At 40.7% G+C, this 67287-nt stretch overlaps 1 protein-coding gene across 1 annotated transcript; it reads left to right on the forward strand.

Annotated features, from left to right (window-relative positions):
* Positions 1–26633: 26633 nt before the first annotated feature.
* Dph5 (diphthamide biosynthesis 5) lies at positions 26634–56521 on the forward strand. The gene is made up of 8 exons (XM_059266129.1): positions 26634–26754; positions 26952–27109; positions 30960–31084; positions 38724–38832; positions 48116–48236; positions 51526–51565; positions 53317–53420; positions 55889–56521. Exons 2-8 carry the CDS (start codon positions 26975–26977, stop codon positions 56098–56100), a joined length of 846 nt encoding a protein of 281 aa, XP_059122112.1. The 5' UTR covers positions 26634–26754; positions 26952–26974; the 3' UTR covers positions 56101–56521.
* Positions 56522–67287: the final 10766 nt, after the last annotated feature.

Genomic DNA, 67287 nt, shown 5'->3' on the forward strand with positions numbered 1-67287 from the left:
CCCAGCTCCCTTAGGAAAGTATACTACAGTAAGAACAACTGTGGAACAGGACCTCAAAATGTTTACTCGGGTAGAGATTTCATAAAGGTGACTGCAGAAGAGCGAACATTTCACAGATTGCCTGCCCAGTCTAGGAGGCTTTTCTTTTAGTCCACACTTTCCCACCGTGAGAAGGAGTGCTCATTAACAACCGAATTGTTTTCCAAGGCTGTAGGCTAAGGGGTTTCCTTAGAAACCATTTGGTAAGAACTGTGGCTTTCTTCCTTAGAAATCTCAAGCAGTGAAAAGGCAGATTTGCTGGCATAAATCAAACTCAATTTCTAGGGTTCACTAAACCCTTTCTCCTCAAAATAATGTTTTGTGACTTGATCTTAGCTGTTAATAGTACATGCCACAGAGCTGGTGTGAACCAGTTTTAAATGAATTTTTGTTCCATTTCCTTTGTCATTCAGTAGAAATCACTTCCAGAGTTTGTTATACCTGATGAAGGCTGAAGTGTAACAATGAATGAAAAAGATACTCCATTTTATTGCGTGGCAAAATCTGTAATCATTCTTTCCTACTGGGTTTACTCTAGGGAATCGATCTTCCTATTGTGAGGACAATGCTATCTGTGCTGATTGCAGAGTTGTTCTTGCTTGTAAACATACCAGTAAAAGGAGCTGGGAAAACAGAGGCCTTTCTGTGTTAAAAATATAGGTGTTTCAGCAAACCTACTGAGTGGAAATCGTATTGCTACAACAGAACGGCGCAGCTCCACACCATCATTCAGTTTGTACATGTTCTTCCACTTGCCAATAGTGTGACCCGCCTTCCAAACAAATCTTATGCCCACTTCACTCTATACAACATCTCATTCATTCAGGCAATACAATTTTACCGAGCATTAGCTGAGCAGTGGTGGTACACGCCTTTAATACCAGTACTCAGAAGGCAGAGGTAGACAGAGCTTTGTGAGTTCGAGGCCAACCTGATCTAAAAAGTAAGTTCCAGAAAAGCTAGGGCTGTTACACAGAGAAACCTTGTCTCAAAATAAATAAATAAATAAATAAATAAATAAATAAATAAATAAATAAACAAACAAACAAAACCCAAAAACTTTACTGAACATCAATTATTTGCTGTATTCTGTATTAAATCCAGGAGAGAAGAAAATAAATAGCTCCTTGTGGAGCTGATGGTCAAACATGAGTTCTTGCTCCCATTCTGACTCAGACAGAGTACAGCATTCTTGCCATCACCATCACTATTCAACTGTGTATCTGCTACACACCAGGTACCTGATACATCATCCTGTAACTATTTCTGAATCTGATTCGCTTGACTGTGAACTTGGAAGGAGCCATTTACATATCTCTGTGTTGTCAATACTTCACATGTTTCCTGGAATACAATAGGTACAAAAGTAGGTATTTGTTGAATATGTGATTGAACAGCTAATAGAACAAGTGCTGTGATACTTGAATAGTATCAATAATACACCATCATCTTAAAAAATTACCTGCGGTTTTTTGCTAAAATTTTTTGCCAATCACTTTAGAGAGGTGAAAGACAGAAACCTGAGAAACTGTCAAGCCGTTCCAAGAACTCTGCTAACCACAGTCCTTGTCATGTCACCAGACAACTCTTCCTTTCCCGAGACCGAATTATTGGTAATCTCACAGAATCATCTGCACTCAGAAAATAAGGCAGGTTACAAACTGTTCTCCTTAATTGACTAGGAGGGTGTTGTGACATCTTGGTTTGGGGCTACTTGAATGTGAGGAGGAGTCTTTGCTTCCGAAGCTGTTTCACGGGACACAAAGGTGCAAAATCTCTTCTGCAGCCTAAGGCCCTGCATGCTCTGCCACTTCACCCCAGCTCTCTTGCCTTGTTTCTTGCTGCTCCCCGTTTCCCTGGCTCCCCGTATCTACACTAGCCTGCTTGCTCTCCCTCAAACATTGTCTTCTGTGCACATTTCTTAGTGAGGTCCACACCAGGCGTCAAGCAGCAGACTTGATCCCTCCCATTGGATCACTTTCTACCTCCATAGTCTACTTTCTTTGTAACAATCTGCAGTAAAGAAGTGAGGAGTGTCTGGGTAGAAAATGATCTATGTAGATTAAATTGGAAGACTGTTATTAAACTTCCTCTTAGCTGTTAGATAGTTGCTACTCTTAATTTTTCAATTTAAAAATTTAAATACGTTATTCATTCATTTATTTATTTAGTGTGTATGGCAGAGAGGCACGTGTGCCATAAAGCATCCATGCAAGTCAAAAGACAACATACAGGAGTCACTTCTCTCATCCCACCTTATGGGTCCCAGGGATCAAACTTAGGATGTCAGGCTTGTTGGCAAGTACTTTTGTCTTGCTGAACCATCTCACTGACCTTACTTTAATTTTACTTAAACAAAGTATTATACCATGGAAACTTCTCCTCATACAAATGCATACATGTACACACTTTTATGAAAAAAGATCTGGGCTTGTGATGGCTATTCTTGTCAACTTGACTACATCTGGAATTAAATAAAACCCTAAAATAGCTGGGCGGTGGTGGCGCACGCCTTTAATCCCAGCACTCGGGAGGCAGAGGCAGGTGGATCTTTGTGAGTTCGAGGCCAGCCTGGTCTACAGAGCAAGATCCAGGAAAAGGCGCAAAGCTACACAGAGAAACCCTGTCTCAAAAAAAAAAAAAAAACCCTAAAATAGAGGGCACACCTGTGAGGAATTGTTTGCTTAATTTGAAGTAGGAAGATCCACTTCTAAATCCACTTCTAATCCAGATCTTTGAAGTAGGAAGACATACCTTTAATCCAGATATTTTGACCTGGGGGGGGGGGGACCTGCCTTTAATCCCAGATCTTGAGGTGGGAAGACACACCTTTAATCTGGGCCACACCTTCTGCTGGAAGCCTATACAAGGATATGGAAGAAGGAAGGTTTTTCTCTTTGCCTGCTTGCTCTCACCTTAATAGCAAGTCCATTCCTTCAGGAGCTTCTGTAGTTGGAAGTTTTCCTGTGTCCCAGCCAGCCAGCAGTCGGGACAAATCTCTCCCACTCACATCCCCCAAGTAAACACACAGAGGCTTATGTTAATTATAACTGCTTGACCATTAGCTCAGGCTTATTACTGATTAGCTCTTAACACTTAAATTAACCCATAATTCTTATCTATGTTTGGCCACATGGCTTGGTACCTTTTCTCAGTTCTGCCTTGACCTCTTGCTTCCTCCGTGTCTGACTGGCGATTCAGCCTTCCTCTTCCCAGAATTCTCCTTGTCTGCTTGTCCCGCCTATACTTCCTGCCTGGTTACTGGCCAATCAGCATTTTATTTATCAATCAATCATAGCAACACACATTCACAGCATACAGAATGACATTCCACAGCAAGCATCAGAGCCTACTTCTTTGGGATTCCAGCGTACACCTGAAGTCCAGCCTTTGGACTTAGCAACTTCTGGATTTTTAGACCTTCTATTCATAGCCAGCTATTGTTGGATTAGCTAGACCACAGCCTGTAAGTCATTCTAATAAGTCCCCTTCATATAGCTAAATGGATAGATAGATAGATAGATAGATAGATAGATAGATAGATAGATATTCATCCTATAAGTTGTTTCTCTAGAAAACCTAGACTAATACAAGGCTAAAACATACTTCTCAGCTTTGAATCATGTAAACCTTTCACTCCAGCTATTATGGTTTAAGTACAAAGTGCCACCTTACCCCAGCGATAGGCCCAAATCAAGGTTTACCTGTTAGAGGATTTCCCATATGATAGCATTATTGAATGGTGGCTGGACCAGAAGGGTTGTTATCTAAACAATGATGGAGTCTTAAAATGATGGTGTTACTAGGAGACGGGAGGAACTAAGAAGTGAGTGGGAGGAACGAGGTCACTAGGAGTGTGCCTTAAAATGGTTGGTTTTGTCACTGTCCCCCTTCTCGCTCTAGCTCCTAGTGGTCATGCAGCAAGCAGCTTCTCACCAGAATGCCTTGATGCCATGATGTTTCTGCCTTGCCACAGGCATTGGGCAATGGTGCCAGTCAACAATGGTCTGAAATTTCTGGAAATGGGAGCCTGAAGAAGTCTTTCCTCTCTTACATAGCTTCTTGAGAAATTTTGTCATAGCAATGAAAAGCAACTAAAATAGCTAAAAGCAACTGAAATAACCACATGGATTCCTTTTCTGGTCCCTACATGTTCTTATCTTTGATTTAGATTCATGACATTCTCACTTCAGACATTTTCTTTTTTTGTTCTTTGGGAGAGTTCCATTTTTGGTTTTGATGATAGAGTCTTACCCTGTAATCCAGGCTAGCCTTGAACTCATGAAAATCTCCCACCTCAATCTCTTGAGTACAAGGATTTCAGGCTTGAGCCACTATGCCCAGCACAGAAACTCAGTTCTGATGTGTATTACATCTTTAACCCCTGAAATGTTGAGAATGTTCAGGCGATGAGGCAGGACACTCATACCACTCAACAGACAGCAAGAACTGGAGCCCACTAACCATCACTGTAATTGTGGAGTAACAAAATTCAACGCCTGTGGCCGGAAAAGGTAGCCCAGGCTCCATTAATTTCACACAACAATGGAAGCAAAATGTTTCCTGAGATGGTGGGAACGAACAAGCTGGTGGAGAACTTCTGATTGTATCCATGACCTACGGTAGAAGACACAGATGGAACCATGACTAAAACAAGGCTCTAGGTTACACAGTTAGGAAGAGGGAGAGTTACATTTTAAACGTGGCTCTTTCTGACTACAGTCAGTTGCACAGGCAACCTTTAAAGAAAGGTTATGATATAAATTCTATTCCCAGACGTCTCTCCTGTTGTAGCAGTTATCTCACCTTCCTTTCTCATCGACAGATTAACTTCTTTGTGCATGAGGATGAAGACCATTCATCCTTTATCTTTGTATCTTTTCATTAACCAGACACTCAGGATACATTTTTGGATACATGTCATTGACTTAATCAGGTGACTCTTGGTGCCTATCTTGCTTTACCCATTAGATTTTTGTCCTGTTTGGTTTTGCTGCACCTAACTGTCCCTTCAACCCACTCAACTTAAAACCCAATTTAAGTTTTAGAATTCTGACTTGAGGTCATGAATATCTCTGAAATCATTCAGTGTCCTTTAAGTCTTTTCACAGATGTAAATCTTGCAGTTTGGAAAGGTATACTGCCCCTTGTGAGTTCCTTTGTGAGACACTTACTGACATCAGCCAATACACTCTGATTACCTACAATCCGGAAGCACATGTTTGTGTATAAATTTATTCTCTCAAACAATTCAGAACAGGAATGAACATTTAAAACAGGAAAAATACTTTAAACATCCTAATAGCAGGCAGACATTGTGACAGGCTGAGTGTTGTAGTCGGTGTACAGAGCATTTCTTTTGTTCTGACTGAGACATCGAACTGCCGCCTGTGAAATAGGGACTGTCACCAAGATAAGGTAATTGTTAAAGGAACAAAACAGTTGGTGAAAATAGTTTCATTCTAATCATTTTCTAAAAGAAAAATTATTAACAGTGGACAGCAAAGCCGTTAGAAATTGAATACCTGCCATAAACTCTAATAAAGGCCTAAGAAAGGGGGAAGCATTGACACAAACCAGGTTCACAAAAGTGAAATCAAATGCTTCATGGGTGTCAGTCAAAAATGTTGCCTGACTTCTATTTCTTCTAAAATGATCAGACACTAAGTTATAAGTGGGCCTGTATTTTCTTCATCTAACCCTTTATACACTTAACTTTTTCAGAAAGATGAAGGAACTCAGAAAGAAACTGAGCAATGAGGTGCTTTCTATCAGTATCAGATGTCTGGAAAAGAGCTGCATAAAGAATATTTTCTGATTCTCATTTTCAGTGCTTAATAAATAAAATTTCCAGCCTAAGATTATAACTGTGAAAAAAAAGAATCTCCAAATTTTGAGTCTATATGTGACATAAACTTTCTTTACAAACACCAATGACGAAGTCAGGGGCAGAATAAGGTAAAACAAACAAAGCCCAAGTGACCGGTGTCCTTTGTTTAAGCCTTTTCCAAGGCCCCAATGGATTCCCCAGCAACGTATTAACACTTCCATACAGTTCGTAAAAGTAAGATAAGTAACTACGACTGGCAAAGACTGATTTGGACTATGAGTTCTTCATAAATAGCTGGGAAGGTAACCTTCACAAAGAGTACACCTGCAGGCTCCTTGGTTGTGGACTCCAGACAAGAAAAATAAATTGTTTCTGATAAGCCGCCCATTTTTGGATAGTTGGTTATAGCAACCAAAAAAAAAAAAAAAAAAGATAAGTACCTAAAAAATCTGCCATGAGCATTGCTTTGCTACCATAAACAAGTAGAAAACCAGACAAAGTATGCAAAACAATAGTTTTCAGACATTGCACAAACAGGAACTCAGATCTGTGCTCTCTGAGAAGGGGCCATGCATTAGTAATGGGGTAGAATTAATTTTAAAATAACTAATCTTAAATGCAAGCCCTAAAAGGATATAATTGATATGCAAATTATCTAAATACACACCAGAACAACTTCAGCAGTCTTTAAAGAAATACAACAAAATTCAGTGACCAAGAAGAACATTAACTACACAGCAGTAAAATTCATAGGTATCCAGTTAAAAGGTATTAGACATACAAAAATGTTAGAAACTGTAGCACATAATTAGGAGAAAAAACATTAGTAATGATAGAGTAAAAAGAATCTTAAAAGTAGTTATTTTAGGTATTATAAGCAGGCTAAGTTGTAAAGGAAAACATGGAGATTAGGGAAAGAAAATCCAAGTAGAAATTCTTATAGGGATGAAAATGTAATATTTTAAATACAAACTATGTAAAATAGTAACAATAAATAGGACACTGTATAAGAAGCATCATTGAAGATGAAATAAAAAAATCATACCATATCAATTATGCAAAATAAGGTACACAAAGAAAAAAGAGCTGCAGAAAATTGGAACATTTGTGACTTTTAAAACAATCTAATACACATAATTGTAATTCCATAAGGAAAGACTTAAAACTTTTATAAAGAGCACACATACATTTTAAAAAAGAATAGCTAAAGTTATTCCAATACAACTTATAAACCTGTAGATCCAAGAATCAAAATAACTCCAAGCAGAAGCAACAAATTAAATCGCTACAAGATAATCCATAGCTAAACTTCTGAAACTTGGTGATAAGAGTTTTAAATACACAAACACAGCCTTCACAGGGAAGAAGACATAGGTGACAGCTGATTTCTTATCAGGAACTATGCAGGCCAAAATGTAGTGGGAAGACGCTTCAAGGTGCTGAAAGGGAAAAACAGAACCATTAACCTACAAGCTAGGTCCCATCAATTTTGTCTTAAAAAAAAAAAGCAGGCAAAACATGGACTTTTTTTTTCAAATGAGCAAACGCCGGGAGAATTCACCACAGTGCCTTCCTCAAAGTATTTGAAGATCCTAGTGTGCCTGACTGACTTCTGGGCTTTCGTTTGGAAAATGGTGACTGTGGTGGTCTGAATGAGAATGGCCCCCATGGCTCAAGTGCTTGGTCCCCTGTTGGTGGAACTATTTTAGGAAGGATTAGGAGGTGTGACCGTGTTGGAGGAGGTGTGTCTCTAGGGGTGGGCTTTGAGGTTTCGAAAGCCCACTCCAGGCCCCCGGTCTTGTTCTCTCTACCTCCTCAGATGTGGATGGGATGCAAGCTCTCAGCTCCTGCTCTGGCACCATGTTTGTCTGTCTGCTGCCATGATGATCATGGACTTAGCCTCTGAAAATGGACTCAAGTCCCCAATTAAATGCTCCTTTTTATACGTTGCCTTGCTCATGGTGTCTCTTCTCAGCAATGGAGCAGTAACTAAAACAGTGATTCTGAGAGTTAAGTGAGTAAGACAATATGTAAACCTGCATGGAAGCCTAGAGGATCGAATCCACAACACAGTAACGCTTGGCTCGGGGTGATCCACTGAATTGCTTGTGCAGTCACTTCTCAGTCTGAAAAACGGCACAAATGGTGACCTCCATGATCCATTACAAGTCTAAATATTAATTTTTATGAACTTCAAACTTATCAGATATAGGCTTAATCACAAGAAATCTATCTTAGGATATTAAAATTGTATTTAGAATGTATTATTCAACAAAGCTAACAGTGTTAAAACTCCGTTCTTTCAGTGTAAATGTAGTGTTTATTGAATTCTACTTTTAAAATCAGTGTTTCAAAACTTTATTTAAAGCCGGGCGGTGGTGGTGCATGCCTTTAAACTCAACACTCGGGAGGCAGAAACAGACGGATCTCTGTGAGTTCGAGGCCAGTCTGGGCTACAGAGTGAGTTCCAGGAAAGGCGCCAAAACTACACAGAGAAACCCTGTCTTGAAAAACCAAAAAAAAAAAAAAGGCATTTATTTTACTGAGAGTACGTATGTGTGCCACGGTGCACATGTGGAGGGTGCCTTTTCAAAATCAGGTCTCTCCTTCTACCTTGCTTTTTGGGCTACCGCAGTGCATACATACACAGATATATGTTTATCACCATATCTGGGAAAGCACACTTAGGTCATCATGGTTGTGCAGCTGTTACGCAATGATCCATCTATCCAGCCCTTAAAATATTTGCATATTCTCCGACATTTTCATATGTCTTTAAAACGTGTTTTGACTATACTTGCTCCCCTATCACCCTCTCTTGTTCCTTTCCCATGCACTCAAAACCTCTTCTTCCCAGCAAGTCCCCCCATACTTTTGTGCATTTCCAAATGACCCGCAACGTTGGATTATGGCTGCTTACATGATCATGGATGTGAGATCATTTACTGGAGCATGGGCAAAGTATCAGTGAACACAGGCCTGAGGAAAATGACTCCCCTCTTCCAGTAGCCATCAACTGTCAATGGCTCCTAAGCTAGGGGTGGAACCTCACGAAGCTCAAGCTTCATCGGAGATGGAATGGTAGTGGGACCAGTCTTCTACAGGTTTTATACTAGCAATCAGGGCTGCAGTAAGCTCATGAGTGCAGGAGGTGGGTTGTGTCAAAAAGAGAGTTTTATAGCACTCTTTCTCATCTTCTGGCTCTTACATTCTTTCTGCTCTCCTTCAGCATTACTCCTTGAGCTCAAGAGGGGTTGATACAAGAATCCCATTTAAGGGCAAATTCTCAACGGTCATTTGTTCTCAGCACTGTGACCAGTTATGAGACTCTGCCTTAACTGCTTCCCACTGGAAAAGAAGGAAACTTCTTTGACCAAGGCTGAGAGCTATTTATAAACATAAATATTTAGAAGAAGTTTAGCGCCAAATTCTACTCATTTTTAAAAGTTGATCAAATCTGTAAGATTAAAAGCTAGAAAGGAATAATTTCCACATAAATGTATAATGTGAATATATTTAGTTTCCATGAATGTGTTTGTTCATCGTTGCTTATGTAAAATTAAATAACTGAGCCACAGAAACACAGCCAAGCTATTATCAAGAAACTTATATTCTCCTTCTTCTCATGAAGAGTCTTAAAAAGGATGTTCCACTCAATCTCACAATGTTAAAGATAAACAGGAAGCTGCATGTTATCATTTCAAAGGCTTTGAAATATACATGCCATCATGGACATACAGATTTTAATTTGAGCTGAGATACAACCACATAAGTATTTGTGTTTTTTAAATGTATTGTAAAATATGATTACCCATAAGCAATATGAAATTACATGTTTCAAGACTCTAGACTAAGTTCTCTAGTGTGTCTAAATGATTACAAAGATTACAAAGCACAATTTGGATTCAACATGTTGGTTATAGTCAATTCTAATTGTGAGTAATTCTTTTAGGATTTGTTTTATGAGAGAAGGAAACAAGTATTTTTAAAATACATGACTAATATCTACAGAGTACAGTCAGACAAAAACTGAGGCAGACAGCATTTTGAAGACTGTAGGATTAATTGCACTCATCGGTTTCTTGAACTACAAAATGCAATCTATCCTCTTATCTCAGAGGAACAGCTGCCCGACTCCTTTACAGCTAGACATCCCTCACTGTATCTGGTAAGCCTCCCTTCTGTCATTCAATTTTGACTCAAAGTATGCTTAGCTTTTATAACATATCGGTATCTTTATTTATATATCTATTTCTGAACCTGTATTTATCTTTGTATAACTTATCAACCATGTCTGTGTTTCTCAACGTAGATTTTACCACAAACTACATTCTTTTATTGTCTTTTCCTAACAAACATCCAGGAAGAAAAAGTCATTTCTATTTTAAGGAATAACTTCTGAGTTCCTTGCAGCATAGTTTCCCATGGCTTCACGACTCTGAAATAACTATGCACTACATTGAAAAATGTCCTCCAAAAATTCTTGCCTACCTGGAACCTGTGAAAACTATTTTATTTGAAACTATTTGCATAAAATTAAGTTAGGATGAAGTCATACTGGATTGAAGTGGGCCCTAATCAAGTAAACATCATCCCCAAAAGAGGGCAATTTTGCCATACAGGCAAAGATGTACAGAAGAAACATGGTCACAGGTAGGAAGAGGCAGAAATAAGTGAGGTATCTATAAGCCACAGGGTGACCAGGACTAACTAGGACTTTACAGAACACCGGGAACTAGAAGAGGCAAGAAAGGGCTCTTTCCAGGGCCTTCGGAGAGAGCAAGCTCCGCTGATGACTTGAGTTCGGGCTTCTGTCCTTGAGAACCATGAAAAGATCCTCTTGCTTAAAGGCCTACTGTTTGTGGTCATTTGTAACTATGAAATTAGCACACTCTCCTAATCATATGATCCAGTCCCTTCATAGTCTTCCTTTTGCTTTTTTAATGAAGGCTTAACCTTACCTTTTATCAGACTCCTGCATTGGATTTTAAGTGTGCACTAACTTCATGGCCTCGATTAACTAATAAAGACACACAGGCTAGGTGAACGCATTAATAAAGAAGATCCAACTAACTGCTGTCTCCAAGAAACACCCTTCTCTGGCCAAGACACTCAAAGACTGAGAGTCAATTAGCAGAAAACAATCTATCAAGTAAACAGATAGTCAAAACAAGCTAGTATAGCTACTCTAGTGTCTCCACGTACTTGAATAGCTCCTGTAATTTGTATTGCTATTGGTTTCTAGTTTTATTGCACTATGATCTGATGTTGATACAAGAGATTATTTCAGTACATTCTATTTGGTAAGACTTGATTTGTGTCTAGAACATGGTCCCTTTTAGAAAAGGCAAAGATGGAAAGAGACAGGAAAGAAGCGACTCCACAAAGTTGTCTTTTGATCTCATATACACACACCGTGGCATGGGTGCACTCATACACCCATTCCCTGTATACACACACACACACACACACACACACACACACACACACAAAGTACACACATACAAAGTAAACAAACAAACAAACAAATAAATATTTTAAAGAAGAAAGCTAATGACATCAAACGCTAGTGGGATGTGGGGAAAGAGGAACCTTCACACACTGCTGGTGGGAATGTAAACTAATGTAGTTACTATGGAAACCAGTGCAGAGGTTTCTTGAAAAGATAAAAGTAGAACTACCATATGACTCAGCTACACCACTCAGGTATGCACCAGGACTCTAAGTCAATGTATCATAGACATATTTACTCATCTGAGCTTACTGTTGCACTATTCACAATAGCCCAGGAAATGAAACCAGCCTAAGTGTCCATCAGCAGATGTGTGGATAAAAAAAAAATGTTTCTTATGCTCAATGGAACTTTATGCATCCATAAAGAAAAATGAAAATCATTACAGTTATTAAGAAAGTCATGGAACTAAAACTCATTAGCCAAATTCAGAAAAGCATTCTTCATTTTCTTTCATTTGTGGAACCTAGATTTAAATTCTATTTGTGTGTGTGCCTATGAATCATAGAATTAGAAAGGAGATTGTGAGAGATTAGGAAGCCAGCTTAAGGCAGGGTGGAGATAAATTAATGGAATACATATGATAGGAATGAGGGGACATGGGCATAGGGGAGGGTAATGAGAGAGGAAAAACTAGAACCAGGTACCATTGATGCAACATGCAGAAGGAAATGCCATAATGAAACCCATTATGCTGCATACTAAACGAACACTTGTAGAAGTAACCATCTTATTCAATAAGAAACACAGAACCAATGCAAAGAAGAAAGCCAAGAGGTCAGAGCTAAGAGCTAAAAACCTTACCCTTCCTCTTGTGGTGGTCCTACCTCTCCGAAAGAGACCTACTTCCTGTGTGTCTGTCTTTATAAAGACTTTCTGTTTTGCCTTCTCATTGGGTGTAAACCCAACCACATGACCGCCTCATCACTGCCTGTCTGTACAGACCTCCAGGTCTTCTATGGTTGGTATTGAGATTAAAGGCATGTGTCTCCAATGCTGGCTGTATCCTTGAACACACAGAGATCTACCTAGCTCTGCCTACCAAGTGCTGGGATTAAAGGCCTGCACCACCACCGCCCAGCTTTTGCTATGGCTCTAATAGCTCTGACCCCCGGGCAACTTTATTTATTAACATACAAATAAAATTACATTTCAGTATAAATAAAATATCACTATAAATGGTAAAAGTAATTTAAAGAAATAACAAAAAAAGAGAAGGATGAATACAATAGCGTGGAGAATTCTACTTCAGTACAGAAATGTCACTAGTGGAAGTAGGAAATGAAGAGAGAAAGGAGTTAGTGCAGAGAAGAAAACGTTTCATTAGGTTCAATTAAGGGTAAGACAGGTTTGAGACATGGCAGTTTGCATCCAGTATGTCCTCCAAAGTCTCATATGTCGAAGGCTTCTCCCAGTGAAGCAGTGTTCAGGGGTGGCTGGCTCATGAGGGCTGAACAGACTGCTAGAAAGCAGGGCCCAGCTGGAGAAAGCAGTTACCAGCAGTGAGCTTTTCAAGGCTGTATTTTGTACTAGGTTCCTTGAAGCTTTCTTTCCAGCTTCTGGAAGCAGCTTGCCTCTACTGTGTTCTTCCACCACGATGTTCAGCTTTGTCTCAGCTTCAAGGCAGTTCATGCGAGAGATGACAGACTGAAGCTTCTGCCACTGTCAGCCCGCATGCATCAGTCTTTCTCCTTATATTCATTTCCTCAAGTATTTTGTCACAGTGGGGAAAAGCTAACAAAGGAGGCATCAGGTGGAGACATCATCTAAAACGTGATTTAGTTCAGGTAAGAAACTGAAATAAGTACCCTGGTTCAAATATATAGATAACTTCTAAAGGCAGCATGATAAATAAAAACAAAGGGATTTGTAATCAGAGCTCTCTAGAGAAAGAGATCCAACAGGATAAATGTGTGTATATGTATAGAGTATGTATATAAAGTATATGTTTTCAAAGAAACAAAAACATATTCTAAGGAACTGACTCTGGATTATAGCAGCTGGTGTCCTGAAATACTGTATCCTGTAAGGTGGTGATGTACTGGGCTTGAGGTGATGTACTCAGGCTTGTACTAGCCTGAGATTTTTTGGTATGACCTGATGAGCAGCCTGGAAACATAGAAACTCCGGCAGGAGTTTAACACAGTACTTTTGTGTTAAATTTGTGACACAATTTCTTCTTTAGAAAATCTTAGGGTTTTGTCACACTACGTACCAAATACTTAAGTCGAATGGGACAAGGAAGCAAGCAGGCATTGCTGTTCTAATGTGTGGCAAAATAGGCTTCAAAGAGAAACCAGTCAGAGAGATAAAGAGGGACACTGCCTTCTAGTCAAGGTAACCGCCAAGAAGACATCAGTATCTCAAGCACGCACCAGACTTCTGTGCACCCAGTTTCATTTAAAAAGTTTACTACTGAATTTAAAGACACAGATTAACACCAATTCATTAATAGTAGGTGATTTTAATACTCCCTGTTCTCCAATAGACAGGTCACTTGGGAGAGAGAGAGAGAGAGAGAGAGAGAGAGAGAGAGAGAGAGAGAGAGAGAAAGGGAGGAAGGGAGGAAGGGAAGGAGGAGGGAGGGAGACAGGGAGGGAGGGAGGGAGGGAGGGAGGGAGGGAGGGAGGGAGGGAGGGAGGGAGGAAAGGTAGATCAGAATTAATTTTCATCATACATCAAATTGACAGAACAAATGTCTATAGAATATTCCACCCAAACACAAAACCACACATTCCACTAAGCAACACATGTAAGTTTTTTTTTAATAGACCATACATTGGGACAGAAAACAATCTTTGCAAATTCAAACAGATTGAAATAATTCCTTGTATCCCATAAAGTCTCACCAACATGACTGCCTAAACATGAGCTGAACAAGGACAACACCAATAGACACGATGAAGTGGATGGGGAAAAGCCCAGGAGGCTTCACCCCTACACCAAGAATCACAGACAACTGAGGAATGCTGAGAGTGAGAGAGACAGTCTTCTCTAGGGAAGAGCACATCAGTTGGTTATCTCAGCCCTGAAAATGTACATACAAGTAACAGTATACAGACTGATCAGGTTATACTTAGAAATATATATGTATATACAATCCATATATGCACATAACAACAATTAATGAAAAAAGGCCATGAGTTTGAAAGAGAGCTAGAAGTGTATGGAAGGGTTTGGAGACAGGAAAAGGAAAGGGGAAATGATGTAAATGTGTCATAATCTCACAGATTAAGAAAAAAGAACTAAACATTGTAGGAGTGAAGACCGAACCTAACCCTCAATGGACAGCTAAAGGATCCAAACACTGGCAAGTAGTTGGAGAGGCAGATAATTAAAAGGGCTCACAGAGGCCAAGGATGCAGAGACCATTCAGCAGATCAATACTATCTAGCACAATTACAAGGTAGCATAAAAGCCTAAATATATTCATGAATTTTAGCATTTTCTCATCAGTTGTAACCTAGCAAGATCTGTTTCTATGATGCTTAGGGAAAGGGGATTGATTTCTGGGGGTGACAAGTTGAGAGTAAATGTCTGCTTACAATACATTTGTAGGAACAGTAACTGATATGTTCCAAAAGTGGCTTTCTCTTCCTTCAGCTGGGGCTTCCCCTCCCATCACCAAATGATTTGGGTCTTCCCCAAGATTCAACCACTCCCTGAAGGGCTAGCCCAGCAACAGGTGCAGTCATGCCTGCTTAAATGCCAAGCATTATGGAAATTGGTTTCATGTCACAGGTGAAAAACGAGACATTGCGACAGAAATACTTGTGATACCTTTCAGAGAGACTCCACAGGCTTTTATTTATTTTTGTTGTTGTTGGGAGAAATGCTACTGTGTTCAATACTAAGGACATTGTCCTAAAAATATCTCTTGTGATCTAAGCATTTTTCCAGTGCTGGGAAAGAACCAAAGTATTTGTTACATACCTAGTTTTGTTAAGTGGCCATACTTAAAGTTTAGTTGAATGAATTTAATAATAAGTGCTTTTAGGGCAAGTGGTTACCTACAATGACTTCATCATGATAATAAAATAGAAGTTGAATTGGCTTTTAATCAAGACATATTTGTTTGTCTATAATGAAGTTAAGAGAAAATACTACTGGGAGTTAAATTGCCATCAAAATATATGCATTTTATAATCACTAGAACTTTATTTGACATAGAAATTTAATATCTTTTCATTGAAATTATAATTTCACATATATTTCTTTGGAACTTAAAATAGACATAAAAATTATATTGGCCTCTGTATGGCTAAAATTACCCCCTAAAGGATACTTCCAGGAGTCAGGAGAAAGGCCATAGGATCTTAAAAATAAAACTGAAATTTAACAAAATAGTTCCTTTTTTACCATTAGTACTAGAGTAGATTATCTTAACTTATAAGCTCATTATTATAGATATAAATTCATAAATATATAAAATTATATTTATATAAATATGAGTATGCAAGAACTACTTCCAAAAACCTCATGTGTGTAACGTCTTTGGTAAAGAGTAATCATTTAAAAAAAGAATTTACTTTTTATTTGTGTGTGTGTGTGTGTCTGCTAATATGTATGTGCACCATTTGCCTGCAGGTGCCTATAGAGCCAGAAGAGGGCACTAGATACCCAGGAGTGGGAGGTACAGACACTTGTGAGTCATCAGATGTGGGTGCTGGGAATGGAAGCTGGGTCCTCTGCAGGAGCAGCAAGTGCTCTTAACCACTGAGCCACTTCTCCAGCACCACATGAAGAGTCCTTTCATTACTGCTAATTTTTTTTTAATTTAAAAACAATGACTGGCTCTGTTTCTTAGTTGGTTAGAAAGCTTGTTGGGCATGCAGGAAACCCTGGCTTCCATCCCCAAGACTATATAAAATGGCAATGTTGGCATACAACTATAACCTTAGCACTAGAGAAGTGGAGGCAGCAGGATTAGAAGTTCAAGGACAAATTTAGCTACATGGCAAATTAGAAAGCTAGCCTGAGATATGTGAAACCCCATTTTATAAAATAAAACTATTTGAAAGTAAAATTTTTTCAAGGTAAAACACTATTAAGAAGTACAATCACGGACAAGTGTCTCTAATAAGTAACAACTGAACACTCCAACAAGTAGAAAGCTGGAAGGTAATACAGGAAGAGCTCAAACTGCCTAGGCAAGTTTTTTTTCTGGTCTAGCCAAAGCACACAAGGTCACTGTAGATGGAGGTTGGCAGCAGGATCTTGCCATGTTAGTAACATGGTGCTAACTTTGAAGTCATGCAAAGTGTAAGGGTTATGGGTCATAGAGGCTTGTGCCAGTTTCCAGAAGCCACTGAAACCAGGCAATATGTATCAGGGCCGGATCCCCTGCAGGAGGGCACTGAGAGGCCACTGGGCAAAGCTGTAAAGATAGACTCTAAGGTGTAGTGGAGACTTTCAGGATGCTAACGATGCCAGGACTATAGGGTGTCTACTGAGAAAAGCTCAGAGCAGAGCTATTCTGAGAGAAGTTTTATTTGCTGCAGGCAGCAGAGTTGGAGGGACAAAGCTAATCAAGCCTTTTAGAGCCCAGATGATGCCTCCATGGGGCCCAGATGCTGCACATGAAGCTTCAGAGATTGACATTTGCCCTACTGGGTTTGGATTTTTCTTTAGCACAATCTTTCTTTATCATGTTCCTCTTTTTTTCTTTGTTTGGAATGGGAATGTTTGTTCTGTACAGTTGTGTACTGAAAGACAGAGGCTCACAGTTAAAAGAATGACTTGAGTCTCAGAAGAGATTTTGACCTTTTGAAAAATGTTAGTACTGTCAAAGCCTCTGAGGGCTTTCAAAGTTGGAGAGAACGCATTTTGTGTTATGAGACGGCCATAAGCCCATGGAAGTAGCAATGGCTGCACGTTGAAATAGGAAATAAACGTTGAGCAAAGATTTTTTTAATGGAGTCTGAGCCACACAGATGTCTGTGAAGGTGTGGAGTGAGCAGAACAGTATGAGTTGAGGTTAGAGGAAAAGGAAGTGGTGTTGAGGGAGAAGATGTGTCTACTGTAGAGCTTGGTAGGCCACTTTTAGGAAATGTAGATTGGTTAGACCCAGGATGAGGCACGATGTCAAGTTTGTAGAATGAAATCAGTGCATCTAGACATATATTTAAAGGCAATTTTATTTATGATTTTTATTTTGTGTGAATGGGAACTTGGTCTGCATGTATACATGTGTACCATGTGTGTTCAGGGCCTCCAGAGGCCACAAGAGAACTCAGATCCTGCCTCAGTTTCTTTTCTATGCCATGATAAAACATCATGACCAAGGCAACTTATAGAAGGAAGAATTTATTGGGGGCTTGCTTTTCAGAGGTTGGGGGCCACAGTAGCAGGCAGACAGGTATGAAGCACAGAGGGCTTACTGGGAACAGCATGAGGTTTTGAAACTTCCAAACCTTTCCCGAGTAACACACCTCCTACAATAAGGCCACACATCCCAATCCATCCCAAATAATTCCACCAACTGGAGAGCAAGCATTAAAATATTTGAGCCTATGGGAGCTGTGGTAGTTTGAATGTAATTGGCTCCCAAAAGCTCATAGAGAGTGGCACTATTAGGAGGTGTGGCTTTATTGGAATAGGTGTGGCCTTGTTGGAGGAAATTTGTCACTTTGGGGATGGACTTAGAGGTCTCCTTTGCTCAAGCTTCACTCAGTGTGACACTCAGTTCACTTCCTGTTGCCTGGGGATCAAGATGTAAGGACTCTCAGCTCATTCTCCAGCACCATGTCTGCCTGCATGCTGCCATGTCCCACCCTGATGATAATGGACTGAACCTCTGAAATTTAAGCCACCCCATTAAATGTTTTCCTTTATAAGAGTTGCCATGATCATGGTGCCTCTTCACAGCAATAGAAATCCTAACTAAGACAGGGGTCATTCTCATTCAAACTATCACATTCCCTGGTCCCCATAGGCTTGTGGCCATATCATAATGCAAAACACATTTAGTTCAATTTTGAAAGTCCTCATAGTCTTTCATGGTCTGAACACAATTTAAAAGTTCAAATTCCAAAGTCTCTTTTATGACTCAAGGCAAAATCTTAACTGTAAACCCCTGTAAAATCAAAAAGCAAACTACATATTTCCAACATACAATGACACAGAATATATATTCCATTCCAAAAGGGAGGAATAGGAATGTAGGAATAATGGACCAAAAAGAGACCAAATCCCAGCAGAGCAAACTCCAAACCCTGTAACTCTATGTCTGATGTCAAAGGGCTTAGATGCCTCTTCCCTTCCATTTTTGCTGACTGCAACACACTTCTTTCTCTTGTGCTGATTCCACTCCCTGTCTGCAGCTGTTCTTGGCAGGTATCCATATCCCACAGTTCTGGCATCTCCAACATCTTGGTGTCTCCAGTGAAATCCAGGCTTCACTTTCACAACTTCAGGCAATGGCCTCTCCTACCAAGGATTCCCTTACCAGGCACTCATGTGGCCTCAGTATCAAACCCCTTTACTCCTGTGTCCTTCATGACCCTAAAGCCGGAACCACATGGCCAATGCTGCCGGCTTGGGAAGGAAACCACCCCTCTCCTTGAATTACATTTGCCTAAATTTTAATTTGTGTTGTTTTTTTAGGACCAGAAAACTCCTCAGGCTTTTTCCTTTCACAAATAGCTGGATCAGCTGGTGGAATCTTGCCCTGAGGGCACCACTTCCATTATTACTTTTTGAATATGGGCTTTCCTTATCTGTGTCAGCACAAGTCTTGGCTCCAACATTACATTCCCTGGTGTCCTTTTTCTCCTCAAACTGTATCTTTTGTATTTCTTCTTGCCCTGATTTCTCTTCTTCATTATAGACCTACCTAAGAGTAATCACTAGTAACCAAGCCAAAGTCAATGCTGCCTTAAAATCTCCTCTGCCGATGAAATTAGCTCCAAACTCTCCAATATAGCATCAGACAGACTCTTAGGAGAGGGGCAAAGAGCAAGCACAGTCTTTGCCAAAACATCACAAGATTGGTCTATAGTCCAGTTGATAATATGTCTCCCCTCTGAAACCTCTTAGGCCGAGTGTGTCCACAGTCCACATTGCTCTTATCACTACTGTCTTCCAATCTCCTAACAGGATGGTCTATTAAGTCCCACTTAAAGTATTCAACCACTTCCTTAGTCCAAAGTCTTCCAAACTCCTTCCCAACCAGCATGGTCAGGACTGTTATAGCAACAGGCTACTCCCTAGTACCAACTTCTGTCTTAGTGACTTTTTTATTGCTGTGAGAAAACACCATGACCACATGGTGGCTTCCAGAGATGTTCCTCTTCCCCACTCCCCTCTCTCTACCTGTGCGTGTATTAGCTATTTATTTCTAAGTCATTTGATAGTTGGTAGTTCCTTCAAAAATCTATGCTAAAAAAATAATAAGCAGGGACGTGTAGCTTGAGTTTTCCTGCCTGGCCCACAGTCAGGACAAATCTCTCTCATCTGCCAGTTCCACAGCCACTCAGACCCAACCAAGTAAACACAGAGACTTACATTGGTTACAAACTGTATGGCCGTGACAGGCTTCTTGCTAACTGTTCTTACAGCTTAAATTAATCCATTTCCATTAATCTATACCTTGCCACATGGCTCGTGGCTTACCGGCATCTTCACATGCTGTTTCTCATCGTGGCGGCTGGCAGTGTCTCTCTGACTCAGCCTTCCACTTCCCAGTTTTATTCTCCTCCTTGTCCCGCCTACACTTCCTGCCTAGCCAATGGCCAATCAGTGTTTTATTTATTGACTAATTAGCAACACATTTGCCATACAGAACATCCCACAGCACTTCCCCCCCCCTTTTTTTTTTCAAAAAGGAATGTTTTAACCTTAACAAAGTAAAATTACATATAATTTGGGAATTTGGGCGTAGCTTCTCTTACTACTTCCTGCTGGAGGGGGGCGCTGTATCTTATGGGGACACAAAGAAAATTTTAGGATCATGGAGTAGTCCATGAGGGTGTATCGTCTGAGCCAGTTGCCTTGAAACCATTCTGGATGTTGGATCATCTGGGCCATGGTGTCATCGGAGACCTTTCAGGGGGTCTTGGCTGGTCAAACCTGATGTATCTTAATCTGGAACAAATCCATAGCCTCTGGCTTTCTGTGGAAACAAAAGAGACTCTTTTCCAAAGCAACATATCCTTATATCCAAATTTTGAAGTCAAGGTACCTTTAAAATATACATTTTGGCATAACTCAACAGCTTTTACAATCAAATGTTTTTCTGCAGTTAAAAATCCCAAAGACAACACAATCCAGATTCTCTGTGTAATATTCATCTTTACGTGGCTTATTTTTTATATTAATTTTACTGTCTCTTTAAAGACTTTATTTTTTAAAACTTTGTATTTGTTTTTATAACTGTATATACCACCTTTTTTGTCTCTTTCAAGCCTACTTATATTTTACACACATTGTAAACTATTACATCTGAATCTGTCTTATTGTGAATCTATTGCCTTAAACTGCAGCAGCTGTGGCTGCTGGCTCCGCCCACCTCAGCTTCCCAACATGGCTACATTTACCACCAGCTTTGGGAGCTATCGTGGGTCTATGCTTTTATCCAAGCAGCATGTAGCCCAGAAACCTCTTTTTTTGTTTTGTACTAGCAAAGTCTAAATCCACCACACAGCTTTATGTGCCACTTGCAGAGGCCTCATTCCCGCCATATGCAAGTTGAGTGCACACGCCAGGAACCCATAAGTAGCTCAAACCGGCAGCTGCCGCTCATTTGAGAGAGACAATTAGGAACTGTTTTTAGCTCCGTTTTAGAATCTTTTTTCTCAGTTTTTAGGTGGAAACTCTTGCCACCACGTTGGACACCATTTGTAGCTAGAGTTTTCCTGCCTGGCCCACAGTCAGGACAAATCTCTCTCACCTGCCAGTCCCACAGCCTCAGACCCGACCAAGTAAACACAGAGACTTATATTGGTTGCAAACTGTATGGCCGTGGCAGGCTTCTTGCTAACTGTTCTTATAGCTTAAATTAATCCATTTCTATAAATCTATACCTTGCCATATGGCTCGTGGCTTACCGGGATCTTCACATGTGGCTTGTCATGGTGGCGGCTGGCAGTGTCTCCCTACCCAGCTTCCTGTTCTCTCCAGGGACGGATAGCTTGGCTTTGTGCTTTAAAACGATGTGGTGTCTGCTTGCATTAAATGCATATAAATTAGCCATGATTTTTTAGGGAATACCCTCTCTTTCACTCAAAATCCATGATTGTGTTATTGTTATATTTTTCTTTTCTTTTAAACATTTGTTTTATTTTTATGTGTATGAGTGTTTTGCCTGTGTTGTGTGTGCACCATGTATATACATATACTTTACATAAAAACATAGGACTTTAGGTGACTCCTTTCTCCTGGTTACTCTCAATCTATTGAGCCAAGATTACTGAAAATAACATTTTCCTTATATTTCACAGAAAATAACTCCAGATTTGCTCTTTTCTTTCTTCTACATGTGTACTTTATATGACCATATAAGGAAAACATAAGGTCACTGGGCAAATAAAAAGTGTTCTTTCCCTAAGTAAATCAATACACAATAAAGGAACAGCAAGTCTTTTTTTTTAAGCTTAGTAAATATAGTCTCCTCTAGAGGAGTGTTATCTTTAATTACCACCTATTTGTAGGAAAATGGTGACGATAAATCAATTCAAGGTCTCCAGACTCTCCGAATATTAATGAAGATCTCCTCTAACAAAGGCAATCTGTGGGAGCATGTAGGTTAAAAGGCCAGCGTCAGAGTAAAATAATATTCTCTATTCACAATAAGGTCAGATGGAGTTTAGTCAGTCCCCTGACGGGTTCTTTTCAACAGGGAAACAAGCCCGAATAGGAAAACTGAAGGATGGCTTCTTTTAGATGTACGGTAATTACAATTTGTCCATGATGTAATGACGCATCTCAGCTATGTTATTGCTTTAAAATAAAAGTAGCCTATGATGTTGATGACAGTGGAGTGGAAAAGCCACAAGGAATAACTTGCTGTGACAGTGTGCATCTGCAGGCTGCATTTTGTGGCTACCACCAGAAGATGGGGAAGAGTTCCTCTCGGGGAAGACACTAAAGCTGAGTTACTGACAATGGGTATAAAAATATCTTAATGATATCTCAAAAATAAAATAGACAAACATTCACCCTCAGGAAGGATTTGCTATTTTCCTGAAAGAAGGAACATGAAGTAGAAAACTCCTCAGGCTTCCTCCTTGTCACTAAGTTAAAAAAGGACCTTCTCCCATCTTCCGTCAGTCCTGGAATTATCACTCCCTGTAACCATTGCACTCTTTCTGTTGCACAAGACTTGTAATTTGCTCTAATGTTGAAATTTGTCTGCATTCTAACTACTGTCGTCATTGTTAGAATGGTACAGCAGCATATGCTAAGAAGAAGTAGCTGTCTTAACGGAAAATATTCAAAGCTCAGCTTGGATTAGGGGGAAGAAATGATAGACCCTTGGAAATGTATCAAAAAGGAAGATCGGCTGGCTGATGTCCAGCTAGATGAGGAAAGGTATTATGAAGCAATCGCAGTGACCTCCTAAGAGCTGCAAATCTAGGAAGCTGTGGAGGCTCACTGTAAAACTGTTTCAACTTTCCTAAGTTTATAGGGTTCCCTAATAAGTTGGGGGGGGGGGAGTGAGAAGCAATCCTATTTGAAAGCTGTTTGTAACAGTGAAGGAGAAACAGGCAACCACCACAGAATGGTCCTGTAAAAACAGACTAGGCAAGGTTTGCCTCTTCTATTTGTTAAGTTGAAGAGGGGAAAGACTGCCACAACTTTTCTTCTTTTTGACCCCCAGGAAACTACTCTTTTTTGGCAATATCCACTTATTATGAATCAACAAAAAAGTATTCAATAAAATCTAAAAAGTCATTAAAAAATGACCAGGACATTAAAAAATGACCAGAATTTTGCTGACCTATTCCACCATGTGCATATGAAGTCTGTATGATATGTATCATAAGCCTTTCAACACAAATAGCTTCCTGAAAAGTATGAACAAGACATGCTCATGTCTGAAGTTCTACCAGTGACTTTCTGGCAGTCATTTTGAACATATCACACACCTGCACTGTATAAAATAGGAAGTGTAACTGAAAGAAATTCCTTGACTACTAATGGATCCATAATGACCTATAAATACACACTTACTGTGAACCTACTATGGCATGCACAATGCTAAGCCTACAGAAGAGGATACGAACAGGACAAGTCACCGACTTCATTAAATTATTTTAATGAAGGAGAAATACAGGAAGGCAATTTTATTTATTTATATTTTTTTCACTGAAAATTCATTCAATACATTCTGATTATGGTTTCCCCTCTCCCAGCTCCTCTCAGATCCTTCCTGCCAACCCCCCACCCACGCCTTCTTTCTTTCCTTAGAAAACAAACAGGCCAATGAAAAAGCAAACAAAACAGAATTTTAAAAGTGAAAAAGCACAAGAAACCCACAGACACAAAAACAAAACCCATAATAACACAAAACTAGAAACTATTATATACAGTAAAAAGACTACTAAGATAAAAAAAAAAATGCCCAAGCAGAGCAATTTGAGACACATATCTACAAATACACCATTGAGTTTGTTTTGTGTTGGCCATCTATTGCTTGGGCATGGGGCCTATACAGGCAGACAATTTTAAACAAACTTAACTCATTATAGACACAGTGTTGTAATGGAGGAGACACCATTGCTTAGAGGCTTAGAGATCTCTCTGGGGAGAGTGCCTAAGTGTAGAGGATGACTAGTGGTGATCTAGGCTGAAGACAGAAGACAGGATTCCATGCTGAGGTGACAGCAAAGTGCACATGGCTTGGACACAGAACTACAGGTGGGCCAGTATCACTGAAGAAAGCTCATGGTACACAGCATGTAACACTAGGGAGGCAGGCACTGAACATCCCATAGATAATCTTGGGGATATGTAAAGAAGCATGGGATTTATCTTGGCTTTCCAAAGATTTTTAGAAAGGGGATGCCATTTTTAGGTTGTATCTTTACTAGAACGCCCTGGTTCCTATGAGGATAAATTTGAAGGGGACAAGATGGCTAGATAACAGAGTAATGGAATGAAGACCTGAACCACCACAGTGATAGTAATTATGGTTTCTGAGAAGGACCGGACATGGCACACTGCATGTGGGGGTGACTAATATCTGGCTTGGGTGAATGTCAACCTTATCCCAACCAACGTACATAATACAGAGAAAAACACGAAGCGGGTGGAGAAGATGATGCATTCGGCTCTGGATGCATTGAACTAGATAGGTTTCTGGGTTATCTGGGGTTTGACTCCCAGCATTAATATGGTGGCTTTTAACCATCTATAACGCCAGTTTCAGGGATTCTGACATCCTCTTCTGACCTTCATGGGCACCAGGAACATACATGGTACACAGACATACCTGTAGGCAACTAACATTCATACATGAAAATAAGAATTTCTAAGAAATCTAAAAGGAATTTTCCAAAGCATATCCCCAGTGTTTAATTATGTTTAGAAACATTTTAAAATGCTTATCCAATATTGGCATACCTTATTTGGTGTCATTCAAAATCTTTTGCCCATTTTTTCATGTTGAGCTTTTTTTTATTGCATTTAACAATTCATTGCATTTTAATTCATCTTTAGTTTAGGTTGTATGTGTATGTGGGGGGGGGGGAGGTGCGCACAGTACAGGCTTTCAGAGGGCAGGGGATAACTGTAGAGCTGCTTTTCTTCCACCCTTAATTGGGTTCCAGGGATCAAACTCAGGCTGTCAGACATGTGGAACGAGTTCCTTTACTAGCTGAGCCATCTTGCTGGCCCTGCTTTTTGCATTTTGAGTACTTTTTGTTTGATTGTTTCGTTTTGCATAAGTCCTTTCTTGGATTTCTGGTGTGCAAACACTTTTCTCTTGGTGTATGACTTTCTTCCTTTGAGGGGAGCTTTTATTTTATTAAAGCACAAGTTTCTCTCTCTCTCTCTCTCTCTCTCTCTCTCTCTCTCTCTCTCTCTCTCTCTCCCTCCCATGTCTTTGATGTCATATCTAAGAAATCTTTGCCTAGACAGGTCACAGATTTTTTTACCCCCTGTGTTTTCTTCTAATTTTAGGTCATTCCATTTACAACCATGATATTTTAAGAGGCGTGTGTGTGTGTGTGTGTGTGTGTGTGTGTGTGTGTGTGTGTTTTAATACCGTGCACAGAATAAATCAATGTAGTGGGAACAGAGAAAACCAGCTTCGAAGGGCTTACAGGATGAGAAGTGCAGAGGTCAGACAAACCTTGGAGGAAAAAGGTCAGGCTTAGGGAAGCAGGGCTAGGCAAGAGGGCACACTGCACTGAAGCCATCCAGAGATATCTGAATAGCCAGCACTGTGTACCAAGACAAGCAATGAAACTGTCTTTCCAACTTGGATGAAGTTACCAGTGAACTTAAGAGCGTCTTCAGCCCACACTTTCCCCTTCGTGGAACTGCGCGTGTAACTAACCAGTCCCTTTATAAGAATCTCAGCAACAGTCGCTGAGAGGTCTGAAGCACTTTCTTTTTTTCTGTTGTGCACACCACCACCCCTCCACCACGGCATTACTTTTATTTATTTATTTTTAAATCACCCTTTTGTTAGCACACTAAGTAACGGGCTTCGTTCTGACATTTTTCATCCGTGTATGTCATCACATTTGTACTTAGTCATCCCTTGAGCACTCTTCAAAGGTCATTCTCGATTGCGGATGACTAAAGCAGATCCCTGGGGGCATTCCGGCATCAGTTGCTGGGGACAAAACCCCTAGAAGGAGTCACTGCCTTCCCCCCCGTGGGGACTCACAACCACACTCTGCAGGGCTTGTCAACCTGTCGCCTCACCAGGGTGACCGCGGGATAAGCTACAGCAGATCCGCAGCAGAGCCGGGATTCGAATCCGAGCCAACGCGGGGTCACTTAGGGAAGTCCCTCCGGTCGTCCCCGCGTCCCCGGGGCTTTCGGGAACTACTGCCTTCGGCCAGAACGCCCGCGGGGATGTTTGAGCCCCGGCTCGCCGGGAGCGGAGCGGAGCGTGGGCTCGCCGCCGGTTCCCTTCCAGACGCACAGCTGGGCGCCTTCCTGACCTTTGACCCCTGCCCCAGAGGTCACCGGTCCGTCCTAACCCCGGCGGGAAGCTATGGACAGCTCCCGGGAGCGGCCTGCCTCCTCCCTTCCTGCCAGTCGTAAAGTGCTGTAAAGGGCCCTGCGCTTTACGGCACCGTAGGTGAGACCCGGAAGGTCTGTCTCTGCTGGGCGCGTGGTTTGGGATCTGCAAAATTGTGGAATCGCTGCCGTGAGGCTTTGAGGGGCGTTAGCGAAGCACCGACGGGTCTCTAAGCGGGTAATTGGATTCAGCTTTACGTAAAACAGTCATTCCAGTCGTTTCTAAGAGTATGCATGATCGCAGGGTCTCAGGCGTCACGTGCGGTGCGGTGCCGTGCCCCTGGAGCAGCGTTGATTTTTATCTTCCTCCCTGGACTTTAGGCCCCCGGTGTTAGCTGATTTTTTGTTGTTGTTGTTGTTCCCTTCGCCCTGCAGTCTCCCTGTCCCTGGAGTTCGAAATGCTTTACCTGATCGGCTTGGGCCTGGGAGATGCCAAGGACATCACAGTCAAGGGCCTGGAAGTTGTGAGGCGCTGCAGTCGAGTGTATCTGGAAGCCTACACCTCAGTCCTGACTGTAGGGAAGGAAGCCCTGGTACGTGATTAAAGCTCCCAGGCCTCTGGGGAAGAAAACTAGCTAGCATCTGATTCTCGTACACTAGACTGCACAGAGTCTAAGCGTCTGCTTTTTTAGACCCTTTAAAACACACACCCTGGGTTTGAGAGAACAAAAAACGCACTCACACACTAACACAGTGACTTGGGAAATGAAAAGGTGGTTTGTCCTGCTTTACAAGTCTAATTTTGTGTGGCTTTCTCCAGTAAATAAAAAAAGGAAAGTTATTTTACACTCTTGGGGATAGTTATCAGAATCTGTTATTTCATGAGCTAGCCAAGAAATCCTTTCTGAGTTGAGTGCTAATGAGGTGCTGCCACAGCCTTAATGAGTTGGTTATACAGTCAGCAAGCAATCTGAAAGCTTCCTCCTTTGAAGTATTTCCACTGGGAACGGTGGTGATAGCCTTTCTGTCTGCAACATATCCAAAGAGATCATACTTATAGTCTCCCAGGAAGGCTGGCATTCCCACATGTGTAAGCCCGAGACTAAGTATCCAGAGGATTTATTAGTGTATTATATACCTTGAGCAGGCTCTCATTAAGGCTAACTATGTAAATAATAAATATGAGCAGAAGGGTCAGTTTCTGGTTGATTGTCAAACTCAAAGTGGAACATATATTGAGATAAAGGACTGATGGGTGTGTTGTGGGAGGAAGGGAAGGATTTTTTTAAATTGTCAAGTCTTCTAAATAAAAGTGTGAGCCACGGAATTTCTGGTCATTCCTCTCGGATTCACCAGAGAATTCTGAAGGTTGAAGAGTTACTTTAAAATTTTGAAGACTAAATTAAGGCTTGTTCTTGAATTGGCCATGCACTATAATAAAAACAGTGTCTAATGCCCAGCTTTGACTTGCTGGCCACACTTGCTGGTTTTTACTCTTACTTCAAGATAACAGAACTGTGTCTTCCTCAGTAATCAAAAGCCATAATGAGTTTAAAACCATCTGAGAGAATAAACAGGTTAATAGAATAAGGTATTGGACAATAGCTTTAGAGGAAAAATGGAATATAGCTTGTTTTTGCCTTGTGACATGTCCTTGGACAATTCCTTTACTTTTAATTTCTTGCTGTATAAATTGAGCTCAGAAGTGGCTGCCTTCTAGGCTCTTAAAACAGTGCCCAGCACAAGGTTCTCAGATATTTTAGTTGTTAGTGGATACATTTCCAAACTTCTGTCTTCATTTGTCAAAGAGAAATAACCAATTGGAAGGTAAGTAGTGTTTTGTTAAGGTGTATGTGAAAATGCTTTGTAAATAAATTATAAATGCTAGTAAAGTATTAATTTTCAAGATTTTTTTGTTATCCCCCAAAACATATTTGTAGTTATTTTAGTGATAACCAGGGCTTTGGTCTGACCTTACTTGTGAGTATATTAATGTGTATTTTTTAAGGTGCTAGAATACCTGTTATTTCATAGTAATAAGTTAATAATCATAGGACATTTATTTTGCTTCATCCTGTTTATTTTCTTTACAGTGCCAAGAATTGAACCCAGTGTCTCTCACATGTTCCACAAGCTCTCTACCACAGAGCTACAATACCCAGTGCTCTGTAGTTACCGTTCACGTTTTATAGGCATACAGACATCTCAAAAGTTGTCCAGTGTCATACAGATAGTGACACAGGCAGGGTACAAAGTATAAGCAGCTCTGGGTTGAGAACTGCTTCTCCAGACTTTCATACTGTCTCTGCAGTTTTAGCAGTGGGTAATAACTACGCAAGAATAACTTCAGGAGTCACTAACAGAGAAGTTCCATTGAGCAAAGTGGCTTGGCCCAGATCCTACCCTATTTCAAAGTTCTTTTAGTATTCTCTTCCTGTCCTTCTCCAGGCTCTTAGTTCCTATTCTTCCCTGAGCGCTTGCCCCAGGATACCATCTACCTTAAGTGAGTCATTTGTAAGTTCATGCCTTGTATTTCCAGAAAAATTGTAGAGCCTCTTTCTCTTCGATCACATTCTTCTGTCCTTCTTTTCCCCACTTCAGTTTTATGTTTTCTTGTTAAAACAAACTGATTTTTAGAAATTGTTGACTATTACCTATATAACTATATAAAGTCTGGTTTCAACTATAGATAATTATATCACAGCAATCAAATAGATAATTTCATTTTCTGTAATGAACATATGCTTCCTACTTACTAATAATCAACCAGTCAAGATTTTATAAAAGGCACATACAAGTGTTGCTGAAGAAATTCCAAAGTTTGCCTTTTCTTCCATTAATCACTGTTGTTTTCAAACTGCCAGATGGTAGTGGTAGTAATATAGTCTCCAAAGGAAATACAGAGACAGCCAATCTGGGAAAGAGTATTAGTTTGGGCATATGCAACTTAAGCTTCCTCTAGGCAATTTCTCTTGATACATTAACTCTTACATACTTATTGGTTGAATGTATCTGTGTATTATATAAAGATGTATAAGCAATGTAGTCTTTGCTACAAGTGAGTGGTTCATGGTTCTGTCTGTATTATACTTAAGAAAACTTAATGAAAGGCTTCAGTAGTAATTTATAAAAGTAGTGGAAGGAGGAAATATAATATGTCTAGAAATAGCTAAAGAGGTTTTATCTAAACCAGCACTCTGGAAACCTATAATATAAATCTGACCCTGGAACCTACATGGTAAAAAGAGAGAGCCAGCTCCTTTCAGTTGCCCTCTGACCTCCACACGTAGGAGATAGGATAACCGTTAGCACGACACTGGTGGCATGTGGCTTCTTGGTCGTTTTTGGGAAACGTTAGTTCAATAAAGACCAGTTTTTGCTGTGGTGTCTCTAGTTACCATATATGTTCTCTTAGATCTGTGGGTGTAATTGACCTGTGACTGTAAGTTTTCTGGTTCCTAAAATCAAAGTTAAACATATAAAGATTAATGAATAAGAAAAAGGCACAAAGTAAAAGTGAAAATAAAGAATACATTTTTAAAATCTGTGTAAGCAGAGTTATTGAGAGCTAAGTATTAGGGAATACTTACCACATTTGGAATTGTAGCATTTGCTTTTGGATGCTTAATTGTTTGTTCAAGTACTTACTTGTTTGAACTACTGGGTACCACTGCTTCTACTCTAGCAGTCCCTGTAACGTTTAATAACTCAGACTTCTCAATATGAAGGAATAAATTTTATTCATCCTCTTCCATTTTTGAATTGCACAGAAATTCAGCTATAAGATTCATGACCTTGTGTACTATCATTAACCAGTATCATGTGACCACTAGTTCACTGGCTCACTCTTCTGGGTTTCTTCTCTAGAACTGACCTTCAGGAGATTAATTGACAATGTAGCTTGGATGGAAATGTCCTGTGTATTTAAATTCATTTCTTTTCCTGTAATTATGTAGGACTGTTCATTTTTTGTGAACAGCTAAATCATAATTTTCTGTCATTTCCTATTGACGTGGTCTTTTATTTTAGTCAGCATACCACAAATGCTCCTATAGAAATCGGGTGAAACATCTGCACTACCACGTATCATTATCGTTAATGTATTCCATATTTTCATGTTTCAGGAATAGGGCTCATGAATACATAGTTTCTGTTCACCCTTTGGTGTTCTGCCTGGTCTATTAGACACACATTTAGAGGCCTCAGATGTTAAGAGGTCTGCTTTCTCTAGGGATATGATGATAGCCCCAAAGACAGAGTTTAATTGCATCATGATATGGAGTTCTGGCTCACTGAGGAGGTACACTGAATGATCTGTGTTTGGATGGTTGCCAAGATTTGCACCTAGTTCTAGACAAAGGTTGTTCTTCAGTGTCTGTGTGTGTTGAAGACTCACCTGCTGTCTCTCATTTTGATATTTCGGTATCCTACTTAAATCTCCAGGAAGAGTTTTATGGAAGAAAATTGATTCTTGCTGACAGGGAAGACGTGGAACAAGAAGCAGATAATATTTTGAAGGATGCTGATGTCAGCGATGTTGCGTTCCTTGTGGTTGGTGATCCATTTGGGTAAGTCAAAATAGACATTGTGAGTTATGTATTTATCAGCAATGATTATTCTGTTTAAAACTTTCCTTGTTAGGTCCTGATAAGTTTACCTGAGTTCTGCCTGAAGTTTTATATTTAATTTTTTGTTTGTTTGAAGGTGAATGAAGAAAATGTATTTGATAAAGATGTCATCATAAGTATTACTACCTTCACAAGTGTCAACACTAACATTTATTTCTTTGATGCTTTTGTGTTTGTGCAAGGTTATATAAGGCATCAGATACCTTTAACTAGTGTGTCATGATTAAATAAGGTACTACGCTATCAAAAGTCATGTCTGCCATTTGCTGTGATAATTGCAAGCATCTTTGGCTTCTTTTGTTCTAGGCCTCTCCCCCCTTCTTTTTGAATAATCTAATATTTGGCAATAATGCTGTCACTTACTTGCCTTGAGTTTACCATTTGTCAAGCCTCTGATTTCACTGTCTCATCCCCATTGGGAGCACTGCTCTTCCTCATTACCAAGAAGATGGGTTTCTACTTGTCTAGTCAAGCCTCATCAATCTCTAGTGTCAAGCCAAACACAAGAGGTCTTTGTCTACAGCTGGTGACCCAAGATTTATGTCACAGATTTGAGGAACATAAGGACAATTAAATCACTCTGGGTCCACCATCAAGGATATTTCTCAAAACAATGGAGTTACATGTGGATGCGACTGTCATAAAGAAAATAATTTATGTTAGTATGCAGGGCCAGAGAGTCTCTATCATTATTATATTTGATTGCAAATTATATTGGGTAATCACATAGTATAAAATATTTAAATTGTTTTAACCCCTGCCTGACATTGTTTTGTGTAAAATTAAGGCTTCTTCAAATTTCATGGTACCTTTTTTCTCTTCTTAGCAATAAGATAGTTAAATGAAATAAGGAAAATAAAAAAATATCTTGATACTACTGGAGTAATCCCTCTGAACTCCAGTCTCCTCTACCTGTTATCGCTAGATTAATATTCCCAGGAACCAATTTTAACTGAGCAAAGCCTGGCACTCCAGGTGCCTTCCTAAGTCCTTAGCTGCTTTGCCCATCCTCCCAAACCTGCTTCTCCATCTCAGACACAATTCTGCATATTCACATTTCATCTCAGAGTTTGTTACTGTGTAGCCCCAGGCTCTGGGCCTCTGTAGTAGAGTTTTCTCACTAACACACTGATTCTTTATCTAAAACATGTGTCTTCTGTAGAGAACCCCCGACCCAGACCCCCTAACATGGTGGCACCACAGTTTTTACAGTCACCTGATGAGCAGTCTTAGTCACTGACAGTGTCCGTTCTATACAATAAAATTGCTGCTCAAAGTGAGGCTTCTAGACTGGTACATGTCCACAGACTTGCTAGTCCAGATGATTAGAGAAATTGAGATCAAGCATTAGAAACTAGTATAGCTATTTAAAAAGGAAAATTGGTTATCTACTAAATGTAGTTTAAAAAATGGGGTTTATACTTTATGTTGTCTTATTTTATATTTTATTTTCAAATAGTTAATTGTTGCCGGGCGGTGGTGGCGCACGCCTTTAATCCCAGCACTCGGGAGGCAGAGCCAGGCGGATCTCTGTGAGTTCGAGGCCAGCCTGGGCTACCAAGTGAGTTCCAGGAAAGGTGCAAAGCTACACAGAGAAACCCTGTCTCGAAAAACAAAACAAAAAAAACCCAAAAAAACAACAAAAAAAAAAATAGTTAATTGTTATCATACTTTAAGAAACTTATTCCATAAGATTGTAACCAAAAAAAAGTTTTCACCATATTTTGAGGAACACTACAATTGGCTACTTATTTATTTATTGGCCAATTTTTTCATATCTTTTCTTTTTTTAAATTTCACTTTTAATACCATTATTTTAACCAGATTAATACTTCTATCCCCTTTGCCTGGTCTTCATGTAGACTTACACAGACTTTTAACTCATTACTCATGTTGTGGTCAAGTTTGTGTGTGTAAAACCCTAACAATTTAGAAACCTCAGCTGAGAACTTCAGAAGCCCCATGATTAGCCAGATATTTAAGACTTGCCAACCTGCTCTTCAAGTCTGTGTCCTGCCAGTCTTGTATTGAGACCACACTCATGCCAGCCAACTCATTCCATCATAGTTTTCCACTCTGACCCCTTAGTTCAAACTTCCTCCTCCCCTGTGTCTGTCAGAGGCCTCTGCATCTGTCACCTCACACCTCTCCATGTCCTTTGTCACGCCAGCCTGAAGTGGTAGCTCCACTTGACAAGGGGAGATGATTGTCGACGGCTGTATCAGTAACTTACGTAGACGTGATTCAAGTCCCTGAGAGAACAACTGACAACCCCTGACGAAAGAGTAACTATGGTTACTGGTTTCAGGGGGTTCACACTGGGGTTGCTTGGCCCCATGCACTGCCATCATGGCAGAGGTAGCATGTGATAGAGGAGCTTGGTCATCCCATGCTTGACAGGAAGCTGAGGGAGAAAGAGGCAGATGCAAGAAGGGGCCAGAGACAAGATGTCCCCAAGGACCTGCCCCTGGCCATCTGCCTTCAAGTAGGTCCTACCTCCTGAAGTGTTCAGAACCTCCCAGATAGCCCCAGCTGAGGAACAAGACACAGTACATGAGCCTTTTTGGGAGACACTTTGTATTTAGACCCTCACTGTGCTAGCCTTCATATAGTTCCTCACAACTTTTAAAATAACTTGTGTGTCTCTGGTATTCCTGTGGATATGTACAGTGTTCTTCATGTCTCTAGCTTTCTAATTTCATTCATAATAGTTGGCACACAGTTGCTGCTAATAAAATATTAATTGAAGAACTTTGTGCTAGCTTACCTCAAGTCAGCAAAGAAAGACAAGCATATTTTGAACTGACAGTTATCTGTTCATACAAATACCTTTCCTACATCTCTTGGGATAGGCACTCCCACTTACTGAGTTGGCAAGATATGAATTTATGGTTGATGGGAGAGACCAACAGTAATCACAGAAAAAGAAAAGAAATATTGGGAAGTCTGTAAAGTGGGGAAAGAAATAGAGGGAGACTTATGCAGAGATATATGGAAGAGCCTTTTTTTTTTTTGGAGGTTATACTTAAGCAGGTGACTGAAATGGGGTTAGGCAGGTCATTCCAGGCAGAGCAGACAGAAAGACTGGTTAAGACACTAAAGGCCATAGTGACTGGAGCATGAAGAGGAAGAGGGTATGAGAAGGTGTTATGGAGGTAGGCAGGAGCCATCCATCTTTAAGGCTTTGGAGGGACAGGGAATCCTATTTGAGATACAGTGGCACACCTTTGGAGGGTTTTTAAGCAAGAAAATCACAATTCTTTCCATTATTAAAAACCACTTGACTTGCTTGGTGTGAGTGGACTTTAAGGAGACAGGTGTTTCTGATGGAAGAAAGAAAAGAATGGTGGAGAACATGCTTAGGAGGAAGATGCTGAATGCATGTGGTAGACATGGAAAAGAAGGAAGGAGCTGACTTAAGGACTGGTTCTACAAGCAGGAGCCTGGGTTGTTCTGGCCGTGAAGTCATTGGTATGCAGGTGGTATTTAAAGCCAGAGGAATGAATAGGATCACTCCAGAGGAGTGACGAAAGAGAAGACAGCCTAGTTACAAAGAAAGCCCTAGGAAAGGTGAGCATTTCATGTAGCCAGAGGAGAGGGGAAAACAGGCGGATGTCATTACAGAAGCTGGAAAGACTTAAGTATGCGAGTAGAATGTGTATGTAAGTGCTTGGTGTTCGTGAGTGTTGAGCTGGATCTGGGTAGGGTTCTGAAGAAGAGACTGTAGGGCGGGCAGCGGAGAGGAAGGGGTGAGTGCCATGTAAAGAAAAGGAATGTGCAGAGAAAGTGGCTTCCTGTAGTTGGCTTCCCTGCTAAACTTGAGTGACTTTGCGTCTGTTCTTCAGTCTCTACTTTTCCCCGGCTCCTGTTGTGACCGCTCTCCTAGCACTAAGTCGTACAATGGTGCGTTTCTCACGTGTTCTTGCAGTATTACCCTCTGTACTCGCTCAGCCCTCTGGGTTTTACTTGTTTGTGTTATTTTGGTTTGGATTGAGACAATCTCCTGTAATTTAGGCTAGCATTGAAATCTCAGTGTCCTAAACTAGTCTTGAACTCCTGGTCCTTCAGCCTCTACTTCCCAGGTGATACCCAGTTGCTAATTGTAAATTCTTTGGAACTATTTTACTATTTTTTTCCCCTTTGAAACTCTAATGATAATTAATTTGCACTATCTTAGTGCCTGATCATCTCCAACCTTGTGTTAGATTCAAGTTCAAGTACTGTAACTCTTGACTACTGCTGGATTCCTGCTGGGATGTAGATGGAAATGGGATGGTGGGAAATATGTCATTAAATCTAATTAATTAAATAAGTTTGTTTGTTTCTGAGTTTTTATTTTTGTTTTTAAGATGAGATCTCATTATGCTGCCCAGGCTAGCCTTGAATTCCTGGCTCAAGTGATCCTCCTGCCTCAGCTTTCTCCATCACTAACGGAGACTGCAGGCATGTAACTACACTCAAATGTCTCACTAGTCAGTCCATAAAAAGGATGAAGTTGAGTGACCTGAGGAATCCAGGGACAACAGGAAGTACAACAAGATACTAAATAAAATTCTTATTGCAACATGTATGACAAAAAGTCTCCTGTTTAATTTTAAGCATCTTCTACCTATTTGAATAAAATATGAAAAGATGACAAGCAAGATGGCTTAGATGATAAGATGTTTGCTGTGCAAGTCTGGTGTCCAGAGTCTGAGTCCCAGGACCCACATAGAGTGGGAGGAGAGAACTGACTCCACAGATCTCTCTTCTTCCCTCCACATTTATGCCATGACATGTACACACACACACACACACACACACACACACACACACACACACACACTCAAGCCCACAAAATATGCGCACAAAATTTAATAATAAAAATTTAAAACTATGAAAAGAAGTTAAGATGTGCAGTCTTAAATTCTTTTTTTCCAGTAATTCTTGAACTGTGATAAAATATATGTAACATAAAATTCACCTTATTATACACAGATCACTGAATTTAGGAACATTCACAGTATTGTAGCCTCATCATAGCTATTCATCACTGTCCCCCATAGTCTTACATCCTTCAAGGAGATAATTAAAAGCCATAAACTCCCCACTCCCCTTGTATCCAGGTTATTGAAAAAGAAGTGGAAATTAGCAACAGGGAGATTTTACTGACTCTAAATGGTACAGCATCAGTACTTGGCCTAGCCATATGGGAGATAAGAGTATCAGGCAACCTCTGTCCCTTACTGTCCATAGAAGGAGTTATCATTAAAGACTCTTTCTAGTGAGTCTTCTGTTTCATTGTTCATTCTGTATTTTAACATGCACCGTGACTATAAACATGTATACTGAATCTGTAGTTTTGATTTTCATGCCATGTACCTTTTCCTTAGTGGAACACACATACAGGTGTACCTGTATTTACCTGTCTTCTTTGTGTCCTAATGTAGACCATTTGATGATTCCCATTCCATGTAATGTTTTGACCAGCACTTGGCGCTGAATAACTGTCCATACGTGCCATCAGTATCAATAGTCTGTTCTGTTTTCCAATACAAATAAAACTTGTTTCTCCAACATACGTAAAGCTTGTTATACAAATAGGTCCTGACATACAGCTCCTTTTCTCTTCTACTTCTCTACATTTTTCACTATCTCTTTGTGGTAGATTGTTTCAAGGTTTTAAGGTCAAAATAAAGATCTGTAGGTGCAGACATTTTCTAACAAATAAAGCAACTTTCAAATAAATTTCAACATATAATGCTTCTAATAGCTCTTGAGGTTGTAATTTTCACCATGTACCTTGAAACAGTAAATTTCCTGACTGCTAGCCACCCCACCCCCCACCCCCATGTCACGGCAGCACTGTTACAGTTGTCTTTGTGTACTTGGGTAAATCCGTCAAGTAAGCCATTTTGCTTCTTTTCTTTGAGATTGTCTTTAAAAGAATTCCACATAACAAGTGTGCTGTTAAGGCAAAATTTCTTCACTGTTTCTGGTTAGGTAACTCAGTTCCTACATTTGAAAATAGTAAACTTATGTGTGCGTTATTTGGTCTGATTATTTCAAATGGGTTTATGATGGTGATACAATCTTAAACCAGTTTTTCTCTTTGTCTATTTAAGTAACTCACCCATAAAGCTTTTTAAATTAAAAAAAAAATAACACCATCAAATAACTAATTTACTTTTCCTTGAACTTAAATATTAAGTAGGAAGATTCTGTTCAAGGTAGTATTAAAAACATTCTTTACATCTAGCATTCTTGTTATTTTTTTTAAAATACTCTAAGTCAAATTGCTAATAATTTTTTATACTGGTTTTACTTTCTGTGTGTGATTAAAAACAGGCTTCCCTGGTGGGCATGTTTTAATCTGTAGCTGGCTGCCTCATGGGGTGTAAGCCCTTGATCTTCCTACTTGGTATGCATTGACCAGTTGACAGATTCTGCTTATTTGTAAGTAGTTTCTCAAACATGCTAATGTTGCTTTCCCCAGTAGGGCTTAGCATTTTTATCAAGATGAAAAGAACCTTTAGTAATGCCATTCTAAATTGATGTGAGATTACATGTCATAGTATTCAGTTTATATTTACATATATTCTCTTTTCCCCCAGCCTACCTAGTTATAATCACACTTTTAAGTTAAGAGTCAGAACATGCATAGCACACACACACACACACACACACACACACACACACACACACACCCCACTAAGTATATACAGTAAGTAACCAGACAGAAAACAGCTATGAATAGAAAGACTGCACACAGATGTAAACTCCAAGTGGAATTCTGTCAGGCAGAATTTAATAGATTGAAGGACAGCAGGCTATGTCCTGTTTCACCTTTAATTTTAAGATACAAAGACAAATCCAAATAGGGCAGAAGTAAGGAATTTGGTTTAGTTGTACCCCAGAACTATAAAGGAGAAACTTCATCATTTAAAGTGTCCCACTTAACATGTGGAAACTAAACATTGATGTCTAAAAGGGGATGTTAGGATAATTGTTTCCAGAGCCTGCAGAGAGTGCTGGGGAAGGGGCTAGAGTGAAGATGGTTACTGGGTACAGGAGAGGCTGAGATAGGAGTTATTCTAATGATTTAGTAAAAACCATGATTGGGGACAGTTGAGTATTTTGAAATAAATAGGTAGTAGAGAAGACTCTTGAATATGGGAACACAAGGAAATGATAAATGTCGGAGGTGATAAGTCATTTTGATCATTGTTCATATGTAGATGTACATATTGAAATGCCAATTGTATTCATTAATAATGGCTAGCTAGATTTTCTTAAAACTCATCTAAAGAAGCCCTGAGACAAGAATCAAATTGCTGAGTTTGTAGTCTCCAAATGTCTTTAGCAGACATCAGGACACAGCAAGTTCCTTTCTTCAATCAGTGTTAGTGTTGTAGTTGGAATGACATCATGTGAGGGATGCAGGGAGATGTATACTGCATCCCTAAAAAGCCCAAATAAAAGACCTCTGCAGGTGCCTCGTAGAATTTGAGGAAGAACAGTTAACTCTTTGACTTGAATTCATGAGCTCGGATAGAAGATTAGTGTCGTTCACTTAACTGAACCTGTTTTCTCACTGCAGGGCTACAACACACAGTGATCTTATTCTGAGAGCAGCAAAGTTGGGAATCCCTTATCAAGTTATTCACAATGCCTCCATAATGAATGCTGTAGGCTGCTGTGGTTTACAGGTAATGCTACAAAGGAAGTGTTAGATGGGATGTAGGGAAATGTTCTGTTTTTCCTGTAAGCTACAAGTTGATTTTATTGTTATTTCATATAGGCGTGATAAATCTTAATTTTTAAGAATGTAGTCTTGAAACATATGCTAAGTTTTTTGTAATGTTTTCCTATAAATTAATTATTATTTTTCCTTTCTTGTAACCCTTCTTTCAACAGGCCATGTAAATTTAGTTACAGATGATTTTAACTTTATATCGATCTCATATATACTTAAAAAAGGAAAGAAGAAGCAAATTACATTAACTATTCCTAAACAGTCTTTATATAATCAGTGCAGTCGAGCCTGAGTTTCCCACACAGTATCCCTTTCTCTTTTACTGAGAGCATATGATGCTGTGTTTCTTAGATGAATACAGAGCTGTAAGCCAGTGACGAAGGCGTTGAGGCCATGTTCCAAGTGCTGGTGTGTAAAGTTAGTTATTTTTAACTCCAACAGTTGTCGCTCAGAGAGCTTGAAAAGTGCTCTATTGCTGTTTCTAAGATTTTCTCTTAAGCTGTTGGTACCCACTGTCCAAGTGTGATATATGTTCTGATATTGACACTTGCATACTTCATGGCAGCTGTGATCCCTGCATGGCAGCGGTGCTTTTTTTTCTTTCAAGACAGGGTTTCTCTGTGTAGCCTTGGTTGTCCTGGAACTCACTCTGTAGACCAGGCTGGCCCCGAATTCACAGTGATCCTCCTGCCCCTGCCTCCCCAGTACTGGGATTAGAGGCGTGTGTCACCACTGCTGCCCGGCACAGCAGTGCTTTTTAAGATACTGCTTGTGATACCCTAAGTCTCTATGTTTTAATAGGAAATATATATGCACCTTAGAATGCGTAAAATAAGACCTTCCCTGATCTATCTTGCTGAAATCCATCAATTATGGATAGATAATTTTTAAAAGATACATTTGGTACCATGATAGGTATTTTTTAAAAGATACATTTGGTGCCATGAGCTTGTTCAGTAAGTAAAAGGGCTTACCTCCAAGCTTCACAGCCTGAGTTTGAACTCTGGGACCCACATGGTGGAAGGAAAGCTGACTTCTGCAAGTTGTCTTCTGACTTGCACGTGCATGCTGTAGCATGCCTCCTCTCAAATAAATAAACATCTGAAAAATAAGATGTGTTAAAACTAGCTCTTTGTTGCTTAGGAAGAATAGCTTTGTTTCATTGACTAATGCTGGCCATCCAGTATGAATTTTAATTGTTTATGAAGAATAGACAAAATTGTACACATCACTTTGCAGTGCTTGCCCCTTGCTCTGAGTTATTACATTTGTATTGGCTTAGGAGTTTGTATCCCTTTTGTCTATGATGTATACTTTAAAAGAACTCTTGCCGATTAGTCTTTATAGTTGAAAGCATTTCTGTATTGGAGCAGGGTGAAAGCTCTTCACAGGGCTCTAAACTGTTAATGCTTCAAAGAACATGTCAGGTAGAGAAAATGACTCCTAAAAATGTTCCTGTAACAGAGATGGAATAAAAAAACAAAAAACTTTCATTTGGGCAGTGATACCTTGAAAGATTTAATGGTTACTAAAAAAAAGACAAAAGAAGAAAATAAAATGTCGCGTGGTAAGAAAGAAGTATAAACATTAAATTAATGGAACATATTTTTTTATGTTGGTTTTAATTTTAGGTCTTGTGAAGAAAGTAGCCCTTTCTCTATCATGTTTTCCCAGGAGTATTGTTTTTGTTTTATTTTCTTAAGCATTAAAAACAAATACCTTGCAAAGGTATCTATTGTGTAGACCAAGAACTCAATTGCTGGCCCGTCGTTCTGATCTTCTGAATTGTTTCAAGAGGTAATTAATTGTGTTCTATCTAAAACAGAAGAGGTCTGTTTGAGAAGGAATTTGCTGTGAGAATTGACAGTTTCCATATGTACTCCTGAGATTGTATTTATGTTTATATTGTTGTAAAAACAATTTAGCTTTCGTGATTGTATATGGACTCTTCCGGGCAACTGTTTCCATTTCCCACCTTCATTTCATTACTAATCTGTGTGTGAAATGACAGTGTCTGTCACAACAGGATGTGCCTTGCTCCTCCTTCTCATCTACAATGGCTTCTGTGAAGATAGACCTCTGTGCCACCCAAAATATTCGCATTCCATGGAGAAGAGGGATTGATTTTTTTTTTTACAGTTCTCTGACTTAAAACACATTGAAGAAATGACAGTTGTCTTTCTCATGAGCACTAATTCTAAGACTCCTAAAAATGCTAGATCTGCTGATGCTCAGGTTCCCTCTATAAAATGGTGTAGTACTTGTATACGGCCTGCACATAGACCCTCATCTGCTTTAATTCATCTCCAGAGTACTTAGAATATCGAGTGCAGGGCAGGTGCTATGGAAATAGCTGTGTTGTATTGTTATAGTGGACAAGAAAAAGTAGTACATATTAATTACAGAAACAGTCTCCCAAACCCCCAAATACTTTTGCTCCGTGGTTAGTGAAATTCATTGACTTAGAAGCATAGATATGGAGAGTCAACTATATATACATGGCATACTTTTAAATAAATGCATACATACTATGTATAATGCAAGATCTTAGGTTGAATTCCTTTCCTTTTTGAACTTATTCTCTTTAATATTTGGACTATATTTGTGGAAGATACTGAACAAATGACCATCAGAGACAATGTTCATCAGACCTACCTAGAGGGCTTGTGACTGCTAAGCCTTACCAGCAGACTTTCTGAGAATAGTAGATCTGTTGGGGGGGGGGGGGGGTCTAAGAATTTACATTTACGTAATAATGTAAATTTATTTACCATATTTATTTTAAGTTAAAATATAATTATATCATCTCCCCCTACTTTTCTCTCTTCAACCTCTCCCATATACCCCCCTCATTTTTAGTGTGTGGTGTGTTTGTGTGTGTGTGTGTGTGTGTGTGTATGTGTGTTCATGTGGGTGCCACATAAGCCAGAAGAGGGTACTGGGTCCCCTGGAACTGTAGTTACAGGGCACTTTGTGAACTGCCCAGCCTGGATGCTGGGAACTGAACTCAAGTCCTCTGGAAGAGCAGTACACACTCTGAACTATGGAGCCATCTTTCAAGCTCCAAGAGAATTTGCATTTAACAAGCTGCTGCAGCTATGGGTACGAGGTCATGCCTTCAGAACCATCAACACAAGCAAGTAAAAATCTTAGAAAATGAATATACTTCATTATCTCCCTTTAGCTTGTTGGGACTGAAAGAGCAGATGTTAGTTACCAGAAATTCACCTGCCAGATGGAGAATGTTAGCAGGCTCCTCCTCATGTTCTCTTACTTAATTTTAAAGGGAAGTAGGCTTCACTTTTGGAAGGTGTCCTGTCCTCTCGAATGCTTTGTCATGACTTCAGAAACATTGTGTTATTGAAAGGAGGAAGTGCTGCTTTGAGTGCTGTGGAAGAAAGACCTGGGCAAAATGCACCTTCTGTCATCTCAGCCTCAAAGCATAGCAGCCAACATTCCTAACCCAGAGGGCACAGTGTTTTGACTCGGTTGTCCCCTCTGAAGCTGGTCTGGTTCTGTAGCTCTCTAAAGAGCTTGAAAGGACGGTTCGAAATTAAGCACTGAGTAGTGTCCTTGACTTGGTCATTTATTGGTAGACAGCAGATTCTTTGGTAGACAGCAGATTCTTGGTGATCTTGGTGTTATTGATAGCAAATAGCTGCAGAGCTTCCTAACACGTCTACCTGTGTATACAAATACATATCCATAACCCACCGATGAACATTCTGATCTTGGTGGGTCATGTGGTACAGAAGTACCATAAGTCTCATCCTTAGTGAAAGTTTCCAGTTGAAACAAAAAGTGTATCAGAGGCTTGCAAGTTGGACGTATTTAAGACAAACATGCTGTATTCATTCCGTAAATACTGTGTATCTACTGAATGCTTGCTTGGGAAGTGCCTTTGGATGCCGTCATGACTTGTCTTCAAGGAGCTAGCGGATAATTGTGTAATTTTTCTCATCCTGATGAAGTACTTCCACTTTCTCTGGCTGTTGCTTAAATGACCCAGAGTATTGCCATGTATTCTTTTGTTTATATAGTACATGTCTACTCTAGAAAAAATGTGTATTACTTTCAAAAAGTAACAACGGGTTTCCTTTTTTCATTTCATGACCCTCTAATAATAGTCAGCACTGTTGATGATGTAGTTAGTATTCTTATTGTTAGGCTTCAGAGCATTAAGTGGTTTCATTGTGGTCTAGGACCTGATGTAGTAATTGATGAAAGTACAGCCCAGCAAAGGGACATGGGTAACGAGGACAGCAGAACTCTGCATGGCTCTCACCACAGAACCTAAGACCTGCCAACTCATTAGCATGCTTATTAAACATTTCCCTTTCCTTCCCATCAACTCTGTCTTCAATTCGTATTTATTTTGATTTTTGTCTCTAGTTTTTATTGTTTATTTTGATTTTCTTTCCATGTCTTACTATTTTTTTTTTAATTTGTGTGTTGGGGTGCGTGTGCCACAGTAAATGCATATAGGTCATGAGACAGCTTGTACCGGGGCTTCTTTCCTTCCACCACGTGCGTCTGGGGACAAGGTCAAGTCATTGAGCATGGAGGCAGGTGTCTTTACCCTCTGAGCCCTCTCGCTACCCTTGTTTTGATTTTCTGAGACATGGCCTGGTTACATAGCCCAGGCTGGCTTTGAACTCGCCATCTCTCTGCTTGAGTCTCCCAAGTGCTGGCATTACCTGTGTACCACCACACCTACTGTCCCCATTGTTGTAGAGCACTGATTCATCATCCTTCTCATTCAGTAGTTTCTTTTAAATTGTGGGTCTCACTGTACCATTTTTTCTACTCAGACAACTCGGTAAATACCTTTCCTATTCAGAATGTTTGCAGTCTCATTTTTATTCTTAGTTCTTTAGTTCTTTAGTTTATTCATCTTCTGTTGTTTTTATCACAGCATCATAAAAATAATCAATTCACAACAGGTATTTCCTGAGGTAAATTGTTTATCTTCTGCCTTCTAAATCAGATACTGTCTTTGGAGTAACATACTCTAAAATATAATTCATTTTTATTTAGTTCATAAATGGATTCCCAATTATATATGAGAATGTAGATTTTTTTGGTTTTGTTTTGTTTTTTGAGACAGGGTTTCATTGTGTAACAGCCTGGACTGTCCTGGAACTTGCTCTGTAGACCAGACTGGCCTCGAACTCAGAGATCTGCTTTCCCCTGCCTCCTGAGTACTGGGATTAAAGGTGTGCGCCACCACGGCCCAGCTGAGAACATAGATTTTGTAGTTCTTTTGTGACATGTACTCAACATACGTGCCTCATGTGTAGCCATGTTCATAATCTTAGTATCATCAAAAATCAGTGTATTATTAATGTCATGCAGGGTAAAAGCAACGACACAAAACATCTCCAGGATCAGTACTCCATACAGATAGGAAAACTAGTCACTCTTGACTAGGAGTGACTATGAGGGTTTGTGGGGTGTATGTCGACACTTCTGCTGTCTTTGTTTCCTCCCGATATTCACAGATTTAATCTTCATATGGACCCTAATAGGTTTTTTAGCAAGTGAAAATTTATAGTTCATATACTCATACATATATAACAGACTTCTTGATTTATTGGATTTTTTAAAAAAAAAAATAAACCACAGAAAACATTTTTAATACAAGATAACAAGTGTTAAATCCTAGTTATAGAGTCCAGTTTTACAGAGTACTGTACTGGGCCAACAAGATGGCTCCAAGGGTAAAAAGTGCTCACTACCAAGCCTGATGACCCAAGTTCAGTGCCCAGAATCTACATAGTAGAGAGAGAACCAGCTTCCACAGGTTGTCTTTTGCCTGCCATACCACGTCCATGTCTGTATGTGTATATATAAACATGAAATAAATGGATCCGTGTAAAAATGCTGTGTGGACAGGAGCGAAATGGTGGTGGCAGTGAGGTGAGTTAGGAGACTAGGAGTCACTCAGAAAGGTGCTGTCAAGGGCTCAAAGCAGTAGGGAATAATTGATAGAAACTCGTATTTCTTCGAGTTCTGCAGCTGGAGTTGATAGGGATAGGTGTGTGGTAAGATGTCGGAAATGTGAGGTACAGTTTAGACATACACTTGCTCTTCCTAGTAACTGTCTTATGCCATCCTGTTATGTAGCTCATCCTCTTGTCCTTCCCATGCCCACTCCTGAACCTTCATCCTTTCTGTCTGTGAGTTCCAGCTCGTGGTCTGTCTCTCAGAAGACACTTGCAGGTGCTTTTCTCTGAGTGTGGAAAGGGCTGAACTCTGCGACTAGGTGCGCTCCATATGTCATATTGAACAGGACTCTTTAATACCTGCTGTGTCTCTTTCCTGTGCGTCTTCGCCCTCTGCCTCAGTAGTTAGTACCTCACACGGTGACTGGATGGGTGGTTTTCAGTTGAAGGTTTTGTTTTCCTTCCTTTTTCTTTAACAAAACACAATCCAGTACCAAGTTAGATGGGATGCTTTCTCTCTAAATTATCCCAGATAAAAGAAGAACAGATCTGTGTTTCCTCTAGTATTTCTGAGAAAACAGCTGATTTTGTAGTTTTCAAACTTAGGTTTGAAACAGTAACATTGTCAGATTTGGATGAACAATATTGTCAGGAAGTAAGGTCATAGCACACAGGCCAGAGTTGTAAGACAGCCCAGTGTTGAGGCTTCTGCACCTCAGTTCTTGTCCCTGAGATTTGCTCCAGTTTCTTTTTACAGTTTGCTGGTAAAGGTAAGTCCTTTGGTTGTGAAATGCAGAGTGCCGGTCCTTCCGTTCCTTGAGGCACTGACATCTCAGTGGTGAAACTGTTTGCAGAACGTTCCAGCATTCACTGAAGAAGTGTGCACCTTTGCTGCAGAGTGGCTGCAGTTATAAATCAGGGTCCGAGGAGGCAGTGCCTGTGTGAGGGTTCCTCCAGTCTCCCAGTTGGGCAGTGCACAGTCTTTCACAGAGAACACTTCTGTTAGGTTAGATGTGACTAGCATCTCAATTCTCTTTTCAAGGCTTGATCACTGTGTTTGAATGAAGAACTTCCTTGCTTCCATGATTTTGTTTCCCTATTTCTTAAAATATCAGAGCCTCTTAAATATTAATACACAAATAGAAATATACTTTTCCATGAAGGTTTTCATGAAACAGCATGTTTCAAGTTTGATGGGAGGTGACAGACCCCATTTAAAGTGCATAGTTTAACTTGTCCATTGTAAATGTAGCTTACTAAGAGTACTTTTGCATAGTTGGTACTTCTTGAACTTAGCCAACAAAGAGAGCAGTTGGATCCTGTCAGGACACAGCAGTTCAGGACATTTTCATATAATCATCCTGTACATCATTGCATCATATACTGAGCCCTGACAGTGTATGAGACACAACTAGGCACTCAGTATGCCCTTGGTTATTCAGTTCTTAAAACTGTGCTCATTACACTCCCCATGCAGGGTGTTCTTGTCCAGGTCAGAGGTTATCTGCCTTGTCAATGACCAGGCAGCTGACCAGAACCACTGTCCTGGGTCCAGAGCCTTTGTCAGCTTTTTCATGAGGGCCAGAGGTCCGTTGGCTTATCACTTTAAACCTGTGCCCAGAATAGTGCCTGGCACATAGTAGGCACAAATGTATTCATTATTCGTTGGATAAATTTGCTCGTCATAGGACAGCAACTGTAACAACTCCTCTGCAGAGTTAGGGCCTCTCCCATGAAGTTGATCCTGGGGAGTGTAGTCTAAGAAACCTATCTTAGAACTCAAAATGCATTTGTCACAGAGAAATCTTCTTCCCCAGGCCAGGAAGACACATGAGTGAATATTTGGAGCAACACAGTCTTTGTACACTGTCTTGGTGAACACGCCTGCTACAGAGTAGCATGACTTCTCTCTGAAGATCTTTTGTTCAGATAACTTTCAAATGGGCTTTGAGAGTAAAGCTCCTTGAGGTAAATTGGAGTCTGTAGCATATTAGGGACATGATGAACCATCCTTTTAGGACTCAGAGATGCTATGATGACTGTTAAGGTTTTAAGACCTTGGTATACAAAGCCTGAGAAGTATTAGCTGCTCTAGAGAAGTAGGGATGGATGCCCTGAGTGCCCCACCTTTTCTTGCTTCCTTCCTGTCTGCTTCCTGGCACCTCTTGCCACAGCTTCTGAAACTGAAGTGAGAAGGAAGCTTCACTGCAGGAAACAGCATCTCCGGTGCCCAGTTGAGACTTGTCTCTTCCTTTTTCACACAAGAGCACAGGCTTAGGAAAGTAAAATGACTTTCTAACCTGTGACAAGTTACTAGATGTGGCTTTTCAGTGTCTATACATTCCTGGTTTCTTACAAGTTGTATCGAACTGTTTAAATTGAAGAATTAAATCATTCTATAACTTTAGCATTGTCTTTACTGTACTATGTTTTTAGAAACAGATCTCTTTTATACAGTGCCTCTGCAAAAGCTGTTATAAATTAGCATGTAACTTCATCATATGAATAATTTTTATGTGTCACTTGATCCCCACAGCTGGGGACAGGATAGATGGTATTGGTACTTTTCCTGCACAGCTACCAGGTTACAGAGCCAACCTCCAAAACTTGACTGTTCTTTGCATAAGCTCTAGAGTTGGGCTGCAGTGGACTCATGCAGCTTCTTATTTGTAGTGACAGGGACCCACTGGGTGAGACGGTGATTTGGGGAAGGTCCTTACTGTCTGACTTCGACATGAAGAACAGAGATAATCTTGTTAAATTGGGAGGGTATGGCTTGTGAGCAGTAAATAGTAAGAGTGAGTATGCAGTTTGTGGATTTTATTGAGCTAAGATGACGGTTAAGAACATTCCCTCAGACCTCAGGTTGTGTATTTATTTATTTTTCGCTGTGTGACCTTAGGTAAGTCAACTAATCTTTCTAAGGCTTGGTAGTCTTATCAGGGAAGCAGAATATTAAACTTTTGACACCTGTTGTGAGTGCTGAAAGCTATTTTTATTTCTGTGCTTTTTTTTTCCTGAAGGTTGATTTTTTTTTTAAGTTTCTAATTACGTCTATGGGGGTGGTATGTTCATGTGAGTCAGGTGTCCATGGAGGCCAGAGGGGTCAAATCTTCCTGGAGCTAGAGGTAGAGGTGATTATGTGCTGCATAGACTTGGGTGCCTGCAACTGTAGTACTAGCTCTTAACTACTGAGCTTCCTTTCCATCTGGGTCGTCAGCCCTATTTCAGGGCTCTTGACCTATGAATAATAGTGTTGGTTGTATCATTAAGTAATGTTTTCTTTTCTAGTTGTACAAGTTTGGAGAAACAGTTTCTATTGTGTTTTGGACGGACACTTGGAGACCAGAGAGCTTCTTTGACCGAGTGAAGAAGAACAGACAAAATGGCATGCACACATTGTGTTTGCTTGGTAAGCAGCAGGAAGCTTCCTTATTCTCGTGCAGTGAATTGTCAGACTTCTCTTGTGTTCATTTCGTGATAGAAGTCCAACTGTTCTGTGAATAACTCGGTAGAGAAAAGAAACAAAACACGGACACAGGCTAGCCACTGTATATACATAGCTCTTTCCCGTACTCTCAGCTTGAAATATCACATAAATCCTGTGTTCATGCTCAGACTTATTGTTCCCTCTTAGAACCTATAGATCCTTTCCAAGAGTCTGTATTTACAGATTTGTCCATCATTATTGCAGTTCAGCAGACATGTAGTGAGCATTTATTGTCGTCACCAACCATTTTGCATCTTTTAGGACATTTGCTGTCAAAATTACAAAATGATACTTCTGAAAGATACTCCAAAGATCATTTTGTTAAAATCTATTTTGCAGATGATGTTGAATATTGAATAGTTTCCCGGTACCATTCATTTAACTGTTAACAAAATAAAATACAAATTTATTTCCAGCTCCCCTCATTGTACTATCCTGTCCAAATTCTACTTCCTGTTTATCATAGAAAGGGCTAGGACTACTTTGTGCAACAAGCTACTAAATAGTACTGAGTTTCAGATGTACATGGCTTTACCTTCCAGCAGAGACCGGGATTTAACAAGTCCTGTGTCTAAGAGCCTCTTCTAGGCGTACATGTTATAGAAAAGAATACTAGAATCACTTTCCCCTTGATGACCACAACATAGCTGACATCTGAAATTAACCTTGAAATGACACTTAGAGTTGGAACCAGAAGACAAAATCCCAGTGTCTATGCTTATGAGCTAGAAAATACTGAGAATAACTCTTAGCCTTTGTCTTCATACTGCTAAATAAGAATAAGCCATCCTACCTCGTGGGGTTGTTGAGAGTAGTGCTTCTCAAACTAGTTTTGGTGGTTTTTAAAAAATTATTTTGTGTGTATATGTGTGTGTATGCATGTGCATGGCACAGCACATGTTTGGAAGTCAGAGGAACACTTGGAAAACTTGTGGGAATTAGTTCTCTCTTTGCACCATGAGGTCCTATGGATCAAATGACAGTCATCCGTGTAAGCAATAAGTGTGTTTGTTTGCTTAGCCTTTTCACCAGCCCCCGAGTCAAAGGTTGATATGTTTGGCTGTTTTTGTGGTCGTGGTGGTTGAATAAGAATGGCCTCCATAGACTGATGTATTTGAATGCTTAGTCACCAGGGAGTGGGACTTTGGAAAGGATTAGAAGGACCAGGTCTGACCTTGCTGGTGTGGATGTGTCCTTACTGGAGGAAGTATGTCTCAGAGGGTGGGCTTTGAGGTTTCAAAAGACCATGCTAGACCCAGTGTCTCTTCTTCCTGCTGCTTGTGGATCAGGATGTAGAACTTTCAGCTACTTCTCCAGCACTGTGTCTGCTTGTGTGCTACCAAGCTCCCCACCATGATGATAATGGACTAAGCCTCCGAAACTGTAAGCAAGCCCCAATTAAGTGCTTTCTTTTATAAGGGTTGGTCATGGTGTTTCTTCAAAGCAATAGAACAGTGACTGAGACAGTTATTGTTTGTCTTATTTTATTATTTATTTATGTATGGAGTGTAGGGTGTCAGGCTTCCAAATTCTCAAATCATAGATTTCATCATTTAAATTAGTATGTACTTGTTGAATGTCTGCTATGGGCCAGGGATTAGAGATTAGGGAGCAAAAAGCATGGTAGGAAACTGCAAACAACTTATAATTTATTTAGAGACAAGATTAATATATGTGATATAGTCAGAAGTTAGTAAATGAACATTAGTTACATAGATAGTTCTAAGTACAAAGCATTAGAGTAGAAAGGAAAGTCTGTATGAAGTAATGGGAACTTATTGCTTAAACATAGTTTCAGGTGGGCTGGAGTAGGTTGTAGGAGACCCATGTCCACATTTTCAGTAGACATCTCTGCTTTACATGTTTTACAGTAGACATGTTGCATTTTACAAGTTCAAGGTGAATGAATTAATGCAGGTGTTACCTTAAGTATTCAAGACTTAAAGTAAATTTTACTTCCATTACTAACTGTGTATTTAAAGTAAAACATGACTTCCATTACTAACTGTATTGGAGGACATAGTTTCAATAACGTTCATTTTTGTATGTGCCAGACAAGTAGAACTATGAAATGATGATATTTCAAATTTCAGAAATACTTAAATATTAAGTGCCATAGACATTGAAAAGCAGATATAAGGCTTACCATTGTTATAGTTTCTAGGTAAACTGCTTGGTATTCATCAATAAGAGAAGCTTTTACTATCACTTTAGTAAGTTGGAGAAGTCTGTCAGCGACTCTTCAGTTGTACCCTATTATTTTTACAAAAACAAACTTTGGCTGAACCATCCATGTGGCTGTAAAACAGGAAGCAGCTGTTGTCCTTGTGTGAAGTTCCTGGAAGCACACAGAGCCAGTTGGCTTTTCACCGTTTCCCCAGCAGTTCAGCTAAGCATCAGTGGAGTGAACTCAAAGGACCACGTCTTTGCCATGGTGCAGTCAGACTTCTCGAGCACAGAGATTGTATCCACGCCCTGTGGTGCCCAGTATCTGGCAGAGAGCTCTGAAGCCCCATTACTACAGTATTCATTCGTTATTATAGTATGTCTTACCACTGTAAGAAAGCAAACACTTCTTTTCAAAATATGGTAAGAAGCTTTAATCCCAGCACTCAGGAGGTAGAGGTAGGTGGGTCTCTGTGAGTTCAAGGCCAGCCTGGTCTACAGAGCGAGTTCCAGGACAGCCAGGACTACACACAGAGAAACCCTGTCTCGAAAAACAAAAAGACAAGCAACAAAACAAGAATCTTTTTTTAAACTTAGGTTTTATCCTTCAAGGCTTTTATAGGCTGATGCCTGAAAAATAAATAAGTGTAGGAGTACAAGCAGACATTCCGGATGAGTCTGTACAAATTTCCAGGCAGAAGAATTTAAAAGATTCTGATTAGTTACGTAGTGCACATGGCAACATCATCTAGTGCTTTCCCTTATCATCTTTTCCAACGGGAAACTAGATCCCTGCAGAGGAGTGTCAGGGCCAAACTCCAGTTTGCTTTCTACCATGGGGGCCTTTCCGCAGCCACAGGCTCTCCATGCTCTCCAACCTTCGTAGGAAAATAGTCACACACAAGTGTGAGCAGAGACACCACAAACTCGGATCAGCGTTTAGGGCCTCTGGAAAGATTTCCAAAACTGTGTGTGATCCCTAATGGAAGCTGAAGGATTGGGGTAAAACAAACTGGATTAAAAGAGCTGTCCTTTCTCCCTACAGATATCAAAGTGAAGGAGCAGTCCCTGGAAAATCTCATGAGGTGCGTCCTTTCCATTCCAGGACGAAGTCCCTAAGTGCTTCAGTGAGCTGAGGCTAACGATGGATGAAAATGAGCTTTCGGCACAGTTACACAGGAAAAAGAGAGCCGGGTGGTCGGTGAAGGTAGCAGTAGAGTTCATAGAGCCAACCCTGAGAGCAGTGATGGGCATTTAAAGCCGCCTGTAAATGTGGGTGGAATGAATGAATGAATGTGTTGGGAGTTCAGAACCTTGGGCTTACATCTGACGCCTGCCTCTGGCTGCTGCTGCTGCTTTGGGGTCACTTCCCCCATGTATCTGTGTTGGGGGAGTTCACGTCTCCCATGTGTGAGGACCCGGGCAGGGGGTGGGGGGGCCACTTCTCCCATGTGTGAGGACCCGGGCAGGGGTGGGTCACTTCTCCCATGTGTGAGGACCCGGGCAGGGGTGGGTCACTGCTCCCATGTGTGAGGACCGGGGCAGGGGTGGGTCACTTCTCCATGTGTGAGGACCCGGGCAGGGGTGGGTCACTGCTCCCATGTGTGAGGACCCGGGCAGGGGTGGGTCACTTCTCCATGTGTGAGGACCCAGGCAGGGGTGGGTCACTTCTCCATGTGTGAGGACCCAGGCAGGGGTGGGTCACTTCTGTGTGTGAGGCCGGGATCCTCTCTCAATGAGGCAGTGTGCAGTACAGCAGTCCCATCACACATGGTAATGAGCATTGGAAATGTGGCTGATGAAGCTGAAGAACTCAGGCTTCATTTAACGTTAGACTAATAATTACAAGACCTTTAGGTTGTTTGAGACTTTAATATGTAAATATGTTTTTTAAATATATTTTATTCATTGAGAATTTCATACATGTTTACAATATGTTTTAGTAATGTCCTCCCTCCAACTTATTATTATAAATCTATTTTTATGACTGTATATTTTATATACATATTAAATATTTCTGATTAAAACTTAATGTGCTGAAAGTGCTTATCAGATTTCAAAGACTTGGTATAAAAGCGATGTTTAATACTTATTTGTGAACTAGATATTCAAATATATAATATTATTGGGGGATATTGGGTTAAATATATTTACATGCTATTGAAACTAAATTTGCCTCTTTAACTTGTTACTGTAGTGTCTGGAGTTTTTGAGATTGCACTGCACTGTGCTTCTGGACAGCATTGACTTGCAGAACTGTAGATCAGCAAATGATCAGTGCAGACTACGAGTTTCAGGAGCTTACCTTTTTGTTATGATATTCAGTAAACTCCCCGGGCTTTCCGGCATGCAGAAATAAACATGTTGCTGTCAAAGATTTTCAGATCTTGACAGTTTTCTCAGAGGAAGAAGTAAAAAAGATACAGGAACATATTAATAAAAAAAATGGCTAGCATGCACTAGGCCCTAGGTTCAATCCCCAGCACCGTGAAAATAAAAACAACTGATTCACCCAGGGTGTAGACCACATTGGCACAGTGCGAATTACATCTGCCTGAGGCATCACTTTTAGTAAGCATAACTTTGATCTAGACATGTATCTTTGTCAGAATATTAATCTTGCCATCATTTCAGTGTCATTGAGGACAGCCAAAGTAGGACAACAGAAAAATCTTACGAAACTTAGTCTCTGGACGCATCCTTGGTTTACACAGAAGTGGGTGTCCCGGGAAAACTTGAGAATGGGGCTGTGGCACTCAGTGTACCTGGGGAGTGTAGCGTCGATGCCACAGTGATTTCCGGGTAAGAACAGTGATGTCTAGTTTTACACTTACAGGGGAAGGAAGATCTATGAACCTCCTCGATACATGACTGTGAACCAGGCAGCCCAGCAGCTTCTAGAAATTGTTGAGAATCAGAGAGCACGCGGGGAAGAACCAGGTACTAAGCGGCCTCCTGGGCTGTTTCTCTACGGAAACATACATCACCACATATCTGACACACTCACACCACACTGAAGCAGGGTCAGGGTTTCGACCTTCTTAGGTACGTCTTGTATTTGTTTTCTAATTTTAAGTCCCACAGGATTCAAGTTATACCAAATGAAAAATAATTGAGTTCTTTGCAGTAAAATTGTCATAGTTTTAAGTTTTTAAAAATGAAGACTTTTAACCAGATGGTGGTGCACATGCCTTTAGGCAGACGTCTATGAGTTCAAGGCCAGCCTGGTCTACAGAGCTAGTTCCAGGACAGCCAAGGCTGCCCAGAGAAACCCTGTCTTGAACAAACAAACAAACAAACAAAAATCAAACCAAAACAAAAAAAGACTTTATAATATATTACATATATATATTACTTAACATATATTATGTTACTTATAATTAGATTTTATGTTAACATGATAATGTATGAATATTTGATAAAATAGAGAGCTCCCATTTTAGTTCTAATCAATATGATCTATCCTACAAAAGTACATTTATTCTGCTTTTTCCTCTGAATACTGAAATATAGAATAGTTTTCTTTAGGATAAAGACAAGAGTTTATCTTACACTTCTAATAGGTAGACAGAGCGTGTGGTATACAATAAAGTGGTTCTGGACAGTAAATGTTTGCTGCGAACTTCTTAAATGTACCTGTCATATTCTGTTGTGGGCACTGTCTTTACCTGACCTCTAGTAAAAACATGCATTAAGGCACTTTTGAGTGATCATTTTATAGTTTCAAGTCTTTTACTTTCATTTATTTTTCAATGTGTGTGCACACTTTTCAAAATGTGCACATGGAGGCCAGAGGACAACCTTCAAGAGACAGTTCCCCTTTCACCACGTGGGTCCCAAGACTCAGGCCATCAAGGCCTGGTGGAAAGTGGCTCCCCTCCTGAGCCATCCTGCTGGCCCAGTCATTTCATAGTTCATCCCTACTAGTGGCACCGAGTTCCTTGCATGCCCTCTTTGCCTTGTGTAAATCCATGTCCCATTTCTTTGTAAGTCACTTTTCAGTGAGAAAACTTTCTCAACTAAAGGATAAACCAGTGAGAAGTCAGCTCTTCAGCTGTAGCACCAAAGTGAATGATTATGAAAAGATAAATGTGAATCTTTATTCTGAATTTAAAAGCCTAAGTATGTAGAAATGATTATTATTTGTTGTGGGCTTTATAGCTTACTAAGAACTCTTGTACTCATTGTATTAGCCCTCACAACTACCATTTAAGAGATAAAACAACTTTTTAAAAAATTGGTTTGTCCTGTAACTAATTAGATGGCTGAGCAGAAATTCACATCTGTGAGTTTTTCTTAGTCTCCTAATTTTTACTGTATCTTGGTCAGTATAAATGTACCTCAAGAATTTATTTAAAATAGAAGTGTGTTGGGGAAGGAGGATGATTCACTCCTTAGGAGCAGTTCCTGTTCTTATGGAGTGTGGTGGTTTGAAAGAAAATGGCTCACTATTAGGAGGTGTGGCTTTGTTAGAGAAAGTGTGTCGCTCTGGAGGCCAGCTTTGAGGTCTCATGTATGGTCAAGACACTGTCCAGTGTCTCAGACCACTTCCTGTTGCCTGCATGATGCAAGGCTCTCAGTTACTTCTCAGCACCTGCATGCCACCATGTCCCACCATGATGATAATGGACTGAACCTCTGAACTTTAAACGAGCCGCCCCAATTAAATGTTTTCCTTTATAAGAATTATTGTGGCCGGGTGGTGGTGGCGCACGCCTTTAATCCCAGCACTCGGGAGGCAGAGCCAGGCGGATCTCTGTGAGTTCGAGGCCAGCCTGGGCTACCAAGTGAGTTCCAGGAAAGGCGCAAAGCTACACAGAGAAACCCTGTCTCGAAAAACCGGAAAAAAAAAAAAAAAAAAAAAAAAAAAAGAATTATTGTGGTCATGGTGTCTCTTCACAGCAATAGAAACTCTAACTAAGACAAGGAAGATCCAATTTAGGTTCCTAGCACCCACCTTGAACAGCTCACAACCACATGTAATTCTGGTTTCAGGGGATCCAACTCCCTTTTCTGCCTCCATGGGTGACTGCATGCACATATATACACATACATGTGCATACACCAATACACACATAAATAATAAATAAAAATAAATCTTTATACTATGTGTGAATCATAAAGATGTTCACTTAGAACCTGTTTTAAGACAAATGTTCTGTCATTATGTGTAATATACAGTTAACTGTTTTTCGAGTTGTTAAAACATAAGCGTGTAAACCTTTGGAATTCTCAAAAGATAAAGTCACTGGTCTGTAGTGAGTGACTGGGGAGGTTTCAGATGTTCAGGGCAGTTTTCAGTGTACTTGTAGTACCGATAGTTCTGAATGTTGAACAGGAGAAGCATTTGCCCAATTGACCTGCAGTATCTCTCTGTCTCTCCCTCCCCTGCCCCTTGTTTTAAACAGCAATCACTGAGGAGACACTCTGCGTTGGCTTGGCCAGAGTTGGCGCTGAAGACCAGAAAATTGCAGCGGGCACTTTACAGCAGATGTGTACAGTGGACTTGGGAGAACCGTTGCATTCTTTGGTCATCACAGGGGGCACCCTGCACCCACTGGAGATGGAAATGCTAAGTCTTTTCTCTATACCGGAATCCCAAAGCATTAATGGACTCTGAACATGGACATTTTCTGTTGTCTCACGTTCATTTCAGTTCGATTGGGTGTGCGGTATTTATATGACAAATGGCATGGGTCTGTCCTTTATCTAGAAAGTGTAACAGAAGGGACAAGAGGAGGCATGTCGACCCAGCAGCGTTGGCTTTCCCACAGCAGTTCTTCCCCCTTTCATCAGCATTACTGCTGCGGCATCGGCGGGCTACTCGCCAGGGTGGACACACATGGAGCAGATGAAGCCGGGCAAGTGTGGCTGGACATCCACACAGTGAAAAGATTTTCATAGACGGGACCTGTCAATGCAAGGAGGCTGGTACAAGAGTAACTGAGGAAACTGGAATGTGAATCACCTGAACCCGATTGTTAAGGGATAAAGAAGCAGGGAGTAGTAAGTACAGCAAATAAAAGCTTGCTAACTATTCACTGACTGTCTTATGATCTCCTTATAGAAAGGTGGCTGTTGAGAACTGAGAACATGCCTTAGTTGGTAAAGTCCTCCTGTGCAAACATTAAGAGCTGGAATCCCCAGCACTCATGGGAAAAGTCCAGTGTGGAGTGCAGGCTGAACCCTAGCACTGGGTGGAGAACAGAGACAGCCAGATCCCTGGAGCTTTCTGGCTAATCTGTGCATGCCTTACTCAATGAGAGACACTGTTTCCAAAAAATAAGTTGATAGCTGAGTATGGAGTGCACTCCTTATATCCCAGCACTTGGGAGGCAGGCAGGCAGATTTCGGAGTTCAAGGCTAACCTGATATTCATAGCAAGTTCCAGGCCACCTTGTGCTGTATAATATCTCTAAATAAATAAACATACAAATAGATAAATACATAGTAGAGCAAGATAGAAGAGGAAACCCAGTGTTGATGTTAGTCATCACACACACACTAATTATAAGAGGCTCATTTGTTTTATAACTTTTGTTGGTCTGGAATAACTACTGTGTTATTTCAAGTCATAAGTATTTCTATAGCCTAATAACTTGACCTTTTTGCTTAGTATATTCATAAATATTAGTTGAAAATTTTCCTACCTTCTGGTATTATGTGTTAGCTAGAACTATTTTGATGTTTCATTTGGGATGAAATACTTTAATGTGTATAAAACATTCCATTTTCAGTCTCTTGTGTACACAAGAGGAAAGAACCAAGCACCTTCAGTCAGTTTTACATTGTTTTCTTTGGAGATGTTAAACGAAGCATTTAAAAATTATAAAAATAAAGGACTTCTGGGTTTGGTAGTTGACTAGCTCACACCCTCCAGTTGTGACTGTTACAGTGCATGATTGTTGAAAGACACTGGGGTGTCATAGAGCAGGCTGAGAATTCTGCCTCTGTGGCTTTTCCTGTCAGGACATTCCCAGACTTCAGTTCAACCAAGTTGGTGTTAAGTTGGTGTTGTACTGGCATGAGATGGTTAGTGGATGGATCTGTGGCTTCAGAGGGAGCTAGAAACTAAAGTAGGAGCCCTTAAAAATTCAGATAAAATGGTAAGTCTTATGATTGGTGTGTCCTAAATGCTCAGCTCACTCCTTATTGTGTGTATATGTACGAAGATCCAAGGATCCAGGTGAAAAGCCAGGCCAGGGACCCAAAGAAACAGACATTGCTCTCTGTTGAGAGAGGAGACAGCTTCAAGTTTGAGCCCTGGGAAGTTAGAAGGGTGTGATAAATATGTGGGCTTTCTTATCAGAAGCCAGAATGGCCATGTACTAGTAAAGACTAGGCTTGGGACTAAACTAAGGACAAAGTTTCATATAATGTGAAGTTAGGCCTGCATAGGATAAAAGTGACAAGCAAGTAGTTGAATGCCTACTAGAACAAAGTTTAATACAGTTCAGAATATGGTGAAAAAATTACTGTAATATCAACAGTGGCTGTAGAACACAATATGAGGCATGGCTTTATGATTAGAAAAGAATTCAGGGATGAGATGTTAATAGGACCTAGACTTCTCAATTAGTAGATATAAAGGACTGGCACTTTAGAACTGTGCATGGATGAGAAACAAAGGTGCTTGTAATGGATGAATATAATGAGCACTGTCATCCAAGAGATGGAAGCAACAAAAACCAAAACCAAATTGGGCAAAGTCCAGAGAAAGGAAGAGAAATTGTCCAACCTAAGGAAGAAGACTAAGGGGGAAAAATAACCAGAGTCATGATGTCATGGGGGCAGTATCAAATAGTTTTTAAAATCTCTACACTTCGTGTGAAGAAGAGAGACTGTGTGTGTGTGTGTGTGTGTGTGTGTGTGTGTGTGTGTGTGTGCGCGCGCGCGCGCATGCACGCACGCACACACACGAGTGTGCCAGTGCTTGTTTGGAGGGGAGAGGACAGTGTGTAGAGGTGGCTTGCAGCAAATGAACTCAGGTTGTTAGGGTGGCAGCAAGCATTTTTACCTGCTGAGCCGTCTCACCAGTTCCAATGTAAAGCAGTGTTAAAAAGCATGTAAGTAAATTCTCAAGAAAGAACAGAATTAGAGCAGTTTAAAAGAAATGGAAATGACATTCCAAATTTCCTCAAATTTAGTAAAAGGTAATCAATACATTGATCCAATATGCTCAGTGAACTATAAGCAAAATGAGTACGAAACCCATACCTGTCAGTTAAAACTGATAAAAACGTAACAAGAAGCATAGGGGCTCAACAAATGTAATTTGAAATTAAAATTTTGGTTGGTTTACTTATTTATTGTTGCTCAATCTGGCAAACCTGTATGTGATTTAACTTGTTTAAATGAAATTGTAAAATGAAAACTCCTTTTACCAATACCAAGAGATGATTAGTGTTGGGGTCTCCTGTCCTGAAATCCCAAGGTTGAGATAGAGATAATAGAAAGGTGTATACATGTGGTGTTTATTTAGTAGTTTTTAGCTATTTAAAGGGTTTGGATGTCTTGGTTTTTGGTCTCAACTTTTGATTCTGCAGTGCTGGGGGCAGGGGATGCTTGGTCCCATGGCCTTGTACACACTAGGCAACCATTTTACCATGTTGTTCCACCCTAACTAGTATTAAATGAATCAAAATTATGATATAGTGAAACACCTTATAGTCTTAATACATAACAGTTTCATCATCTAGAAGAATTCCTTTCTTCTGTCCCTTTGCCCTTCTACCTCATCAATAATTCTATGAAGCCAGCGATCTGTTCTTTTTCAATAGTTTTGCCTTTTTGAGAATGGAGAGAGAGAGAGAGAGAGAGAGAGAGAGAGAGAGAGAGAGAGAGAGAGAGAGAGAGAGAGAGAGAGAGACTGGATTCCATAAGCATGGTGTTCTTGAGATTCATGCAAACCACTCCAGGTACCAAGAGTGTAGGGTTCACTTTTATGGAGAGACTACAATTCATTTAACTACTGACCATCTAAGAGATCTTCGAGTTCTACATTGTACTTTTTAGTAATAACGAAAATTGTTAAAGCATTCACATACAGGCTTTTGTGTGATTGTTCTAGCGTAGACACCTGTGAATAGGATTTCTGGTTCATATGGTAGGAGTACATTTACTTGTATAAGAAAGTGCCTGTTGACTGGCCTAGCAAGATGGGTTTCTGGGTATAACAGTGGCATGAATGTTAGACAGATAAACAATGACTTTCTGATTGGGTTTAAGGCCTGCTCCACAGGAAGAAAGTCTTATCTTGTACTGTAAATCTAAGAACCCAGGGCTGGGAAGTACATATACTCTATGAGGGAAGCTACTGCTATTATTTTGCTAAATGGACACAGTATCAAATTGCCATCTAATTAGGTATTTCTACACATATAGACAAGTGTAACTCTCCATTCTCATCAACAAAAAGTCCTTGTGTGCTACTGGTCAAAGTGCAGAGACAAGTATGTGTGGAGCGCTCAGCTGTAAATGGGACATCTGTATTCTATCTCCTCCGTGCCACCGCTCAGGGAACAGAGAAAGAGGGAACAAAAATATTCTAAGAGCCAGAGATCAGAAAAGATCAGTCTCATGGACATGACCATTGCACCCATGAATTGGTGGTAGCTGTGGCTGTTTGCACAAGATCAAGCCAGTCAACCTTCCAACATGGATGGGGGAGGGCACATGAGCCCCAACCCTAGCTTAAGAGCTATTAATAGTTATGGGCTACTAGGCATGTAGTTCTGGTAGGTTGCCCATGCTCCAGTAGGAGTGACATACTCATGTGTATATAAGCAGCACAAATGGGACTCCATTGGGGTTGTTTTTTTTTTTTTTTTTTTTTGGTTTTTCGAGACAGGGTTTCTCTGTGTAGCTTTGCGCCTCTCCTGGAACTCACTTGGTAGCCCAGGCTGGCCTCGAACTCACAGAGATCTGCCTGGCTCTGCCTCCCGAGTGCTGGGATTAAAGGCGTGCGCCACCAAAGGCCCCGGGGTTGTTTAAAAAAAAGAAAGACAAGTTGGGAAGGGGATGTGGGAAATGTCCACCACAAGGAGTTGAAGGTAGACAGTGGGAGTCAAATGGGGTCAAATACATTGTATGCATATATGAAATTCTGAAAAAATAAATACATTCTAATTGCTTGTGATAGTTGATTTGATCATCAGCCTGACTGCATTAGGAAATGCCTAGGGTATTTTTGAGGCACACTTTTGGGTGTGTTTGAGAGGTTATTTCCAGAAGGTCCAGTGAGGAAGCTCTACCTGAATTTGGGTAGAACCATCCCATAGACTTGAGTTCAGGATCAAATAAAGGGAAAAGGAGAAAAATAGATACTTAAACTTCTGGGGATGTCTTTCTGTATGCTGTTAATGTGTTGCTCTGATTGATTGATAAATAAAACCCTGATTGGCCAGTAGCCAGGCAGGAAGTATAGTGTAGGTGGGATAAACAGAGAGGAGAATTCTGTGAGTGGAAGGCTGATTCAGGAGACACTGCCAGCCACCGCCATCATGAGAAGCAAGATGTAAAGATACCAGTAAGCCATGAGCCATGTGGCAAGGTATAGATTTATAGAAATGGGTTAATTTAAGATACAAGAACTAGATAACAAGAAGCCTGCCACAGCTATACAGTTTATAAGTAATATAAGTCTCTCTGTATTTACTGCAGGACTGGTGGGTGAGAGAGTTTTGTCCTGACCACGGGCCAGGTGGGACACAAAAAAACATTAGCTATACTAAATACCAGCATTTTCCTCCCCCCACCCACCCCCACCCCCGATTGTTCACCAAGAAGTGAACAAGCAGCCTCACGCTGCTGTGGACAAGGAGCTGTTTCTGCACAGTGCTGCCCACACCATGATGGAATATATACCTGAGCCAAAACAAACCTGTTCCCCTTATACTGCACATGCCAGCGATGGCAAGAGTGACTAAACACTGTCCAAGTGACTTCCAAACGGGTACCTCTGGATTGCATGCTCACAGCACTGCAAGGGAGTACTTGATGCTTGTCTCTTGCCAGACAGCTGTGCAGTGACTGGTTCTGTCCCTTCCCCAAACACTGCTAGCTGAGGACAAGATATAAGGTGGTTTATTTAAAGGTGGTTAATTTGCCACTAACTCAGATCACAGATCTCTAGTAAGGTGCAACTTAAACTCAATTTCTGTGTGCCCACTGGCCTTTGTCGAGACAGGCAGCACAGTGTCACACCCTCTGGATTTCTTTAGTTTTGTGTCAAATCATAAGAGGTAGTGTGCTTCCGTCAAGTTCTCTTCAAAGTCATTTGTTTTCTAGCTCCTTTGCTTTCTTACATATGAGATAGTGTAACCTTCTCGGTACTTGCGATGATGCCTGTGAGATTTTCATTCAAAGTCCTCCATACAGTGTGGATATTTTGGGTTTCATCCTTTGGGATGTAATCAGCTTCTTGAATCTATAGGTTTTTGTCACCAAATGTGGCAGGCATACGGCCATGCTTCAAAGATTTTTTTTCACACTGAATGCTTTCTCCTCTTTTCTTGATCTCTTGATGAATCTGATCGTAGGAACGGCAGACATTTCTGGTCCCACAAGTCTCTAAGCTCTGCCCTGTTCTGTTGTTTCATTCTTAAACGTTCTGAGTATGTGTTCTGAGTAAGTAAATTTTCCTGATCTGTCCTCAAAGTTATTGACTCTTGCTTCTTCTATACTGCTATTGAGTTCATTTGGTATACTTTTAAAATTTTGGTTACTGTCTTAAATGTCCATTTTTTTAAAAGATTTATTGTTTTTATGTGTATGTGTGCAACTATGTGAGTTTGTGTGCTCCATGTTTATGCAGGAGACCACAGAGAACAGAAAAGAATGTTGGATCCCCTGGAACTAGAGTTAAAAACCATTGTGGAGCCATCACATGGGAACCAGTCCTGGGACCTTTGCAAGAACAATAGCTCTTAGCCACTGAGCCATCTCCCCAGCCCTAATCCCCAATTTCTTACATTAGCCTTTGTTGGAAGATTATTTGTGATTGTATGATGTAGCTAGAGTTTTCCTGCCTGGCCTACTGTCAGGACAAATCTCTGACACCCGCCAGTCCCACAGCCGCTCAGACCCAACCAAGTAAACACAGAGACTTATATTGCTTACAAACTGTATGGCTGTGGCAGGCTTCTTGCTAACTGCTCTTATATCTTGAATTAATCCATTTCTATAAATCTATACCTTGCCATGTGGCTCGTGGCTTACTAACATCTTCACATGCTGCTTGTCATGGCGGAGGCTAGCAGTGTCTCTTCCCACCTTCCTGTTCTCTCAGTTCTCCTCTCTGTTAGTCCTGCCTATACTTCCTGCCTGGCCACTGGCCAATCAGTGTTTTATTTATTGACCAATCAGAGCATTTGACATACAGACCATCCCACAGCAGTATAATTGTGTATTTTTAATATAGTTTTCTTTCCTTTTACATACCAACCTATTACCCCTCCCTCCTCTTCTCCCACTTCCCCCACCTACCCCCTTCCCACTCCCATCTCCTCCTCATAGAGAGTAAGGCCTCCCTTGGGCAGTCAACACAGGCTGTTATACCATGTTGGGGCTAGACCTAGCCCCTCCCTCCTGCATCAAGGCTGAGTAAGGCATCACACCATAGGGAATGGGGTCTAAAAAGCCAGTTTGTGTACCCGGGGTAAGTCCTGGTCCCATTGCCAGGGGACCCACAAACACATCAAGCCACATAACTTTCACCCACATTCAGAGGGCCTAGTTCGGTCCCATGCAGGCTCCCCAGATGACTCTGCATTTTTATAGTGGCTACTTTATTTCATCTTTATTAGGTTACTCCAATGCTGATGTGGTTACAGTGCTTGATCAGCTCATTTGGAATTTAACTTGGACATTCTGAATATCATATATGAGATCCCAAGTCTTCTAAAATTCTATGGTGAAGTCAGCCTTTCTGTTCTCCTAAGCAAGCAATGTGGTAAAGGGCAGGGTGTGACTGCTAGTCTGTCTTGTCCCTATACTGGTCAAAGAGGCGGCTTAAAGACACAGGCCAAACCCTGTGTACTTGTTCTATTCACTGTGAAGCTTAGGAAGTTAGAGGGCTTTTTAGTTTGCTAAGTAGGATCAACATCAAAGCATTAATGATTTGAAAGTGATCCTGGGGTTCAAAAAGTTATTTATATGGTTCCCCTGGGCTTCTGTGCCCCTCAGTCTTCCCCCTACATCACAGTTCCCTGGGCTCCCAATTCATGCTCTGGCCAGGAACCTGGCGTCCTGATGACTCTTTATTTCGTACTTTCCTGGGCAGGACTTCATCCTCACCCATGTGGAAGAGGAGACATTTGCATTGCCTTTTAAAGCCATAGCTTTTCCAATCAGAAAATCTGCCCTCTCTTCAAGTTGAAGCTTCTGTTGGCTTCCGTAGCTTCTGGCTGTCCCTACAGTACCGCCTCCAAGTCTCCTCAAGCGCACAGGACTATGGATGTGTTAACTTTACCTTTTGGAGTCTGCCTAAGCCAACATGACCTCTACACTAATTACTACTGAAGGGGAAGTTGCATGACGTAGAGAATTCCTGTAGTTAAACGTGATGATCTAACTCAGTGCCTAGGGTGAGGTCAAGGTGAGACTATCAGGTAGTCCCTATTTTACTTATAATTTTAGAGGATCACATTTCTAAAAGTTAAAAGATGGCAAAATTATAATTATAATTGAAGTGAAACTATACCTATGCTTACATGGAAGTATGAATCTGTTTACAAAGTGTTATACTTTCAAAGAGAATATTTCTTGCCAAATACTGTTTGGAATTTTTTTTAGCTTTGTATTGTCTTACTTTTAATCTTTTAAGTTTAGCAATAGCTGGCCTCCAAAACAATAAAGATGAATTTATACAATACTATTTTCAAAGATTTAAAATTCCCACTAGAAAACACATTTTGGGGGGTATCTGTATGTATGTGTGTATAAAAGTTATAGGCACACATGTGGAAGACAGAGGAGGGCATTGGGTATCTCTGGCTTATTCCTTTGAGACAGTTTCTCACTCAACTTGAAGCTAGGTTGGTGGTCAGTAAACTCCAGAGATGGTCCTCGGCTGGGGTTACAGACACCCGTGAGGCCATGTTCAGGTATTTACATGGATGCTGGGATCTGAACTCATGACATCATGCTTGTTCGGCAAACCTCTTACCACTGAGCCATCTCCCCAGCTTTTTTTTTTTTTTTTTTCTTTTTCTCTTTTTCCAATAAATTTTGATTGCCTACTGTGTGGGACTGTGTGCATTCTAACGATACCTCATCAGGCTCCTCTTGGTTTTTAGGAATTTAGCAAATATAGTTGAATTGTCTATTTAAATGTTGGTAACACTGTTAAGCATGAGTTTCATGGTAGACTTTAAAAAACCATGTTATTTTAATGTGTATAACCTGTTGTTTTCTTGCACATGTACCACATGCATGCAGTGCCGACAGGGGCCAGAAGAGGGCACCAGATGCCCTGAGATTGATGTTAGAGATGGTTATGAACTGCCACGTGGGTGTGGGGAATTGAACACGGATCCTTTGGAAGAGCAGCCAGTGCTCTTGGCCACTGAACCATCTCTCCAGCCCCAGTGGTAGATTTTTTCAAAGCTTGGAGGTAGGGTTGGGGGAACTGACAATGTTCCAATGAACCGTCAAAGTACTGTTAAGTTGCTTTTTTCCCCTGGACATGGAATGCAAACTAGTCAATTGCTGCCATTCTGTTTACAGTGTTGATGTGTTTGCCTCTCCATCTCTGTGTGTCTTCAGTCTAGATGCAAAGCTTGCTTGTTGCTACACTGTGAGAAACAGGACAAAATAAGGAAGAAAACAAGCATTTAAGAGTTCCCAGAGGGTTTAAGAGAGATGGCTTAGCAGTTAAGAGTGCTGTCTGGCTGCTCAACTCTTCTAGAGGTCCTGAGTTCAAATCCCAGCAACCACACTGTGGCTTACAACCATCTACAGTGGGGCCCAATGCCCCCTTCTGGTGTGTAGAAAAAGCACTTGTGTACGCACGTAAAATACATAATCGAACCTTTAGCTGGACCTGGTGCACTGGGGAGGCAGAGGTAGGTGGATCCATGTATGTTTGAGGCCAGCTTGGTCAACATAGTGAGTTCTAGAACAGCTACCTGTCAAAAACAAAACAAACAAAAACCCCACCTCCAAACAACCAAAAGGTTCATAGGAAGTTGTGTTTCATAAGTGATAGGTACCTTGTCAGCACTATATACCAGGAATGTACATCCCCTCCAAAAATCAAACCACAAATGTAGATTCAGAGTTTAAAACAAACTAGTAATGGCCATTTCTAAGGAAGAAGCAAAGCAAGTAGAGAGGGAGCGATGAGAAAGCCAGTACTCTGAGCTGGAGGACCGCTCTGCACCGGGCAGCTTGCCTTGGCGGCCGGGCAACACAGGCAGGCTTCTGGGAAAGCAGCGGGCTCTTTTAGAAGCAAGACTGGTACAGCAACATGGAACTGCAGTAAACAGCTTCTCAACCTGTGTGAGAGCTGCAAAGGTTGTGACGACTGTCCACAGGCCATCGTGGACTTTGCTCAGGGGCCAATTCTAGGGAACAGAGCAAAGGCAGAGATTCCTGACCGGTGCTGCAGACCTAGCAAGTAAGAGTGCCCTGTGAAGCAGGGCCAGGGAAGCTGAGCAGGAAGTCGGGAGAGCAGCGGACATCAAAGCCCGGCCCAGTGGATTCAGTGGATCCCTCTCCTATTCCCCGTCTAGAGGCCAATTCTGTGTTGCTGTGAGGGGCTGATACGGACACAGCAAAGCTGGGCATGGACTAGGTGGGAAGATGAGCGGTTCTCACACGTGATTCTGCTCAGCCAAGTCCTGGGATACAATAACAGTCCTGGAATGGAAAAGGAGAATTCAAAAGATTTGAAAGGAAAGGAAAGACCTTGTGATAGGAGGGCGAGGAAGTAGAGATGGCCAAAGCCATGTTTCAATTTCTTAGGATTCTATAATTCTGAATAGAATTGTCACCAAGAAGCAACTTGGATGGAAGAGTTATTTATTTCTGTTCCGGCTTGTACGTTGACAGTTCTGCCCTGAACATGACACATGTGCCACCGATGGCCTTTAAACAACTCAGAGCAAACACAAGTGAAGCCAGAGTACTAGGAGCTGTGGAGACTCAGACACAGCAAGCAGCACGGGTCCAGGCTGTGAGGGTCTGAGAAGATGCAGAGGAGACCGTCCCTGGAGTGCAGGCAAGACTGACAGTGAAGAAGCCGCTTGAGAGGGAGGTGGAAACCTAATGCAATGGAAACTCCAAGGAGTCTACGAGAGAAACCCTAGCACAGACTGCTGTAATGGGGGACACAGAGCCTGAACCACCATCTCCTGTAACCAAGCCAGCCCCCAAGTGGAAGGATTGGACACCAACACCAGCTACAAAACCTTCGACCTGGTTTGTCCTTCCTGCAGAGTATTCTGGGACCAGAGCCTAACAGAATCCTCATCAAAGACCAGAGAGACTTCATCCAGCAACTGATGGGAGCAGATGGGGAGTCCCACAGCCAAACATTAGATGGAGCTTAAAGAGGAGGAGGAGGAGGATCAGAGGAACCAGAGGGGTTGGGGACACCACGAGAACACAGCCCACAGAATCAACTGACCAGGACTCACAGAGATCAGGGAGCCTGTAGGGGTGTGACCCAGGTCCTCACGTTATGACTGAGTAGCTTCGTGTTCTTGTGGGTAACAGTGGGAGCAGGGATGGTCTCTCACTCTTGCCTGCTTGTGGGACCCTTTTGATCCTACTGGGTCGCCTCGTCCAGCCTCGATGTGATGGT

This window comes from Peromyscus eremicus, chromosome 6 (assembly GCF_949786415.1).
Source record: "Peromyscus eremicus chromosome 6, PerEre_H2_v1, whole genome shotgun sequence".
NCBI lineage: Eukaryota > Metazoa > Chordata > Mammalia > Rodentia > Cricetidae > Peromyscus > Peromyscus eremicus.

Excerpts from the sequence above, each read along its gene's own strand:
- Dph5 (XM_059266129.1), top strand. The coding sequence starts at position 26,975 with ATGCTTTACCTGATCGGCTTGGGCCTGGGAGATGCCAAGGACATCACA. Across the intron at positions 27,110-30,959 it reads CTGTAGGGAAGGAAGCCCTG|GAAGAGTTTTATGGAAGAAA; the intron begins GTACGTGATTAA and ends TTAAATCTCCAG. Across the intron at positions 51,566-53,316 it reads TCCCTGGAAAATCTCATGAG|GGGAAGGAAGATCTATGAAC; the intron begins GTGCGTCCTTTC and ends TTACACTTACAG.